The 70,005-nt window shown below is 45.3% G+C and overlaps 3 protein-coding genes and 1 long non-coding RNA gene across 6 annotated transcripts in view; 1 reads left to right on the top strand and 3 right to left on the bottom strand.

Annotated features, from left to right (window-relative positions):
* SMPD4 (sphingomyelin phosphodiesterase 4) overlaps positions 1-2,653 on the bottom strand; it is an 18,358-nt gene extending 15,705 nt beyond the window's left edge. For both annotated transcript variants that reach the window (XM_072880274.1, XM_072880275.1), the window contains exons 1-5: positions 2,470-2,653; positions 2,068-2,154; positions 1,425-1,567; positions 1,200-1,275; positions 212-320 (exon numbers count right to left, since the gene is read on the bottom strand). In XM_072880274.1, the coding sequence (XP_072736375.1) occupies positions 212-320; positions 1,200-1,275; positions 1,425-1,567; positions 2,068-2,154; positions 2,470-2,508 (454 nt within the window). In that variant the 5' untranslated portion in view covers positions 2,509-2,653. The remainder of the gene's footprint in view (positions 1-211; positions 321-1,199; positions 1,276-1,424; positions 1,568-2,067; positions 2,155-2,469) is intronic.
* Positions 2,654-27,551: 24,898 nt separating this feature from the next.
* On the top strand, positions 27,552-51,527 carry GGT5 (gamma-glutamyltransferase 5). Of its 2 annotated transcripts, none has more exons than XM_072880447.1 (12): positions 27,552-27,851; positions 39,928-40,058; positions 41,706-41,795; positions 42,934-43,123; positions 43,707-43,864; positions 44,300-44,449; positions 44,864-44,997; positions 45,612-45,814; positions 46,252-46,343; positions 47,146-47,255; positions 48,041-48,148; positions 48,379-51,527. In XM_072880447.1, the coding sequence occupies exons 1-12, from the start codon at positions 27,691-27,693 to the stop codon at positions 48,523-48,525; spliced, it is 1,674 nt and encodes a 557-aa protein (XP_072736548.1). In that variant the 5' UTR covers positions 27,552-27,690; the 3' UTR covers positions 48,526-51,527. The 2 variants fall into 2 exon arrangements, with proteins under 2 accessions (XP_072736548.1, XP_072736549.1); XM_072880448.1 differs by lacking the exon at positions 27,552-27,851 and adding an exon at positions 36,045-36,133.
* On the bottom strand, positions 30,264-31,703 carry LOC140660057 (uncharacterized). The gene is made up of 2 exons (XR_012045308.1): positions 31,345-31,703; positions 30,264-31,108 (listed from the first exon to the last, which is right to left on the bottom strand). It is a non-coding gene; the product is annotated as an uncharacterized lncRNA (long non-coding RNA).
* A 2,993-nt stretch (positions 51,528-54,520) lies between the features above and the next one.
* On the bottom strand, positions 54,521-69,762 carry GGT1 (gamma-glutamyltransferase 1). The gene is made up of 13 exons (XM_072880157.1): positions 69,647-69,762; positions 65,430-65,591; positions 64,654-64,781; positions 64,327-64,416; positions 63,103-63,295; positions 61,744-61,901; positions 60,713-60,862; positions 60,063-60,199; positions 58,996-59,183; positions 58,056-58,183; positions 57,036-57,148; positions 55,827-55,940; positions 54,521-54,748 (listed from the first exon to the last, which is right to left on the bottom strand). The coding sequence occupies exons 2-13, from the start codon at positions 65,585-65,587 to the stop codon at positions 54,605-54,607; spliced, it is 1,701 nt and encodes a 566-aa protein (XP_072736258.1). The 5' UTR covers positions 65,588-65,591; positions 69,647-69,762; the 3' UTR covers positions 54,521-54,604.
* Between the last annotated feature and the right edge of the window lie 243 nt (positions 69,763-70,005).

The following is a 70,005-nucleotide window of genomic DNA, read 5'->3' as shown; positions in this document are numbered from 1 at the left end:
CTTGAATAAGGCCAGAAGTTCCCCCACAAGGGTTTACATGAAGAGGATAAATTTATTTTTCATTGGAATCTAAACATTGCTAATCAGCCCAAACTCTTTAGAACGACCGTGATTTACCACAGACACATAATAAATACACAACAGAAATGCTTGTAATGTCTCAGTTTTAGATATTTAAAAGGAATTAAATATCCAACTGCTAAAAGGATACTAAGAGCCAAATTCAAACCTAAACCACCAGATGAAGGAAACTGGACTTTGTTGTGGTATAAAGAGCATTCTGGTAGGACTTGCTCTTGTATTGAAGCCTTCACGGGGCCCTGAAAGAAAGAGTAATGAATATTAATCAGGCTACTCAGCATACTTGCAGAGTATGTTTTCAGATAGTGAAGTTCTGCTGCATTCCAGCATTCTGGGATCATATCTACGTTCAGCTCAGTGGGGTTTTACTGCATTGCAGCAGTTCCTTGTGCAAATGCGTGCTCTTTAGATAACTGCCAACTTTCTCACTGAAAATGAGTATTCAGTATAGGAAAAAAAACGAGCCTTCACCAAGACTTTTCCAACTCACCAAGTTGGAGTGGGAGCAGCAAAAGACTGGTGTTTGCCTGATGGCTGATGGTTTTGTTAGGGTAACTGAGCTGCGGACCAGCAATTACTATATACTTAAATGATGTTTCCTTTTGTTAAAGAATGTAGAACCATCTGAATCAATTTCTAGATAGCAGGCAGCAATGGAAGAAACACAGTGAAACAGCTCTGCAGATAAACATTTCTGTTTGAAATGCCATACTTCATATCCAGGATAGCAGTTAGTCTTCAAACACACGGAGACAAAGCGCAGCTTGGGAAAGCTCTGCTCTGTGGCGAGCGTGGAAAGCTATTTTCAGTCCTGCAACTACTGGTAACCAAGATAAAGCACACGACTTCCTCTGGGGACACGATAAGAATCACAATGCAGCTTTCTTGGCTGAACAGCACAAAAATCTAGCTGCTGACAACCACCATCTCCTACAAAGTTTATGGCTGGGAACTCTCCTCCTCTAGCAACTGCTTAAAGAAACGGGTATGCTCTAAAAACCTGGAGCGCCGAGGCTATACCTTGGCCTATACTGAACTGTACATATAAAGTGTGTGCAAAGTTCCAATAGCTGCAACAGCAGCTTCATTCTCTTCTTACAAATTTTTCAGTTACTCACTGGAAGATATGAGACTGGGAAGTCATATCTGTACTCTTCTGCTTGGAGTTTGTAAACCAGCTTCATCATTGGGCCACTGCAAACAAGAATCAGAAAGAAAATCCATGGTAAGTACCCTCTCCTCTCTCGCTTTGTGAACTTTTGTTTGCACAATGGAAAAACGTCAAACACTGGTTATTTGTTCACCATAAATTTTTTAATCTGTGCTGAAATTAATGAGTTTACCTGGGATCCAGGAAATCCAAAGCCACAGAATATTCAGTAGGATTTGTTCTTCCTTGCAAACAGCGAAGATTCCAGCCTACGATGATGCCATCCAGGCTACCAAAAATGCTCTCCACCAGCCATGGGAAGATGCCATGTAGTTCCTTTAAGGAAAACAGACACAAATAGTTCGTCCATACAATTCCTCACTTGAACAGTCTCTATTGCACGTACTAGAATGCACACAGATGCCATCTGCCAGCTGTTTATGACTGTTTCGAGATCATGACTGGGCAGAGCTTCCATTCAAAAGAATGTATTATAATATGGCAATTACAGGAAATCCATCCTGATTTCTGATACTACTAAAGTTCCAACGATACTTAGCAGCATCGCATGCAATTATTTGTCACGTTTTAAAAACTAATTTTCCTCGTAAATTGAGGCTGAAAGGTATTAATGAAGTGCAGTCACCTGAAATAATCTTTTAATGACTAGAAAAGGTTTTTAACTCTTGGGAAATGCTGGATTCCCACTGTTTCACCTGTGGTCCTCAAAACTCTAGATAAGAGAAATAGGAACAAAGAAAATAGTAATATGAAAAAAGCAAATTCCCCTGAAATACACCGGGCAGTGAGTGTCTGAGAAGGCAGCGACTGCTCACCTTGGCGGGAAACTCCTCAATGACCGTCTCCAGATCGTGGCACCTCTGCACAAACGGTTTGTTTATGCAATCTGCCTTCAGCGTGGCCTGTTACAAATCATAACGGAAATCACATCACCGTTGCCAGAAAGGCCAATATCACGGCCGTGACGTAAAGATCCCCTAATGACGTCGCTCCTCCGGTACAGCATTTCTATCGATGCGGCTGAAGTTACACTGACCGACCTTGTAACTTCACAGGCACGTAACAAAGCTGACAGTTAACCGGAAACCGCACGGCCAACCCAAACGGGACGGCCCGCGCCGCTCCCCGCCCGCCCCGCTCGGCTCGGCCCGGCCCGGCCCGGCCCCGCGGGCTCGGTGTGGCGCCTCCCCGGTGACCGCCCGCCGCTCCCCACCCACCAGCAGGAAGCTGGGCTGCTGCAGGTGCGGGCCGGCCATGCCGCCTCTCCCCCCGACCAGCGGGACGCGCGCTTCCGGGACGCGCTGCAGGAAGAGGTGCGGAAACGGCCGTTAACGCTTCCCGGCAGGACCGCGGCGCCGGCTCCCTCCCGGCCCCCACCTCCCGCGCTCGGCGCCGGCGCGGCCCTTGTGCGTCACCACTCTCCTCCGGCGCGCCGCCGTGACGCAGCCACCGCGCCTCGCGGAGGGGAGCGTGCCGCTGTTGCCATGGTGACGGGCCCAGCGCCGTTCCCCCTCCGACATGGCCGCGCCGAGGGAGAGCCCTGCCCCGGCCCGGGTGGCTGCCAGCCCCTGCCCGAGAATCCGTTGCTTTGCGGGGGGCTGCGGGCGGTTCTTTTGCGGCCGTAACCGCAGAGCTGTTAACAATGAACGGTGTCGCAAGACAAAAGGGACGGCGGGCAGAGAAGCCCGCAGCAGCCTGGGGTTTGGTGGTGGTGAAGCTGAAGCCATCGTTTGCTCAGACACTGGGGTTTGGAGACAGCCTCTTGCGAGCAGATGAAAAGCGGTCTGAACAAAGACAGACCTCATTGCTGATACATACTGCCTGGCGTCAAGAGGACGGTTTTCCTCCAGACTATGGGGGAATTTAAAAACGGTGTAGTAGAAAAACATCACAATGCTGTGGAGGAAAAGTAAGAGTTTTTAAATGGAAGTGTATTAAACGGCCAGAAAACTACTTCAGAAAATGAGGCAGCTATGACATGAGACTCATAGAAATGAGAGCTGCATCCATCAGTTGAGGAAACAGTAATTACACATTTTGAGTTAAGAGGATTGCTAAGAGAACCTGAAGTCACCAGGAAAAATACATGGTTACAGACGTAAGGATAATTGCTTCTCAGTGTATAAGGAGAGAGAAAGAAATCCTTGTGATGGTAATATCCCGCTGGTAGGTAGACAAAGTAAAATTAAAATTGCTGCTATGCAGAAGAGTCTTTGATACAGGCTTATGATTCATATTTAGAAGGAAGCAAGATGATACATTTAATTGCAAAGCCCCAGTAATCTGTGTGCAAGAAAAATTGGTGGGCAGAAAAACTATCTGCAGCTCATTTTTTTAAAAAATGGGAATTTTGGGGAAATCCCATAAAACCAGAGGAATGCTCATGTTGTGCCAGTATTCAGAGAGAGAATTCCAGTCAGAGGTCTAGAAAAGAATAATTAATTTTATAAAATACCAAAGACAGCTATATAGTTAACATATAATTAACACCAGTAAACATGATTACAGAAAATAATCCTGCTCAGACAAGTTTGGGTTTGTTTGTGACAAGCTTTACAGATTTTGTCAGAAAAGATCACTGTGGGTAAAATGTAGATTTTCTTGATCATTTTGATTGTTTTATGTGAGGAGGTGCAGAAATAGTTGAGTGAAATGGTCTGGTTTAGGTTGTGTAGAAGGTTAAACAAAATGATGTGGCCTCATACACCACTGCTGTCATTAACATTGAAACAGAGTAAAAAATTGTGTTAGAACAACAGGGGAATTCCTTTTGTAACGTCAGCTCTGACCCTGCAAAGTGATTCAGGCGATTCATCCAGTTTAATCATTTACCAGTGTAAAATGATTCACCACTTACATAAATGTTTACGGGATCAGAATTAAAAATGGTACATTATTTCTTGGTATTGACACGTGCCTCCACTCCAATCTGCTTTTCCCAAACTGGATCTTGAAACTGCTTTTTGCTCTTGGTGGTAAGAGGAGGGAAGGCAGCAGCTCCAGTGGCAGTAGAGCAACCCAGTTCCTGACTACTGAAAAGGCAAATTAACAGCTTTTCAGACAGCCCCATTTGGAATTCTGCCAGGCAATTAATTTGCCTATTCCTTTCCTTTTTTATATTATGTATGATTTTTTTAAAAACAAATGTCCAGTATTTTGAATGTAGCAAGCTGGTAACAGATGACAGAAGAGTTCTTGGACACGTACAAAAGTGTAATTGAACAGAACTGTTTGAGCTATATTTGCTGTGATGCATATACGTATTTGAAATGCATGTCCTGGGTGGGATGCTGGCCGTGTTTTAAAAGTGCATTTGCAGCTGGAGACTGTCTCTGGCTGCGAGTGAACGCTTTTCTTTGAAGGGCCGGTCCCTCCTCCGGGTGGGGATAAAGAGCTATTTTAGCTCCAGCAAAAGTTATTGGGATTTGATGGCAAAGCTTCTGCAATGTGTTTATTTAGCTATAAAAGTTATGGGTATGATTGCCAGAAGTTAAGGAAACAGTAGACCTGATGTATTTTCAGTGGCTGATAGAATTGGAGAAAGAAAACAAAAATAAATAAATGTTTGGGTGAATAAGTGGAAACAGAACAATGGAGGTGCTTGGTAGGGATGGCTCAGTAACACTTGTGCAAGTTAATAAAATAGCTGCATGGGAGAAATTTATCAAATTATTTTAATAACTAGGGGAACTTCTGAGAACTGTGGAATGACAGTCTATTTATATTTATAGGTCTGTTCTGGAGCCTACTAAAATCAATGGTATAGGTCCATTATCACTCTTACCTATAGCATTTTCAAATGTATATATCAGGACCGTATACGTATTTTTTCCCATTTTGCAGATGGAGACATAGAGGCCCATAAAAGTTATGTCATCTGCTGTGTATATGTATTTTTTCCCATTTTGCAGATGGAGACATAGAGGCCCATAAAAGTTATGTCATCTGCTGATATGCCACTTACCTATGTTTCCTTTTTCCCTTTCTCCCAAATTGCAGCTGTCCTTAAGCCACGGCAACAAGAAGGGCTTTTTTGTTTTGTTGGTATGTTTTTCCTGAGAGGAATGTTCCTGAGATAGTTGGAGGTTTAGCTGTTTTCTGAAAGTATGAATTCCATTCAGTAATCTGCTTTGGTGCTTGCTCTGTGTTTTTATCGTTCATTGTGCTAGAGGTTTCTGTTAGGCAAAGAAGTACACAGCTGAAGTGACTAACTTCAGCCATACTAACTCTTCTCCTAGGTAGCTTCAAAGGTAAGCCAGCATTTTCTCACCTTGGTGTAATCACTACAGCATTACAGTTTCAATCAAACCCTACAGAGGTAACGAAGTTCATACAGTTGCCATAAAGATGAATGACTCAGCTGAGCACAAGCAATTTGTGCATAGTAGAGTGAGCTAATACAACACCCAGTACCAGAAAATCCTCTAGGAAAAGAGACTCTCTAAATCCTCCGATGGCAGGTTGCACCATTACTGATGTTCAGGTTAAACATTTGGGATATGTAAGAAACCAGACTTGTGTGGTTCTGGTGCTCGCAATACTGTTTCTGGAGCTCATACAGCCTTCTTTTTCTGAAAGCAGTACTAAAAAACTTCAAATTAAATCATATGGGGCCTCCACTGCGTTTTACAGACTTCAGTGGGAAGTCTGGGTACAGAAGGAGTGTTACATCAATGCTTTAGTAAGTGGCTTTCCCACTTTAAAATGAAGCAGCGTTTGTAGCGAAAGATGCCACCTTTTGTAAAACCAATGGCTATCAGAAGGGAGAAACAGACAAGCTTTGGGCACTCTAGCTTCTCTTGAAGTCTGACTCAGATGCAGCAAACGACAAGTCCAAGCTGGGAGCAAGTTACTGTAACTTTAACCTGATTATGTTAATCAATGAATCTGAGAGAAAAAGATAAATTAGAAGTAATCTAATTTAAAGAAGCAGCATAGGTTTCTGATAAATTAGACAGACCTTGTTTCTTGTGGAGGATTAATTTAATCTCTTCCTGTAAGGACAGGTTAGAGTGTCGTAACAGCAAAGAACTCTGTCAAATGTGTTCTTTTGGCTGGAGAATTGTTTGGGTGTTGATATGTCAGGGGTGGATGAAATGATTAGAAAACATATAGTCTGCTCAACTGTGATGGGAGCAAAACCAGACTACCAGTTAATGAGAATTCAGCTGGAACAGAGCCTGGAGTCATATAGGTGAGGAGAAAAGGGAAATTTTCAGAACTGTGGTAATGTTTCTGGTTCAGCTGAAGCAACTTCTCTTTCCAAAGCTGTTCAGCTCATGCAGACATCAACATTATACTGTCCCTAACATGCACAGACCTGCTAAGGCTGTAAGTCAAAGTTTCACATGGATAAAGATGAGACTTCCTTTGTAGTCTGAGAAAACATGAACCCACTCATTGTATGTAACAGCTTCTCTTCTGAACGAAAGGTCAGCGGGTTCTCAGGCTATGTTTAACCATTGCAGGGCAATGTATCCACGTCTGCCTACTTTTAGCATGTAGCTCTTTGAGCAGCCTATTGTATGTTTAATTTATTTAGCCAGGATAAACATTTTAAATATTAAACTTCTCGGAGCAAATAAATACATGTTTAGTAGCAGGATCTTACAGAAAACTATAGATTCTCAAAGGATAGGACTTTCTGTGGATTCCTCTTTGGATTATAAAAATTCATCCTTAAGAAACAGAAGACTATTTCACTTGTGCACTACTGATGCCAGGATACTCTCAGGCAGAAATGGAAGGCTTCATAGAAATGTTGCTCTAGCTTATCTCCTACATTGCAGCTCTTTTATTAGATCAGTGAGCATTTTCTTTGTCGTTTAATATAAAGTAAAAATTGCAGTAGCTCTTGCTTTGAAAAGACCCAGAAGGAGGGGACAGTGGTGCATTGGAATGGGTACCTGCTGAGGTGTGTAATCTGCAGGGGGTGATGGAAAGCAACAGGACAGCTCTGCAGGGAAAAGTGTTCTTTGAAGTCTTGCATCATATTCAAGAAGGAGAGAAAAAAGACACAGGTTTTTTACATATCAGTGAGTTTCTATTGGGGTATATGCATTAATTTCTCCAAATGATTTCTGCAAATTTGTTACATTTTTGCCTAGCTTCTGCAAACAGAGATTGCTTAAGATGTTGTATGACAGCATGTCAGTAGTCCCAACTCCAGCTTGCTTCCCACAGTCTTGAGAGTACCTTAAGAATAGTCTGATTTAATAAGCAGCTTATTTTGTGCCTTTTTATGTGTACTTTGAGTTTTGCAACTTTAGCAGTCCCATTTTGAAGATTTTATTCTCAATATGAAGTGCTAGAAATTTGTTTTTAATTAAAACTGGATTTCTTGCATAATCACATGAATCCAGGAGTTTGAGGCATAAGTAATCTCAACATTTCAACACTTGGGATAAAGTATGAGTACTGCATTATGCAGGGAGCTAAAGCAACTCTTGGATCCAGAATCTGAGTAAGTTTGAATACGGTGAGCATTACTACTGAAGCTACTTTCTGAGTTTTGCTTTATTAGTATAGGGGTTGAGGTTTGGGATTTGAGCTTCGAGAAGTAAAGCAACATTTAATGTACCATTTTCCATTCTAGTTGCTGGTGATCTGTATTCTGTTTTTTAATTTAGCAAAGTTAGCGTGGGGGAGAAAAACACTGTTCCATTTGTGAGAAGCTTTTCCTGTTGGTTTTGAAGGAAACGGCACTTCAAGCTGATAAACTATGGTTTCATTTTGTTCCTAGATATTTGCCCATATTTCCAAAGCAAGATCTTGATGCAGCAAGATAAGCATGAATTGCTCAGCATTGACTAATACTTGAAGCCTGCAGTTAGAGCTCTGCTTGCTATTTATACTTTGCCAAATTGACATGCCTATATCTCAGTTCACCAGGTTTCTGCAAAATGCCATTGACCACAATGTCACCTTTTCTTATTGACCACAATGTCACCTTTTCTTATTTGAGCTGCGGTTCTATACTCAGGGCTAGACGTGGGCACTGTGAAGAAGGGGGATTGCCTTTGGCTGCACCTCCATCATAAAACTGGATGTGCATACTGTACCATATAGCACTAAGGGGAGGAATGGGCTCCCTATTAAATGCTCCTCTGACTGTTACAGAGCCCCACATTGGCCTCTAAATTCTGTGCATTTCCAGCTGTAGAGTCTGGGCCTTCCAGGGAGAATCTGATGTACGTCAGGTAATCATTGTTCTCACTTAGAAAAATGTCTCTTGTGCTCTCACACATTTCCTAGTGTATTCCATAACTGCATGATATTCAACAGTGTGGTGGAGGAGCATCTGTCCCTCAACAGATATTCCTTGCTAGGCTGTGCTGGGTACCTACAAATGTGATTGCTCTTTCTGTGTGCCTGAAAGGCAGCTTCTCTGTCTACAGGATTTGTTGTAGGTGAGTGTTTCCCAAGGATCCTATATAGCCATCACCATGGCAAGATGTCCTTGGATTTGTTTAGCATCCAGGTCCTTTTATAACCCCAGTACTCAAAAAAACCCTACACAAGTAAACCCAGCTCTAAGCTGCTTAATAAAATGAAATATAAGAAAGAATAAATAATAGCTTTAGGAAGGGAGGCAGTTCAGAGCCATAATATGGATGGAGTAAGCTGTAGCTGGTTGGTTTTGTGACTGATACAGTATTTCATGTTATTTTTATCCTTCCAGTTAAAACCAGATACTGCCGTTCTTAAAGAGTAGTGAATCTATTTAATGATACCTTTAATAATCTCCTCTTTCCTGTTGAAAGCAGTATTTGGGAAGCAGAATGTCTCTCCCACTAATGGCTGCCTGCCAACTAGCTTTCGTCTTTATCCTTTCTGATTCTGCAGTCATTTACCAATGTGAAGCATTTGCTCTTAGAACATGGAGTTTTTAGCTCCTGGCAGTCAAGATAAGAGAAATCAATGTAAATTGCTGGGGTGAGTGACCAGGAGGTGACAGTCAAAAGCCTTGGATATTGGGTGCTTCATCCTGGCAAGCAAGATGGAGTATGCATGAATGGGAAACTGCATAGAGCTCATGAAGGAGGAGCAGTTACAGGACCTCAGAAAAGAATATAAAAAAGAGCAAATGAAGAAGATCCCCTGAGGTAGAAAGGAATTATTTCTTGAGACTCATGTAAGAAGCTTCTGAGAATACTGGACAGGCCTTGGGTCTGCAGGAACCAGTGGAAGAACCTGGCTTGACCTCAATACTGGGAGATCATTGTCTTCAAAACTATTTGCCTGTGGTCCTTTTAAGATAAGTACTAAGGAAGCTAAGTATTCTCTGACAGAAGTTTCCTTAAGTAAAAGCATCTGCTATTGCGCAGCTTTAGAAAGGGGAGCCTTGAAATGGCTCCTGGAATTTGTTTGCTTACATTGATCTACACCCCTGTGATCTGGGACTAGGCTCCCTGATATCTGAAGGAGAGAAGCTTTCTTTTGACTCTGATTTGGTACTACCACATCCGAATGCTCCAAGTCAGGTGAGTGTTTATGAGGTCTTTTTAAGGTGTTGATTCTAGATTTTTTTTAAATTATATGAGGCATCCCTAACAGAAACATTCTATATCGCACATCTTGCAATAAAATCATGGAAGTTGGCATTACTGCTGGTCAGTGGAAAGGATGCATGGAAAGGACTATGAGCAGATTCTGTGCATCCCAAGACATCTTTCTACTAGAAGAGTACAGATTCAGTTACTACAAGAATTCCACTGAAATATTGGGAGTATATGTGTATTTGACCTAGAAATGAACATCCGTCATAAATAATTGCTTCATGTAAGTTTGAATATTGTCTTTGAGTTTGGACTCTGAATCCCTTTCAGTTTGTGAGATGGATGCTGTTGATTTGACTCTATCTCCCCTCAGCTGCTCCTCTAGAAAATTCAGCACTGCATTTCAGAAGTTCTTCTGGTGTTGATTCACCTTTCAAAGCTTTACACAGGTTTATTCTCCACTCTCTTTTCTTTATTTGACCTAACTATCTGTGTGGGAGACCATAGATTTGCATGAAGTTGTTTACAGAAATGGCCCAGACATTTGTATTCAGCCAAATACATTTTTAAGGACAGTTTGGATTGATATGATCTTTAATTTCTTTTCAGAAGCTGACACTTTCTTGTTCCCTGAAAATGGAAGATGGATGTGTTTCCTTGCAGTACAAGAGAAATTATGTTTTGAAGCTGCTTTTCTAATGGTGGTCATGTAACACCATTTTGAGTGCATCAGGTTTCCCATTATCCATTATTTGGTGCCCAAGTCTGTAAGCAAAATTGTCATGATAAAATTTCACAGTCGTATGAGACTGGTACTTGCATAGCGTTAGAATGGAATTAAGAGTTTCTGCTTTGGATGCAGAGCCAAGCATTCAAGAGCATTTGAAAGGTTGAGATGAGAGAAACTGTCTTGGAACAGGCTGTTCTTATCCTGAACCAAATTTCTCAGTGTATTTCCAGAAGTACTGAACATAACTGTGAAATGGGACCCAGAAGAAAAATTTGGGATGCAGTAGGACATGACCTTTTCTTCTATTGCTTTGCTCCCTTTGGTGTTATAGCCTGCCTAAAGGAAACAAGGGCACCAGGCTCGTGCCTGCCATGTGTGAAAGCAATGACGCAGAGCTAACTGGAGCTGATAAATTACCAACCAACAATTCATCTTATGCATGTGGAGTTCTCAGTTGCCAGATTTCCCAGGTTGAAGTTGATTTTATACCATGAGACCAGATTTAAAATAAACCCTGCAGTTCTTCATTGAGTGTCAACCTGTACTAAATGTAGGAAGGTCAGTGGGATCATATGAGGTGCAGCATGGTATCTAAGGGCTTACAGGAATATTACAAAAATGGAACATTACATTGTTCTGTTCTCCAAAATAGTAAAACTTTATAATCTTGCATCTGAATATGAAATATTGAATAGTGAATATCACAAAAGGTGCCTTTAAAATCATTCAAGTTTGGAGAAAAAGTAAAATGTTTGCCTGAGGGGAAACATAAATTTTTATTCCCACTTGAGTGGGAAATTAATGTGATTTGTAGGATTACTGTTGGTTAAAATAAAATATAGTTTATTGCATAAAGATTAAGCGATTCAGATGTTGTGCAGTATAAATATATGGCTGTTAGCTATCAACAGCTCCTGTTCTAGGAAGCTCAGAGACAGAGTGAGAGTAGGAATTGTATCTGGACTGGGCTATCATTCAAGGAGGATAGAGTTCAACTGTCTAGGCAGGTACCTCATGTCTTCATATCCTGTTCTTGTATCCTGCATATTCAGAAGTTTAGGAGTTGCTGAACAAGCCATAATAGAGGAGAAAAGGATGTTGGCAACCTTAGGTGTCTAAGGTGATGTTAACTTAAAGTTATGGAAATGCTGTTCCTCAAAGCTACGAGAGGACTTGTTGACAAAATGGTCAGCTCAATTTCATCCTGCCAATATTTATGCTCTCTAGGTTGCATGGAAAAGCAGCTGAACCAAACCTGCTTCCTCTGACTGCCTTACACTTTGAACCTTATGTGAACACCTCCAAGGGCATGTCAGCTTTCTGTGAACAGGGGATTCACAGAGTGTTTAAGCATGTGCTTAAATTAAGTATGTAAGGAATCTCACAGAAGGCAGTAAGCATGTGTAGGCAGTAGGCAGTGTAAATGCTTTGCTGGATTGCCACTAGTCATGTAGCTTTTTAGAGCCTCAATTTCCCCTTTCTGTAATGAGGGCTTTCCTACTTCACAGGAGTGTGGTGAGGGGAAACATTAAACACTGGAAGATTGCTCTGGCATTCAGGTGACTATATATCATCAACACCTTCAAAAGAGCTCTTCTAGACTTCTGTTTTTCTAAATAGACAATTTCCGTCAACCTCTAGATCTTATTTACATAAATTCTTCTGCAGCTGATTAAACAGCAAGCCATACAGTATGCTTTGAGGAATCAAAAGTAAGGTCAGTCAATAAATGATCCTGAAATCAGTGCTATTTATGAACTTGCTCATTTTCTTAGATAAAAGGACATGCTTGATGCATGATACCTTTGCTTTGTTTTAGTTTTGGAAATAATCATAAAAGGAAGAGTAAAAAGTTCACAGATATAGAAAACAAGACTTCTACGTAGGTAAAGACAAGATTTTTTTTCATTGTCTGACTTTAAAAGTGTATTTGAATTTTGTTGCCTGTCTGGCTGTGAAACTGTGGTATGTCTTTCTAAGACCTCTACAGGGAGGAATGCAGTGCCTTTTTGATATGCACACATTTTCATCTTCAAACTCTTAGTTGTGTGTCCTGGTTTCGGCTAGGATAGAGTTAATTTTCTTCCTAGTAGCTAATATAGTGCTATGTTTTGGATTTAGTATGAGAATAATGTTGATAGCACACTGATGTTTTAGTTGTTGCTAAGTAATGTTTACACTAGTCAAGGGCTTTTCAGCTCCCCATGCTCTGCCAGGTGCACAAGAAGCTGGGAGGGGGCACAGCCAAGATAGTTGATCCAAACTGGCCAAAGGGCTATTCCATACCATACAGCATCATGCTTAGTATAGAAACTGGGGGGAGTTGGCCGAGGGGCAGCAATCGCTGCTTGGGGATGGGCTGGGCATTGGTCGGTGGGTGGTGAGTGGCTGCATCACTTGTTTTTTTTTGTTTTCCCTGGGTTTTGTTCCTCTCTCTTGTTATTTTCCTTTTCATGACATTATTATCATCATCGTCATCATCATCATCATCATCATCATCATCATCATCATCATCATTTTTCAATTATTAAACTGTTCCTATCTCAGCCCAGGAGTTTTCTTACTTGTGCTTTTCTGATTCTCTCCCCCATCCCACCGGGAGGGTGGAGGGTGAGCGAGCGGCTGTGTGGTGCTTAGTTGCCGACTGGGGTTAAACCACGACATTGTGTTAGCTTTTTGACTGTGGAAAGAGAGCTGTGTAAGTGTTGTCTTACAGGTGGCGTGAGGAAGATTTCCTCCTTGGTTTTATTCTTAATTCTGCCACTGACTTGCTCTGTAGCCATAAGTGAATCACTAGTATCTTTCAGTGGATAAGTCACTTCTATCTCTCTCAGCCTCTGCTTTGCTAAGAAGGATAGCAAGACTTATATGACTGTCCTGTGTACATTGAGGCAAACTGGGATTCTGCTACTGGGTTGCTGCATTCTGCTACCTTCACCTGAGACAGTCACCTGAGCACCAGGCACTGCTGTAGCTTCATAGATATTTGAAGAACAGAGGACAGCATTTATTGTGCTTGGGTAGGAGAGACTTTGCTTAGTGCTGTTGTGCATGAGAGACAGAGGTAAGAGAAACAGGCTGATTTAAGAGGCAAGTAGAGAGACACAGATGAGGAAGTCTGATGGCCTGATTCAGTCCAGGTACTTAGATAGGTTTTGGGGCTAGAATTGTCCAGAAGAACGTTAGGACTGAGATCAAGGAAATTGTTAGCTCCTGTTTGATGGATGCAGTGTCCAGGATAACTTGCTTTGTGTAATTCTTTGTACACAAAAAGGCATACCCAGAACAACCCACAGTTTTCTGATTGTCGGTCAACTGCAGGGGTTAAAAAAATCAACACCATCAATGCTGGAAGAGCTATGGCTGGACCTAGAGCAGTATCAGTCATCTTCCCCAGACCTACCAGCTGTTCTGTGCAGCACAGGGACAGGATGATGTAATGTCAACAATGTTATTAAAACAATGCTTAAGTAACAGGCTGGGGAAGATCCCTTAGCCATCTTCCTGTAGGTGTCCTCATCTCCCAGTCTATTAACTAAATTGAATATTAGTTTCTAAATGCACCGAGGCACTGATGGATCATGCGTAGATGTTTCTTATAATACAGCCCACTTGATAGGGCAGAGTCCTCACCAAAGCATTAGTAGAGAACAGCAGTAACTCTGCCATTGGGGACTGTTGGGTCCATCCCCACCTAAACTTTACCAAGTTTTGTGGTGTTTCCCATTGCATAAGACTTGGTGCGGGCACAGAGTTAGGGTTAGGAATCTAAGAAAGATAAATCCTAGATGTACAGTGAGAGGGGGGCACTCAAAAGGGGTTGCCAAAATAGTTGGAAGGCTGTTGGTAGGGTTCGCTCAACACTATGTGAGCTGGGGATGTGGCTGAGATCCTGGCTTGGAGCCCAGTCTAGGTTTAGAGTCAAGATTAGGGCTCTGAGAAAGAGAAACTCAAGCCATATAGTAAGAGTGGAGTTCAAAGGGGATGCCAAAGTAAAGCGAGGGCTTCTACTAGGGCTCTGCCCTGAGTGGTCCTTTGCCTGGGGGACTGGAGTGCCCCACGCATAAGTGCCAGCCTAGGGATAGGTGAGGGATAGGCCCGAGTGGCTCTTAGGCTGGGACAGTGGGGTCCTTCTCAACCAGAGCTTTATACCCCTCTGGCTCCTTCTGAGTTGTATTTCCTGTGCTAAGTGTGGATGGTGCACGTGCCAGCACCAAGTGGGCACCACAGCACACTGGAAGTGTAGCCAGAACCAGAGGTATACAGTGCCTGCTCAGGAGCCCTCAGCGCCCTGAGAGGGGATCCACCCAAGAGAAAAGGATTAGGGCTGCCACTGCTGGAGAGGAAAAGAACGTGCCATGACTATTTTCCCATAGCACAACCAGGGTTAACACAATACAACCCCAACACCCACTCATTTTTCTTGGACAGAGCTACTCTCCTATGTAAACAGAGGTTAAGTTCATTGTGTCCTTATAAAAGATCCTGCTATCAAATGGTGTTTAGAATTGCACAGAGGTCCAGGGAGAGGGCAGGGTTCCCAGTTTCACTAATGAACTTTGCTTTCAAGCCTGTATCTTTTTTTTTTTAAACTCTTCTCTATTTCCCAGAAATGAGTTCTGCTTTTCAACTTTTAGTATTCATGTCTCATATATCTAGGATGCTGAGAGATCCAGCTCATGCTTCTTCACTTCCTGTGCTTGATAGTTTAACCTCTAGGCATTCACGTTGCTTCACCACCATAGTCGCGCTGTAGTTTTGCCATTCCTTGCCTATTCCTAGCCATTCCATATTGTTCTCTGCTGTTCTCAAAGTATTTGGATTTGACATTCCTGTTACTTCTAGTAAAGGGAAGTGACTAAACACCAACGAACACAGAAGAGGTGACTCTTTGATGTCAGATTGCATGAATGTTGCTGTATATTGATAGAGAGTGCAGAGCTGCTGGAGTGCTAGTTCTTCAGCGTATGTAAAGCTGTGCTCATATGCAGGACGTATGGTCATATAGTAACTCTCCTTGTTAGGGAGCTCCTGGCTGTGTCTTGAAAAGCCATCCCCTTGACAAGAGTCTCTTTGCTTTGTCTACATTCTGGCTAGAGCAGAGTTAAGTCAGCCCTGAAGAAAATCACAAGTTCACTAGTTATCTTTTAAATACTTACATTGCTTTAAAATAATTTTACTATTACTGACACTTTATGGCTGATCAGAGATGCCAAATGACAACCCCAAGAAAAACAAAACTTCTTGCAGGATGAGAATTCATGCTGCGCTGTCACAAATTAATAGGCATCAGCTTGGAGCAAGGAGGAGACTGAGGGCTAGTTCCAACTTTTGGCCTTGTTATTGAGGGTACTACTGTGACAGTAGTTTTAAACATGTAGACACCTGTCCTCTGCAGCAAGTAGTCACCGTTAATCCTCACTTTGCTGAATCACTGAAGAGCTACCAATGGAACTGCTTGGACTCAAAAGGAAGTTTCATCTTGAATTTCATGTGGAAGCTGGCTATTATGGATAGTGTCTCTTAACTATAGTCTGACCTAAATATTATTCTGTCATGTTCTCTGTTGGAAATGATTTCCAGTCCATCATGTGTTTTCAGTGAGACAGATATGTTGTCACTGCTTCTGTTGTGATTGTCAGTTCAGCAGTTAACACCTTTAATCTCAGTACATTTCAAGTGTCAACAAAATATAACTGGGGTAGGAATTTGCTTTTGGGTTTCTAGTGGGTCATGGGAAATGAAGTTTATCATTCATAAGCTGTGATTTGAGATGGTTCTGTTTTTATGTTGAACTCTTCTGTCACAGCATATTTGCATTTATCAGGAGATCCCATTTAACTGGCCAACACATCCATGAGGCATGAGCTAAACATTGTCTGTAGGTGCAGGGTTATCGTTGAACGGCTAAAGCCTGTGTTTTTGGATAAGAGTAAGCAGTTACTCAAATCTCCCTTTTTCTTTCTTGTTATAAATTTCTTTTTAGTTCATATTCCAGGACTCCTGCCAGGATGTGACTGTATTTCAACTTGTTTTTCAGAAAAGCCCCTAAAAGTTGTCTCAGTTGCCTAAAGGGTCCTTCAGAGGACAGGCAGCTCTTTCAGTCTCAGGGGGTCTCTTTCTCTCTGATTGTTCATTTAGAGTAACATTCCCAAAGCCTTTATTCAGGTCCTTGCGTGGGCTCCTCCCTGGGACTTCAGGGATCAAGATGCTGTAGACAGGAGAGTGTTAAAAGGGAGATGATTAGCAGTGGGTTTCAGTGGAAGTATTAGTGCTGCCTGCTTTGAGGCTGGCTCTTTCCCAGGAACCTTATTGCCCTGGGCTCACAGGAGGTGCAGCAGTAGGTGACAGGCCTGACAGCCCAGAGTCCTCTCAAATGATGAAGAGACAGTGTTTCTTTCAGGTCAAATACAGCTACTTTGACAAGTCCTGTTTTTCTAAAGTGGAGACTCACCACTGTTATTCCACTGCTGGAATAACAGCAGTCTAGGGGCCCTAGGGTGAAGAGCCTGAAGGGATGCAGCACAGTGAAGATGTGGACTGCTTCTCTACAAATTCAGGCATACCCAGGAGTGTTCACAGGCACTGGAACATGACCGTTGCTGTTGGGAAACTTGCCAGCACATTCCTAATAGTGAGTTTGGCCTGTTCCAACCAGCAATTTCCTCAAACAGCTCCTAGGTGTGGGTTGGCAGTTAAGGAAGTCAAGGAACGATTCTCAAGGCAGATTGCTGCAGCCATCCAGTTTTAGGACTAGACAATTTAACTAGCCTGGACATGGCTGCTCTGTACCAGCTGACCTCCATGTGCCCAGGTAATGTTCTAGTATAGATGTTGTCGTAGAGCCCAGAACGAACCAAGTCTCAGCTCGCATTCAAGCAGGGCTTGATGCTGATGGAGTGATAGTCATTGGGTCTTTTAAGTGGGTCACTCCCGCTCTTTCCTCATCTCCAGATCCAGAAGCTGGTCTTCTAATAGGACCTAGAGGAATCACAAGATTGCCTTTGAGGCTTGCAAAAGGAGGCATTTGAAATACAATTTTGCAGATACTCAGGCAATAGTTAATTGTTAGGAATAGTTTATTGTTGTGCAATACTTAACATACTTTATTGTGGTGCTATGGCATTTGGAATTGTAACAGCATTAAAAAGCAGGTAAAAACCATGCGCTTTCCTTAATTTTCAAAGAAACAGTAAGTTTGTATGTATTCAGTGTTTTGCTCTGAAAACCTTTAGCATCCAGTAAATCAGAAGCTGGACGAAATTAGAGAAATTAATGAAACTAAATTATCAAGGGCTACCAGATACAAAGACCACACTTGTGGCTCAGGAATTTTCTGAGTTGCAAGTATTTGGAGGCTGGGAGAGCATTTAGGGGAAAAAAATCACTACACATTTATTGCTATACTCTTCCTGCTATAGTCTTCCCTGGGCATCCATTGCTGGCTGCTGTCAGGGGAAGGATACTGAGCTATGGGGCTCTCAGTTTTACCCACCTGTCTGGTTTTGTGTTCTTAGGTAAATATAGTCAACATGTAAGCCTATTGTATAGAGAGGGTGGAAACTGAATGGAAGCAAATGAGACAAATATTCTTCAGATAAAGCAGTATATATGACCATGAAACCAGGACAGGGCTGCACTAAATAACTTTACATTTGAAAATAAACTATTTCAGTTTTTTAAAAAAACATTTTTTTCTCTTTCTAAGCAATGTCTGGAGAACAGAGAAGTTTTCCAAATATAAACACTTTTTCTTTTACTGAGTTTATGTTTTCAGAATGGCTGTTTGTTTGGCCTTGAATAAACAAGCCACCAGAACACTGTGTTGGGCAATCTTGGACACTAATGTGTGTGTGATGTGTTTATGTGTGTGTCCAACCCTGTTCAGACTGACTGAATTTCAGTGTCAGGTAAGGAAATATAAAACGTTTACAGTCTGCTGAGTGTCTGGGCTTGGCAGGCTTCTGGACTCCAGCACAGATCTGCCCTTGACTCTGCAGCAAGTGCCAGACCTTGAGGAGGAAGCAGAAGAGGGGAAGTTCAACTTGTCTCCAAAACTGGTAAGCGGCACCTTTTAAGCACTTGACATGAAAATAGAGACTGACATCCAGGCACTGAGTGTCACTTGTCTCTTCTTAGTCAGCCCAGGTTGTGGGGAGTGGGAACAGGCAAAGGAAGGAAAGAAAAGTGCTGATTGCCTTTTGGCAGGAGCAAAGGACTTGCTGAGGGTTGAGTCCAGAAGAAGTGTTTCTTTTAGGCTCGGGGTATTTGGACATGGTGATGGCTACCTAGGTTTGAAGGACTAAGTTTCTTCATTCCAGGAGGTGATAACTGCTGGGCAGAGCTGCTGAAAGAGAAGAAATGCCCCTGTGGCAGAGGCATGGCCAGGCTCTGCCATGTCAGGAGGGAGTTACCATGGAAAGAGTGGCCCCAGGCACCAAGTGACCAAGAAAGAAGAGAGATGACATTTTAATAATAAGGCGCTGCCCATGCTTTTGGGCAACCCAGAAGTTCTCTGTAACCCATTATGGACTCCACATGGTTTGGGGACTGAATGCTTTATGGCTATGCAGCACTCAAGAGGCTGCACCAGGGATTGCCAGCTGGGAAGGATGTGTGTACATGATGTGGATCTCAGGAAAGAAAGCAGCACGGAGGAGGATAGATGCTGTCTATGTGATGGGAACACCTGCAGTCACCTGATGGTAGAGTTGTGGATCTCAATCCTCTGTAATTCATCCTTGGGCCTGAAGTGACAGAAAGGTTGGTCACTACTGGTGTAGTGACTCTGCCTGAACTAAGTACTAAAAGCGGAAGTATTGCGAAAGCTGCTGGTGCAGACGGGGAAGGAGAAGAGGGCCAGAAAGGAAGCCAAGTTACAATTAACCCCATGGCTGTGGCACACAGAGTTGCATTTTGCTTCCTTGATTTCCAGAGAGGATAATGTGTGAGGCTGAAGGTCCATTTCCTTTTTGTTTCAGCACCATTCTGGCTGCTAGCATGAAGGTCTGGGGATGCACCCTGAGATCCTCTTTCTGTGCTCCAAAAACTTTCGAATTAATTTAATTTTCATTAAAATAGGACACCCTGACCATTCACTGCTGGAAGTCCTTTAATCTGTAGCAGACAAAAACCAGATGTTTCTGCATGCATTATTTACTTTATGTCCTTTCTACACTGATCCTGGTGCACCATGTAGAAACTGGTCTGTTTCTCTTTGTTAAATACTACTGCTTCCATCTGCCCTTTGATATGGAGGCCAGTAGCTCTGCTTTTTATGGGAAAAAAAAAAAAGAACAAGAACATCTCAAGGCTTTCTTGAGTCAACTTTTTTGCTTATACCACTACCTTTCTTTTGACGACTTCTGTGGAAGTCTATGCATTACTAGCTTAGGGTTTGAATCCAGAGAAGGCTTGTGGTGAATAAAACAGAAGTAAATGAAAGCAAAGAGATTAAATGTACTGTGCTGATACAGCTACTGCCACATGATTTCGAAAGGGACTATGTCATTGTTGGGAACTTTGATTTCTTTACCCAGCAGGAGCCTTGCTCAGGACTGTGGTTTTTAATGTTTGCTGTTGCACTGTCCCACTTCCCAAGAGCTCTCTCACAGGATTTGCAGGAGGGGGCAGGCACCTAGCTGTATTATTTTACTGCTCTAAATATTTTCTGTTTTCCATTTCTCTGCTTTATCTATTTGTACTACCTGTAGTTAACGGGTGTATAGGTTTTTGCTGTCTCTGAAAGAATACTCAATACATATTTGTCAGTTCAGATATTTTTGGGCCTGTTCCAACATTGTTTTGGCAGTCCTGTAGTACTATGCGTAGCATCCCATACAGCATTCACCAGCCTAAGTGCTGGTCTGAGTAGCCAATCCAGATTTTGGATATTAAAAAAGGGAGGGGAAAAAAAAAAAAGACTTGCTTATGAAAATTGTAACTGTCTAGAATTTATTGCTGACAATAACTTATTTGCATTTTCCAATTTGATAAGCTGAAAATGTCCTGTGCCAATATGGCAAGAAACCTAATCAGCTATTGTGCAAAGAAAGGTCTTAAAATTAAATATACAGTGTTCTGGATATGCATGAAATTCTGAAAACAGCTTATTCTCTATTGAAATTAGAATATGTAGCACTCATCCAGCTCAGCCTAGATATTCTTACACTACATATTTAGCACTGACAAAGATTAATATTCCAATTCTGAATGCAGGGAAGCAGGGTTCTTTTCCATTCCCATTGGTCATTCTCATGAATGAGCAACAGTTGAATTTTTGCAATTTCTACCCCACGTTCCAGCTGAGTAAATTTTGGGACTATAATATCAGCGTGTCCCTAGAGGAAAGAGTGTAAAATTTTGAAGGAAGAAAGGAGCCATTTCCAGCGATCACCATGTGGGAAAGTGGTTAAGGATAAATAATACAACAGCTCCAAAGGGAATTGTGCAAGAGCTTGGAAACACCATTTCTTGAAAGGATTTGAACACTGGGGAATTTCCAAAGCAAAATAGCAGAGAAAGATAAGCAGGAAAAAAGAAAAGGACAGAAAACAAACTCCAGAAGACTGAATTTCTCCCCTCCTGCATGCTGCTCCTTCACTTCCTGGTGAAGAAAGCAAACACTTTCTTGTATTCTTGCACAAGAAAAGGGTGGTTTCACACGAGCTCCCAGGGCCATTCAGAAGGAAGGAAAGTCATTAGGAAGCAATGCTGTTATACCTGGGACCAAGACAGATCTAGGAGCCTACTTCTGCAGTTGCACAATCAGCAATAACCCTCTTTTTTTTGCACCAGGACATGGCAAGGGCTGTTTATGGAGCTGCTCTTTCTCCTTCAGCCTCTCCGTTGCTTTGCTTGTGAAGTACATGAGGATCATAAGGGCAGTTAAGAACCTGCTCTTCCTCCCTTCCCTTGCAGAGAAACTCAGCTTGCACTGTGTTTGCTTATGTGCTGGTTCTCGTGAGATCCTTATTGACTTGCAGCACTCGCACATCTGGCTTGTATTTCCAGGACTTATCCTTCCTGACGAGCTGGAAGTGCAGCAGGGAGAGAGGGCAGCTGTGCCGAGTACTTAGGCTGTGTTTAAGCTGGGACTCATGAGAGGGGGAGTGAGTCTCTCCAGCAGCTTGTGGCTTCCCAGAGGCACGTCCTGGTGCCTTCCTACCCTTTCTGCACCAGCTGCACATGTTCTCCCTCCCTCCCCCTTTCAGCACTAGCTCTGATGCTGGTGGATGTCACTGGATTCCAACGAGATGGTAGGAAACTGCAAAACTCCAGTGGGGATGCTGTGTGTATGCTCTCATTTCTCAGAAAGAGCTGCAGGGATAGGCAGAGAAGGGGCCTGCTGTCTCCAGAGGGAAGTGGGATCTGTTCGGCTCTGTACTCTGGTTGAGCATTCCTGTTCATTTTGGAGAGGAGATGAAATCCAGATGCCAGTCCTGGTCTTGATTCCTGACTCAAAGATTTCAATGTGCTTTGAAAGCATTTTGAAAGGCTCACTGTGCGCAGCAGTACAGCTCTGTCATTTACCTGGGAATCCCAGAAAAGCCTGGTCTCATTTTCTTTTCAGTTCTCATTTAGGGGATTTTTAAAAAATATTTCCCCTCCTTGCTCCTCTTTCTGAGATGATGAGGCTGTTTTCAGATGGTCTCTTAAGACAAAAGTCCCTATTGTTTCTGTATACCCTTAACTAACATCAAGAACTTAAAAAAAAAGAAAAAAGAAACAAGAAAAAGTTGTACCAGCTGCACAAACAGCCTAATGCAGACGTAGCATCACAGTTGCTTGGGGCTCAGTATGTGCAGCCTATGGAGCGTTTTCCATCTATCTCCTGCATGGTGTTAGCATGTGTCGGCTGACTGTGTGAGGCAGGAGCATGGACCAGGGACCCAGAGTGTGTGGGGATGGCAGGGGGTGGGAGATGGGGGGATGTTTGGTGGGGATGAGTCCGTGCTTTGTGGAGGTGGAGTTAGGAACCAGGGTGATAGGGGCTGGAGAAGCAGGTAGAGGGCTTGGGAGAGGACACACAGGCAAGCTTGCAGGTTTTGCTAGCATTTAAATAGTCATTTACATGTATTCCTCTCCACCACGAAGCCTAGCCCAGCTCCCAGCCCAGGTCTTTCAACCTCCCCTGGTGTGGGTGGGGTTAAAGAGGACAGCTCAAGCTGACCTAAGGATTCACCACTGCCCAGGCAGGGAGGTCCCTCTGTATTTCCCCTCTGTGCTTGTTGCACCTCCTCTCACCAGGAATTTGACTTTTAACAGGCTCCTTTTGTTCAACTCCTCCTGAGCTCCCAGGGCTCAGCTCTCACGGCAGATAGCAGTATTTCAGGTGCTGCCTGAAAAAGAGGAGAATAACTTCCCTTGATCTGCTGACCACACTGCTGGAGGAGTCCAGTATCTGACAGCCAGGTTTGCAGCATGAGCATGTTGTGATGCATGGTCAGCCTGGCTCCTGCTGCAAGCCCAGGCCCTTCACAAGAGAGCCTGTGCTGAGCATGGTGTTATTCTGCCCGGGTGCAGACCTTTGCGCTGCTCTTTACCAAACTTCGTGAGGTTTCTGTTAAGGTTCATCAAGGTCCCTGTGGATGATGCTCTGCTGCTCGTCCTGTCAGCCACTCTCCTTAGTTTAGTCTTAGCCAGAGATTTGCTGAGAGTGCATTTTTGTCCTCATTGTTTTCCTTTTTGACTTGCCAACTGTATTTCAACCAGCACACCTTTTCCTGAACATCCTTCTAGGGCTTTTGGCATTAAAGTGTTCAGGATTTGGGCATGTTGCTTTCTTTACTCTGTAAAGATCCCTGGCAAAATCATGCATCAGCTTCTTCAGCTGATCTGCTTCCCTTGTACATTCAGAGTGGCTCGTGCTGCTTTGTGCTGTGCTCTGTGCAGACCGAGGGACCTCCAGGCTGCACAGAACCCGGTGAGCAAACCCCACTCAGGGCAGCTCTTGAACTGAGCGTGGCAGTGAACCATTATTCCACTGATTGTGGCTCACTGAGATCTTATAAAGCATATGATGGCAGCTGTATAGGTTGTTACATATAGGTACATGTGCATTTAACTATATGTCATATTTAGTACTTTCAGTGAGTTTAGTACTTTCGTGAGAGTTAAAACGCTCCACAGATATCCTTTGGGGTCCCTACCATATTACTTTGGCCTAATTTAGTCAATACAGAGTTCAGACAGAGTTTACTGTTAGTGTCTTTGAATGTGCACAAGGCTCCCTTTTGTTTTCTAGTGTCCATAATTTCAGCTGCTATAGTAATTGGACTAATGAGGTTTAGTCTTTAAGAAAACTGCTGAATTTGCTCCAGAAGAGCACTCAGGAGTTAAAGACTGAATCAGAAGGTTTCACTGTTAATCTAATCTTGAATACAGCTGCACTGTTATAGAAAGAATAAAATGCTGATGCTGTGCAGTTAACTGTGCCTGGATATACTCATCGAATAAAGTTAATGGAGAAAAGTTTCCCTTGGGCAGTGGTCTGTGCCATGTGTCCCACTAAGTAGAGCCGTGCAAATCACTGACTTTCAATATGTTGATTGAACTGTAGAATAGGGGATGTTTACATTTAGGTTTGACAGAGCATTTCTTTCAGACATTAATTTGTAACCAGCAGGAAAAGAAGAAGGAGGCAGCAGCTCTGCCTTTAACCTAGGAAAATGTAACAAAGAGATGGGAGTCCTTGAGAATCTGCTGGGTCCTTTTTTTGATTTCAGTGATGTGAGAAATGGTGTGTGTCTTGTGACTGTCCTGTTCAGGATGTAGGCTTGCCCCCTCCCAGTCAGCCATCACTGCCCTGCTGCTGCACTCCTAACACCTGGACTGCTTGTGATCACCCTCAAACCCTTTCAGGGCTTGTAGGAGGAATCTGTTTAACCATTACAGCTGCAGCGAGAACTGTGTTTTCAAGACTTGAGATAGAGTACTGCCAAGTTTCTCAGCTAGAACCAGGAGAGTTGCTCCCTGTCATGCTTTGAAATTAACATGAAAACTAAAAAGCCTTAATTCAGAAGGTACTTAAATGTTAATCTCAGTGGAACATTAAGTCCATGAGTAATTTCAGAGCATATTTCCCTTTTCTGATTTCAATAACAAAAGAAGCAGAGTTTGGTTTTCCTGAATCAGAGGAGTTTACGGGCTTAACTTCCATCATGAATTCTGAGAAATAACAGAGGAAGGACAGACATGAATAAGAAGTTATTCAGTACCAGAATTTCCGGTTTCTGAGTATCTGTTTTTCCAGATGTCTGAAAATTATACAAACTTGATTTTTGTGGGAGCAAACCTATGGTCCTCAATAAAGAAAACTTGTTTGTGTGCAAAGGGAAACAATGTGCAAGGTTAGTGTTTCTCAGTTTCTGAAAAACTGTACTGAGACAAATGGATCATGAACACCGACATCTGTGGAACTCACAGCCCTGTCTCACAAGATTTGAACAATAACTTCCCAGCATGTTACCTATGTTTTTGTAATTTGATTATCCTATAGAGACAACTGATATTCCTGGGTTATAAATAAATGTGACTGGAGGAGGAGACGAGTGGTGTATGAAATATATCCAGTTTGGCTTTTGGTTGCATGCTCTTGGAAACTTTCCTAGACTCTTGTCCAATGGTTTAAACTTAATTTAGAGTTGGGAAATGCAAAATGCACTTCTTATGTCTTACAATAAGAGCTTGGTGACTGTAGAGTGGTCTGCAAGCAAACACCAGCAGAAAGAGGCATCCTCTTGGGTATGTTGCAATGTAATTTGGACAGTGTAAAGAGGCAGTGTAGAAGGCAAAGGAGGATGTTTAGGACCCTAGCATGAGAATGCTTTATGAGTCTGGTGTGTGTTTAGGGTTCTTTTAGTTTATATTTTTGAAAGATGAGATGAAGAGTAATAAATTGAGGGCCAATATCTTAGTCAGCTTTTCTTTGCTGAGTAGAAATGTCTGGCTTTCTGTCCAATGATGTTCTTTTCTTCCCCTCAATCAATGGAAAGCAGCACTGAAGAAAAGGAGGCATGGAGAAAACACAATGCTTGAAATGCTGTTCATGCCACAAACCTACTCTTTTGTTGCAGACAAGGCAGAAACCTTGTTTTCTTTAGTCTGGCCCCAGACTGTCATGCATCCTGCTTCAGCATAGAGGTCTCCATCTTCTCAGAAGGTGGCTCCTTGATTTGCATCTCCAACTTTATTCTGCTGAACAAAAAGCACGCATACAGCTCACGTAGATGCTGATGCTCTTTGGGATTGTCTCCTCACTTCCAGGATCCTGAGGGTGGTTATGAGGGCTGGCTTTCAACCAGCAACTAGCTTGCTTTTCCTCAAACATGACTGATAGCAGTCATCAGGTCAAAGTTGAGTGTTGCACCAGCAAGGCTGTAAAGGTTACACATCGAAAGAGAGAAGGAGGCTCAGACTTCATTTATGTATTTAAAAGACAAATGGGTTTGCCTACAGAAGGCATGTGTTAGTTGGAATAGATCATAACCATGTCTTGGCCTTCCCAGACATGGTCTGGGAGATGACACTCTCTCTTACCTTTCTTGCCTCTTTCAGGTCTCCTCCTTGGCAGCACAAGGGTAATTTTCCTGTTACAGATGTTTGATGTGCTGTGTTGAAAAGCAAATTTGATGGAAATTTGGAGACTGCAGTTGAATTCTCCATGGCATTTGATGAAAGCAAATGGGCAAAATCCACTTGAGCCTTAGGTCTATTGGTACTGCGTGGTCAGGTTTTCCAGCCCTGCTGTGAATTTACAGGGAAGAGCTTTCCCAAAAACCACCAGAATGATGGTTCTTTAAGTGTTATAGAATCATTTGTTAAAAATGAAACATGAAAGTCATGTAGGGATTGAGAAATTTTACAAGATCAGCAATGTTTTGCAATGGGGTGAAATGAAGAGTCACATTAGAGCTGTGGAGGCTTGTTACACATGCCAAGTATATTAATCAAGTCAGATAGAGATGTAGAGACCAAGAAAATATCCCCCAGGGACCATGGTTTTATCTTGGACAAAACCATATATTTTTCTTGGACTATTCTCACTTCCCCAAGATAACCTTACGGGAAGATACAGCTACAAAAAAGACAGTCTAGTCTATCAAATCCATTTCTTGAGTTATGATACATGAAATAGTATTACTTAGCTATGAGATAAAGTTTAGTGGGTGCAAGTTCAAAGTCTGTACCGAAATACAGGTGCAAATCTGCACAGGTGAATTCCCTTTCTCCCAAATCTAGCTGGAAAAGGATCACAGATAACATCTTTTAGAAAGACAGCAGGCAGGTGTGGAACTGTATCTTTAACTTTTTAAGTGCAAGGGGAACTGTGTAATTAAGAGGCTCTTAAAGAGCTAGCTGGGGCCAGTTGCACTGCGTACCAATTCATGCTGCTGATCACTGCTCTGTTAGGAATCAGGTCAGGTCTTATTTAGCAGCCGTTCACTTCCTGGGTGCTGTGGCTGCTGACGGATACAGGCTGGACCCCAGAGCTTTTAGCTCTAATGTTTTGCAGAAGTGCAGAGGCATACTGTTTTATTCAAAGTATTCTGTTATGCTCTTTTACAGAAGATGTATGGTGTGGACACCAGCAAGATTTAATGATGAAAACAGTAAATAAGCAAGATTATAATAAACTATAAGGTAAAGTAAGAGTAAATATGAAGGTTCCAGCTTTGTATTTTGTATTTAGCTTTTACTTCTTTGACTAGTCTTACAGAAAGAAAATACCCCAAGTTGGGAATGTAGGATTGACATTGTAGTTTTCCCAGTGATTCACCATGTAGGCTGCCTTGTTTGGTAATTTGCTCTATGTGGCAAGAATGTGAAGACAGGGAGGCTGTGTGAAGCCAATAAACAGTGTAGAGATTTCACTTTGAAGTGCTCCAGCAGTGAATGCGTTAAATGTTTTCATCAGAGACTTTAAAAAAAAAAAAAAAGTCATATGGTGGATATGCCAGAAAAAGTTTACTTTATAAAAGAGAGTGAAAAGCCTCTCACACAAAAGAGAGCAGGAAGGAGTTCACTGTTTCCTTTTTAGCAGCTTTTAATCTTAAAAATAATGTAATCCTCAGTCACAGGGGGCAGAGGCCACTTCAGTGAGACCTCCCAAAACTGCCGGGATCCTCTACTTCCACCGTGAGCAAAGCAGGCGCCTTCGCAAAGGGAATAAAAGCCTCCCAGCTGCCTCCGGCGGTGTAGGAATAGACATGTCTACGGGGAAGATCTGTTGTCTGGTGCTGCTGACCCTAGGGGTGCTGGCGGTGGTTGTTGCGCTCGTGGTCATCCTGACTCAACCCAAGTGCGGTCCTCAGCGCTACCTGCATGGTGCCGTGGCTGCTGACACCGAGACCTGCTCTGTCATCGGCCGGTATGTGCACGCACCTCTCGGTTTTTCAGGTTACATGTCGCGTATGTCGTGGACTCGGACTGACAGACAGGTACACGTACTAACTACAGGAGTGAGCTGTGTTTCTGCCCCATCCCTGCTTCTGGGTCTGAGCAGCAATGCTGCTCTCTGGGTGCTCTCCATCAGCAGTAGAGCAGCTCAGAGAGCAGATGACGCCCTGCCTCTGCAGTTGATGCTTATTTTAATTATCCAATGTCACGAAAATTTGCAGCTCTGCAAATCCTTGGCCTTTTGGAAGGTACAAATATTTATAGTATACAAATGTAAAGTTGTTTCTAAGTGAGGAAACAGGAAATTAACTGCTTACTCCATTGTGGTAAGTCTGTCAGGTAAGTGGCTTAGAAATAAATTAAGGAAGAAGTGAGAGGAGCTAGCAGAGAGCTGCAGCTGGGCTTCAGCAGTGGCAAGGAAAGCAGGCAGGCTGAGAGGGTAAGGGGGACTGGGCATCCCAGCCTTGAGGGTGTCTGTTTCTGGACTGAAGCCTGCAGCAGGTGTGTCTGCTATGAAGAAAGACACTCTGTACTGTAAAGCAAGAGCAGATTTAATTGAAATTCAGCCAAGAAAGTATAAGTACAAAAGACATACTTACATCACTTGGAAGGAAAGATGTAGGTTTAAAAAATTCTCTAGCTGCCCAGGTTGTAACACTTCAGTTTGTGTAACAACTTCTCTCTCAAACATTTTGACTCTTATGTTATTATTTTACTATTACTGTTACTTCAATTCTTAAATGCTTGCATACGTGAAAGTAGAAGGATGGAACTTCACAAGCTACATGTGATGCTGGATGCTCCAGCAATGGGTGCTGGAGCTGTGTGCTCTACCTTGTGGCTGGAGGAGTGAGATAAGATGTCGTGCCATTACACCATGCTTGCCATGTCACACGTGTGGTTCTTGCAATGAAGTGCTGACACAGCATTTGTGAGTAGTTGGAGAAAATGTACTATGGCTGTATATATGTCAAGGAATGAGATGGGTTGGTTTTTTTTTAATGCTAAGCCACAGGTTAGTTCTTCAGAAGGTAGAAGACATATCTTTTAAATCAGCATTAATAGAAATAGAGGAAAATACATTATTGGATTACCCAAAGAATCTGCTGGGAAAACCAGAGCACTTGTTTTGCAGCTATTGTAATTTTTAACTTGAAGTAGTGTAGAATCAGGTGGAAGGCACTGAAGTGAGAGCCACAGAAATCTGTGATCAAATTGACAATGAAAAGCTTTGGCTAGCTGGCTACTGCTGCTGGGCTGCCATCTGTTTCCTTCCCTTCTCTTCAGAAGAAGCTCCAACTGCTTCCATAGTCTCAACCATTGCTGTAGCTGCGCCTCCAGCGCACTTGCTGACAAGGTCTATGGTGTCCCTCCAGTCTGACAGACCCCCTTAGATTTCCTGCAAATAGTTTGCCAATGATCCCCACAAAATTCTGCCCTTGCTCCAACTTCCCATCACACATTTTTACCCCTTTTCCCCAGTCTGGGGCAGCTGCTCATCATGTCCTGCTGCTCCAAAGGTATCAGCTCTCTCCTCCAGCCCTGCCAAGCCCCCTGGATCTCCCCAGCCAAGACTATTCTCCTCCTTCACCTTGACTCTACACCGCGCACCCTCTGCCTGGTGGTTAGCTCTACTCCCCTACTGCTGCATGCTGTCTGCTGCTTTTCCCAGTATCCTTCGCCTCCAGCCATTCTTGGAAACCTTTGTGCTCATTTCATGCTGTTCTTATACTTGGAAAGAACCAAACTCCTCTGTTGTTCTCCCAGCTTGAGCTATCTGCTCATGTTCTTGCAATAGCTCACAATAAAACTGTTTATAAAAATGTTAATCTGCAACAGAGCTTGTGATCAGAAGCTTTGTATAACATTTGCCCTTTTCTTTGTCATTGTCCTATTTCTCTCTTTGTCCCCACTGGCTCACAGTGGTAGCTTGTAAGGAAGGAACAATTTTTTCTTTGGGAGAAGCTTACTGCATGCTCTGCACTGCATGTGATCTTGTTCATTTTCCCCCAAACATATCTGTGCTGTTATATCTCTATGTAACATTTTAGATCTTAGCTATTAGCATGTGATATTCACAACTAAATTAATTCTCATAGCAGTCTGGGAAGTGAGAAAATGATGTTATCTCATTGATACAAATAAGGAAGTCTAGCATGGCAATTATATTGTGTGGGTGCCACAGCAGAGTCGCTTTGATCAGGGTCTCTGCCTTTCGGAGCAACCTGCGCTGCTTGGGGTACATCTCTTACTGACCTCCTGTGTGACCGTGTGTCATGGTTTAACCCCAGCCGGCAACCAAGCAACACCCAGCTGCTCGCTCACCCCGCCCGGGTGGGAGGGGGGAGAGAATCAGAAGAGTAAAAGTGAGAAAACTCGTGGGTTGAGATAAAGACAGTTTAATAGGGAAAGCAAAAGCCACTCACGCAAACAAAGCAAAACAAGGAATTCATTCACTCCTTCCCATCAGCAGGCAGGTGTTCAGCCATCTCCAGGAAAGCAGGGCTCCATCACATGTAACAGTGACTTGGGAAGACAAATGCCATCATTCCGAATGTCCCCCCCTTCCTTCTTCTTCCCCCAGCTTTATATGCTGAGCATGACGCCATATGGTATGGAATAGCCCTTTGGTCAGTTGGGGTCAGCTGTCCCAGCCGTGTTCCCTCCCAACTTCTTGTGCCCCCCCAGCCTACTCACTGGTGGGGTGGGGTGAGGAGCAGAAAAGGCCTTGACACTGTGTAGGCACTGCTCAGCAGTAACGAAAACATCCTTGTGTTATCATCAACACTGTTTTCAGCACAAATCCAAAACATAGCCCCATAGTAGCTACTGTGAAGAAAATTAACTCTATCCCAGCCAAAACCAGGACATTCTTCACCCCTTATTCCATACCTTTTACGTCATGCTCAGGTCCCACACTATCCAATACATCCTCATTAACCACCACTCCCCTTCCCATCCTTTGATGTAATACACAGATAGATAGCATTCCCTTAGTCTATGGACCACCCCTGTGAAATGTCCATAAAAATGCTGATGAAATGTCTACAGATGTCCACAAAACGTCCACTGAGTTCAGGGCTCCATCTGTTATGGTGGTCACTCAGGACAGCAGAGGTGGTGTGTTGCGTGGAGTTACTGGGCACCAAAGCCAGCTCAGGTCGGGTCACTGCTGCACTTGCACTGCTTCTTGTAAGGCCTCTCCTCCATTGGTTCAGGTGGTTCCTGCTATAGTAATTCCCATTACATGCAACTCAAATCCCGGGTTACAACAATTTAAAGGTATTTCCATTAAAATCTCCACCCCTGGTCCCTTTGGACCAGACCATAGGGTTTAACATTGCAATGAACTCCTCCCCTTGCCCCTGCTCTGGCTTGGACTTATCCACAGACTGTGGGCCCTTAGGGGTGTACCTGCTCCAAGTGGAGCGTTCTCTATGAGCCACAGTCTCTCCAGGGTATACCTGCTGCCGCATAGACTTATCCACAGCCACCGTCGCTTTGAGGTGCACCTGCTCCAGCGTGGCCTTCTCCATGGGCCACAATGCCTTCAGAGATATACCTGCTCCAGCATGGCCTTACCCACAGCCACAGTCCCTTCAGAAGTAAACCTGCTCCAACAGGGCCTTACCCCTCCAGGGGCATAGCTGCTCTGTCATGGGCTTATCCATGGCCACACGCTTTGAGGTGTTCCAGCATGACCTCATGCACAGCCACAGGTGCTTTGAGGTGTACCTTCTCCAGCGTGTACTTATCCTTGGGCCACAATCCCTTCAGAGGTATACCTGCTGTGGCACAGACATAACCATGGCCACAGATGTTGCAAGATATACCTGCTCTGGCATGGGCTTATCCATGGACACAGATGCTTTGGGGTATCCTGCTCCTGCGTGGACTCATCCACAGGTCACAGTCCCTTTGACTTGAGTTCACACTGCAGTTCCAGCCTGTCCAGTACAGCAGCACAGAAGCAGCAGCGATGCCCTGGCCGTCTGCCAGCCCAGGCACATGGCCATTGCTGTTATCAACATGTTCCCAGGCACAGCAGAGTAAGATGATAAGCAGTACAGCAGCACAGCAAGCAGCAAAAGCAAAAAGCAGCCACTAACGAGCACTAGACTCTAATATACAGTAAGGCAAGCAAGTCCCATGGCAAGCACAGGAGCCTGTCAATTAATAGCTAAACAGCAATAACAGCTATGAATTCGATTTAGCACATTCCAATCAAACCTGTTGTTATCTTGAACCCTTCGATGGTGTGAGAAGCAAAAAAGGCCTTGACTCTGTGTAAGCACTGCTCATCAGTAACGAAAACATCCCTGTATTATCAACACTGTTTTCAACACAAATCCAAACATAGCCCCATACTAGCTACTATAAAGAAAATTAACTCCATCCCAACCAAAACCAGCACACTGTGCAGGGTGAGCACTTCCTCAAGCCTGACCGATGGTCTTGATGGGAGCACCAGGAGCTCAGGAGCACACAGTGGCCTCCTGCATAATCTTTGCTGAACAAGATTTTAGCATCAAATAGGAATTTTGTCACAGCCACAGCAATAAAATCCAATTTCTCAGAGTAGTCTTAGCCATTAGGCCCTGATGTTCCCACCTGCGAGCTGCCAGTTCATTTGCCACTTAGCTTCAGCAGCAAAGTGAGAGTTGGGGAAAGCCAAGCATCCCTTGATGCACAACCCCAACTCCTTCCCAGACACTGCCCAGCCAGTCAACTGAGTTTTTTTGAGATTACAGCAATGCTGTTGACTTTTGCTGTTCAAAAATAATTAAACTCCCAAAATCATGAGACTTAGGAGAGAGGAAACAAGAAGAAATAATTATTCTTGGGTTTTTCTTTTTCTTACTAAGTACTGTATTTAGGTCTTAACTCTTTTTCTGCAGTTATGCAAACATTTGCATATTTTTACACTGGCTGTTTGGACTTGGAATATTGTAACGAGTTGAGTTAGGCAAGTAATCATGAATGGCGAGATTCCTAATGGCACAAGAGCTGGGACCTGTACTGCTGCTCCCAAGTCCCTCCTGGGCCCTTTGCTACCCGTGCTGCCACTGCCTCTCTTCTGCCTAATTGCTGCCTCACCCCCAGCTCTGTGTCTGCTCCTTCCCCCATGTACCCATCTCCCTGTGCTGGTGTTTGAGCCTGTGCAGTCGCTACTTCTGTTCTTCTCATCCGACCAACACAACACCACCACCTGCCCCGCTCCCAAATTGCTCAGCCTTATGGGCCTTCTTCTGCCCTGATCCTGCCTCCACAGCTCAGCCACCTCACTCCTCTCCCATCTCCTCTGTGTTTGAGGCAGGACATGGCCACTTTCCTTGCTCATGGTCCAGCCTGGGGAGCACAGAGTACTAAGGACAATAATTTCCTTGGTTTTTCCGTGCCCCAAAGCCATGGCTGTTACTAGATGCAATTTTTTCAAGGAAGCTGTGCTTAGCCTCTGCAGCTCAGGGTTGGAACAGGTTTATTTCCACTATCATTGCTTAGAAATCACAGGAGAATTAATCTGCCAAAACTGGTTCATTCATTGATGACCACACACATATGCATTTTTGTATATAAGAAAATAAATTTAAAAAAAATATATGCTCAATATGATCAACATTTTTAATGATTGGTTTTGGTTTTTTTTCCCCCAAAGCAAACAACTTGGCCAAATTAGAGTGAATTGTTTGAACTGGAGGCAGACTACATCTTTGGCTTTGTACTTGCACACAGCAGAGCCTCCTAACAAATTTCCTAGAGGAGTTTAAAACAAGTAAAATAAGGCAAAACAACAAATTTCCTCAGTCTAATTTTTTGGTACTTGCTGAATGCTTTTAGTGGAAACATACTAAAAGGAAAAGAGCGACCTCCACAGCACCATGGGAAAAAAATTAGGCTTGGTGGCTTGGGTATGGCAGAGCTACAATCAAATGAAAACCACATGTTGTAATTGAATGTGTCAGACTGCCTGCCTGCCCCGCGGGTGAGAGCAGGAGTCATTGCAACCAGTCCCTAAAGGCACACCACAGAGACGTTCAAGAGTGCCTGTTTGTCCCTGCTCTCCCCCACTGACCCGCTCTCTGCTGGGACCCTGGGCTGCCCCCCCACAGCCACCCCTTTCATCCTGCAATTCCCCCCGAGCTCCCAGGAACCCATGCAGGGGATGCTCGGAGAACCTCCAGCGCAGGGTGGGCATGAAACCAATCGCACTGTCTGGCACCTGAAGTCTTGGAAGCTAAAAGCAGCACCTAATCTCTGACCTACTTATAAATTTTTTTCTTTAATTAAAAAATCTTGTTTCCTTTTAAAAAAAAAAGAAGAAACCCAAACCACATGCTCTGTGAGTTGCCATTAGCAGTAATGAAATTCCTGGGGCATTACATGATACTGTGTCGGTTTAAGATGCCGCTGTTTAAGACAGTCTTTGTGTGCTCCTAATAGAACTTTTAATTGAACTTATTGAGAATAACTGATCCTCTTGCCTGAAGAGCAATCTTGTCTTTTAACAAGTGGGTTGTGGAAAAAAACCTCAGGGCCCTTGTGTTTCCCTCACTGATAGTTCAGCTGTGAAGGAAAGGTCAGCGAAGAAACCGTGTAGCTCTGTAATTTGTTAGTACAAGCAGGAGACGGGGGACAGACTCACAGCCCCTGTTTGCTGCTCTTTTTCTTCAGTTGTGCTCAGCTGTGCTCAGGCGTGGGTTTTCCAGCTCTGGAGGAGGTGTTTGTATATTCCAGGGCTATGTAAGGTTGGACTTTCTGAAATCTTCATGCAACTCTTTGGCTCCCTGCAGAAAGTGACCTACCTCAGCAAGCCTCCAGCATGTCATCAGCCTTGCTGGCAGGTCCTGTGCTAGACTTGCTTTCAGCCATCAGTGCCCAGATCTCAGTGGTGAACGAGGTCAGGTCTTTTGCTGTAAATGGGTTTACTACTGGAGATTGGGGACTGAAAGCAACATTGTGCAGCTGTCTGGTCCAGACAGGGGTCCTGTGCTGGAAGAAAACTTGTCCCTGAATGAAGCAAAACACTTTGATGAAGAGGGATGGGAGGCTAAAAGGAGAGTCAGAGCTGTTTTTAACCCAAGGATGTGGATTTGGTACCAAAGTCCACCTCAGTAATTTGTCCTCATGTCAGGAAGCCGTGAGGTGACAGGAGGTGATTGCCCTGGCAGTGAGCGGTACCCAAACCCACCTCCACCTCCAGCTCTGAGCCACTTGTTCCCTCCTGGCAATGGAAGAGGCTTTTTCCATCAGCCTTGCTGCAGCGAGGCGAGCTGACCTGACCTGGCCCAGCAGCCATCTCTGATCCCACTTCTCCAGTGTAGCCTAGCGTAAACCCTGGGAACTGGCTTGTTCTGAAATGAACACCCGCCTAGGGGACAGGGTGGTGGGGAGGGTGAGAATTTAACAGTCAGAAAATGTCTGTGGTCCTGGGAAGCTCAGTTCTAGGCAGAGAATCTGCTGCAAAAATCCTTTTCAGTGATGGCCCAGCAGCATTTCTGAAGAATGTTTATATCCCAAAGGATTTGCCCTCCCTTCTTCTTGTATTTTAACAGTTTTAAATTGGGCAACTGACTCTTTTTTACAGAAACAGCTGTTGCTTTTGCTCTTCATAAATCTTAAGCAGGCAGCTCCTATATAACGTGTGGTCTCCTCCCACCCCCCAGCTTTCTTTAGCAGAAAAAAAAAATCAATATAATTTAATACCTTAGCATTTCCAGTGTATTTTAAATGGCTTCAGGGATCCTGCTAGCTAGCACAGAATGGCAGACTTGGTCTGCAGTCTAGCACAGCCCATCTTTGCTGTGAGGATTGTGTGAGCAAAGTGCCATCGTTCACCCTCCCTGGGAAGGTGAATCCCTGTTTTGCTGCTGCTGGAGTGGGACGTGATTGTTAAGATCCTCTTCTGCTCCTGACTTTAAGGAAACTCCATTAATGGCCAAACCCTAAAGCTGCAACTAAGTGGCAGGAAGGATATAGGACAAAACATGTTGTTATCAGATCTTGTCAGCTGTAGCACTAAGATGTCCCTAGAGAGACCTGATAAGGTACACTTTGGGGGGGGAGGGGGTGGTCATGTGTCTCTCCAGGGTTTTGCATTATAATTAAGCTAGTTGTAGCAGTGATCCATATAAAGGGAGCAACCTAATGGGACAGGGTGTACTCTGCCAGTCTAGCTAGATGAGAAAGACATAATGGCTCTAAATTCCCTAGGCATCACTTCCAAGGAAGTGGCAGGGCTCTGGTTGAAAGCAGGTAAGCCAGGCATGGGGAGCTGAGTGTGATATACCAAGAGCCAGCTCAGAGACTGTTTTTTGTCGTGTTTCAGTCCCCAGAGAGGCTGGGGGAAAAAGTTGTCGAGATGGGGGCCAGTCTGCAGATAGCATAGAATGGCTGTGGGCCCTGGACCCTGCGCTGACGATGGGGGATATGTATCAGGCCTCCTTTGAGCAAAGCAGCTCAAAAGAAATCTCATTAATAACCCTGATCAGGATTTGGTTTTACCCTTGCTGGGTTCAGTTGTTTCTGAGCTTGAGCTAAAAGCCTGACTGTAAGGCTTGCTTTTCCTTAGCTACCACTGTGCCTGTCCTGTGTCATGGGACACCTCTTGTGCTGGGGTTCAAGTGAAAAACTTGGCTGGCACATGCACCCCCCCCACAGAGCCAGGGAAGCAACATCAGTGTGGTGTGTGAGCCCTCCAAGATGTGTTTGTGAGACTTGGGGCTGGGAGTGTTCCTGCCACGCTGGGAAGAGCCAAGATAATGCCTAGTTTTGGGGAGAAATCTCAGCTCCCCTTCCCCCTAACCACTGTCCCCCAAAGAAGCAGCAGGCAAAGGATCATGCCCAGCATCACACAGCCCATCCCATACTGAGATGGTCTCCAATGCTGCACGCTGTGCTAGTGGATGTGAAGCCTTAGCTCTCCATCCCATGGTGCTCACTGAAAGGCAGCAGGCAACTGGAAAGCCCTCTTTCCCTTGAGCAAGAAACAGGTTTGTCTATGTGTTGTTAGATGTGGTATTTGCCACCAGAGGTGACAGTTGCCACCAATATAGACACAGTAGACAGGAATGGAAAGCACTTTTGGATTAGCTGGAAATTCTGTTTTTCTTGTCATCTTGTTTATGTTGCAAATTTGTTTTGCGTTATACTTCTTCGTATTAATGAGGGCTAGTGACCAAGGACAAACCAAAACATGCTTTGCTTTTCTGTGAAAAGGTGTCCCTGTGTTGGCTGCTGGTGTTTTTTTTTTCTTTTTCTCCATATTGCATTAACACCAAAGAGTTGCAGACAGGAATCAGGGCATCAGTGTGCTAGGCACAGAGCAGGAACAATAAAGACTGTCTCTGGCTTTCCTGGCTTCCTGAGGCGTGCACAATGTCAGTGTCTTGGGCATGACCCATCTGAAAACTATGGGGTGGACTAGCAGGCTGGAGTAATCAGGGCCCATAAATAAGCACTTGACCTGCCTGGGCCATGCCAGGCAGGATGTGTCCATCCTGGCAGCGCTGCTGAAGTCCTCTCCACTGGCCAGTGACTGTCTTCCTCCTGCTTGTTCCTTGATGCTCTCAGGAAATCTGTGTCCCTTTTGCCAATGGCAGTAACAGTCCAGGTCTCAGCTCCCTGGAGAAGTTTGCTGCTCTCTTTAGCAGTCAGATGATACACCTTTTCTGCTGAGACTGAGACCTCATTTGTCCTCCCTGATCTCAGTGGGAGCCAAGGGCACAGCTGCAAACTGGAGTTTACATGGCTTGTGTTATCCTGGCTCTACGTCTAACTGGGAGTGTTGGAGGGAGGGAGCATGGATAAGGTCATGCTAAGAAACTCTCAGGTTTGTATGCTTTGTGCATATGGTACTACATTCGTGGTAGTTAAAGGGTATTTAGCCCAAATGTTGCTTTTATAAACAAGTACTTGGGAACACCGAAAGATCTTAGCATCATCCAGAAACAGGCCGTCTAGGTGTACAAATATTAAATTAATAAATTGATTAACTGTGGTCACCCTTTAGAGCATGCTAAGGTAATGCAGTTCCAGTGCAGAGCATGCTGGCTTGGTGCAGATCAGTGGCGGGGGGAACAGCTCATGTTTTGGAGCAGGTAGATGACCATCACCAGATGACACAAGAAGGGACAAGGATCTTCGTCAGAGAGTGCTCCTCCAGGCACAAGTGTTTTTGGGGACATGGTGAGGGATGTATGGCACTGGCTTCAGAAGGAGAGTGGCAGGAGGGTCCCTGGACAAAAGGTAGTGCAAGATGTGCAACCACTTACACAACTGTGAATGTGGCTGGGAAGCTGGGTGAGGCTCTGGTGCTTTTCGGGCTTTGGGAAAATGACAGAAATGTGTGTGATTTTCCATGTTAAGGTCTTAATGCATTGCACTGAAATGAATACCATACAGTCTCAAAGTTTCTTTTTAAAATTGTTTTTCACTGCAGATTATCTCAGAACCATGGTTCTCCCTGGCACCAGGCTTTGTACATGTTCTGCCTCATAGCCCATAATCCCGGGGCTCTGAGGAGCACTGTCCCAGGCCAGTGTAGTGGTCCTTCTCCCCTCCTTCCCCAACTTTCTAACATGCTTCCTGGGCCTTCTACAGGGCTAACTCAGTTTCTTATGAAGCCCTCATGTCCTTCCCTTCTATTGTTAGCAATTAAAAAGCTTCAGTTTCAGAAAAACACCACCCAGGGACATCTGTGTGGTGAGAGTCTTAACCCTGCTGCAAGGAGATGAATGGGCGAGCCTGAGCCTCAGTCTCCATTTTCAGAGCTACAGCCAGGGAGCAGCTTGCTGCTAGGATGCTAAAAGCCATGCAGACCCCAAACAGAAAGCCCGGTGGTTCCCTACCGTTTCTTTTCTCCCCACTTGTCCACATGCCATTTCCTTACAGGCAGTGGTTCCAAAGGCAGTTACAGAAACAAAGGAAAGCCACAATCACTGTGCCTGCTGGCAGCATCCTGTTCCCAGCCCCAGCAGGTCCCAGCCACATCAACAGATGTAAAATAAACAGCAGTGCCTATATGTGCTCTGTGTTCTTATCGCAGCCTCTGGCAGCAGTTGCTCTCCAATTAGTGAACTATTCCACTTTCCTTTCTGGCTTTGCCTTATCTAAGCAATACCCCAACCCAGTCAGAAACCTTCCTAGCAAATACCAGTGCTGGCTACTGGAATGCTGTGCAAAGAAACCCCACCCCACCGTGTTTCCACTGCAAGGAAAAGATTTTTTTTTACAGCTGTGCTTGAAGGAAGCCTTTGTTGAGACACGTTTCTCATTGCTGTCAATAGCATGAAGCTGTCTTAATGCCAGTGTATTCTTTGGTGTGGCTGTGCCTAGGTAGAAACAGTTGAGGGGTTTTTTTTCCTGTTTGATATTTTTGTTTGTTTGATTGATTTTTTTGCCTTTGGAGATACAGGGAGGAAGTGGGATTTTTGCGCTAATATCACATAAGCCCAGGAAGGCACATTGTAGGAGCAATGAAGTAAAGCCTGAATCTTGTGCTAATTGACGTGTTAAGTCTCAGGAGTTTGCTTCACATGGACCCATCATTCTTGCTTCAGTGTCCCTGTCCTGTTGATCAGCATATGCCTTTTTATTGGGAATGGTAGGTGGGCCACTAGAAAGCAGTTGTTTTGTTCGCAGCATGTGGAAAGCTCTCTCCTCTGCCAAGAGCATCCTCCTCCACACTTGGGAGCTCCTTGCTGTCCCTTTTTGTCAACAGCATTTGTGAGCAGCTGCAGTTCTCTCTGTCCCATCACTCTTTGCCCAGAGGAAGACCAGACACGCACAGGTCTGGCCCCTGGCTGCTCTTTCCTCCTGCAGACTCTCTCGTCTTTCCCACTAATTTTTCTTTCTCGCTCCCACAAAGGAAGGCGCCTTTCTGTGCTCTCACACCCCACAGTGCTGCTAATAGCTTTCTCCAACTGCTAGCTGCTCTCGTCAAGCTGGGGCTGCCTTGCAAGTGCCCCAGGGAGACATTTTCATGTGGTTCCTCCATTCTGTCATCCCTGGATTTTAACATTGTCTTTTTTCCTCCCTTTCCACCACAGGGACATCCTGAAAAGTGGAGGCACAGCTGTGGATGCTGCCATTGCTGGCTTGATCTGCACCTCGGTGATGAACCCTCAGAGTTCGGGCCTGGGTGGTGGGGTCATATTTACCATCTATAATGCCAGCACAGGTATGGGCCAGCCCTAGCCTCTCCATGGTGCCCTGTCTCCCTGCAGACACCCAGCTGCCATGGAGAAGTCAGAATCCTTCATGTTCTCTCAGAGCAATTTTTTGAATATAAAAGCTGCATCCTCTGATTAGAAACCATGCTTCTGCCCTTAACCCAAAGCATCCGTTACAGGGAATGCATCTTTTCACATGTGGGGGTGGGAGGAAGGAGCTTTGGATTTAAAATGAACTGACTTTGCCTCTCCTTTCCCCTCCAAAGCAATCCCAAATTATATTTCAAAGTCACATAGCTGACAGTGCAGCAAGGTGTGAGCGGTGCTGTCTGAGCTGCTGCTGGGCTGCCACGGAGGCAGCTGGGAGCAGAGGCGTGTGTGCTGGCAAGGAGCGCAGTAATATGGGGCTGTTGTTGGCTCAGCCGAGCCCTTGGGCTGGGACTTCAGGGGCTCATCCTGCATCAGCAGCTCAGGCAGTGCCTGCCGACACGGGGGCAGCATCGCACGCTGCCCTCGCTGGCGTGGGTAGGACTCCCCAAAGCAGTGGTGAGACTTCCTGTCCCAGGAGATGCATCTTCCCTTCACAAATCTAAATCTAGCAAGGTTCAGGGCCTGCTGGGAAGCCCTTCTGTGTTTGGCTTAGCTCCTAGTGTTGTGTTCTTGCTTTTATGTTTTTAATGTTTTTTTTTTAACTGCCTTGGCTCCCAAAAGCCCCCAGAGCTTATAGATCTAAATAAAATCAACAATGAACGCAATAACAATATTGTAGTTTTAAAACCCCTGCCAAGTAGTCTCACAAGGTCACAAGTCTGGAAATGCTTGGGTATCTCTTATGCAATAGCATAATTTGGCAAAACACCTATATTTTTCTTTTTTCCCTTTTGGCAGAGCCATGTAACTTTGTCTCCTATCATCGGTCCTCTTCTGCTACCTGAATTATCCTGCTGCACAGAGGGGAACGTGGCCATGCACGGCTCAGGTGCTTGGTACACTAGGCAGCACTGTGGGGTCCTGCAGCACAGCTGGCTCTGGGGACTGTGACAGGAAAAGATAAATACAAGGCAGAGAAGGAGGCGAAATAATAGGCTAGACCTGAAATACGAGTGTATGCAAGTGGTCTTTTTTGTTTTGTTTTTCCTTTCAAGCTTCCTGATACATGGAGGGTCTTTCAGCATCACCATTCTGCTTACAAACATTGATGGACATGCCTCACCATCACTTGAAAAATGGCCCACCAAGGAGCACGAGGCTCATGTTGTGTCTCTGACATGTCCCACCTGTAGAGGAGGTGCAGGAACCTGCAAATCAGATGTGAAACAGCATGTCCCAGCCCATGTCCCAGGCCCAAGAGCCTTAGGGGGGAACCTTAACTGGCTGGAGACAGGCCTTGGCCTTGGCCTTGTACCTTCATTGCCTCTAGGTAGGCACTGCTTGGTTTGCTCTAAATAAAAGCACGGAGCAAACGACAGTGTGTGCCGACTGCAGCCTGACCCTGAAAGTGTGCCTGACATATTTGGCAAAAGGCTTCAGGGCAGTTCAGCACAGCGCCGCGGGCCCTGGGCTAGCAGCCTGTGCGGTGCTCACAGCTGGCTGAAGTGTGACGTTCACCTGCTTCACGAAGACAATGTTACGCATTTCCCCCTTCTCCTTTCTAGGAACAGTCGAGGTGATCAATGCCCGCGAGACAGTACCACGAGTGTTTCCGCACGATTTGTTGTCTGGCTGTGCTGCTGGTCTCCCCATTGGTAAGGACACAGACTGGGCCATGAGGGCTGTGTGCCCTCCTGGCATGCAGTGCACAAAGCTCAGGGTGGGGGAACTGAGGACCTTGCTGAATTTAGCTGAAGTTCTATTTAATTGCTTGTGCTCTTCCTGGATGGATTTTTGCAAAAGTAAGAAAAAATACTAGGTCCACAAAATTCCTGTTTCGTGGTAACATTGGCAACCTGACCAGTGAGGGGGTGGGGAGCAGAGCATGAGGAGAAATCACTACATAATTTCTCTCCATAGGAAGTCTGCATTTCAAGACCAGATTTACCAAAGCACTCATTTCCCAGCAGTTCTTACAGAGAAAAATAAAGTCAATAGCCGCTCAAACTTTCTGGAAATGAAAGAAATCAGTCCAGTGCACTTGCCCACATCCTTACACTGGGGAAGCAACGTGGCAGCATCAGGAGTTGAGTTGCTGGGCTCCAGCTTAGCTCAGCTACCACCTCACTCCCATCCGAGGAGGCTCCACGTCCATTTGCTGTTACTCGTTTGGCAACAGGCACTCTCACTTTAGCAGCACATCTTGGATCTCTCCACATTTGTTGCTGCATTCATTCTCCTTCCCTAGCACATTTTCTTTTGGGGCATGTCCTACTTCCTGGAGATGTTCTTATCCTTGGAAGAAGAGCCTGAAAATGAATCAGGAACAACTATGGTTGGAGGGGACAGTTGGAGGTCTCTGCTCCAACTCCTGCTCAAAGCAGAGTGATGTCAGAGTTAGCTCAGGCTGCTCGGGCCCTTGTCCTGTCACATTTTTTAACTTCTCCGAGGATGGAGAGTTTCACAGCTTCACTTGTTCTAGTGTTTGACCAGGCTCTGCATGACTGCTTTCTCTTATGTCCAGCTGCCATCTCCCTTGCTGCAACATGTGCCTGTTGCCTCTTGTGCTTTCACCAGGCGCCTCTGAGTCTGGCTCCAGCTTCTCTACACCCCCTCTATTAGGTAATGGAAGAAATATATGAACAGAAAAAGGAATGAAAAAAACCCCAAGCCTGCTTTTAGAAGCCTTAGTCCTGCCTGTACAAATCCATACTTCCATTGAAGTGCTTTCAGAGAGGTGGAACCCACAGGCCAATGACTTACTGGGTGTGACACTGCCGTTCTGCTCTTCAGGTTCCCGCTGGATTGCTGTACCAGGAGAACTTCGTGGGTATGAAGAAGCCCATAAGCGATATGGCCGCTTACCATGGAAAGCCCTATTTGAACCAACCATCAAGCTCCTTTCTGAGCCACTTGTCGTTTCCCCGGTTATGGACAAAATTATCAATCATCCAGCCTTCTCCAGCCCACGAAAAGGGCTGTGGTAAGACCCATGAATTAAATTGCAATGTGAGGACCACTGTTCCCTCAGCTTCAGACCCTTCCTCTGACATGCTGACATGGAGCGCAGGCTGCTGCTGCAGCTTCTGCTCAGTAAATACTTGCTATGGAGAGGGAGGGAATAACAGAAGTGTTTTTTTAAATTTTTTTTTTCTGTCAGCAACTTTTTTTTTTTTTATTTAGAGTGGCTTGGCACAGCAAAACTGTCTGCTAAGCACATGTGCTCATGAGGAGGAGCTGGCTGTATGTGGCCTGCCTCCATCTGTGTGGAAATCCTCCCCTGACAGCAGGGCCCTACAGCAGACACTTGTTTGGAGAAGCCCCGCTGACCTGAGCCAGGGTCAAAGTGTTAGGTCCCGTGGAAGAAACTTTGTCTGGGGAAAGAGTGGCTGGTGCTATGGGTAGCAATCGGCTGAGAACTTTTCTCCATGTAGACTGCAGTGTAGCACTGGCTTAGAAAGGATACAACATGCATAAACCAAATCAGCTTTGGGAAGGAAAAAGAGATTGGCCCTGTGGACAGAATAAGCACATGCTGTAAACTGATGGATGTTTTTCTTTAACAGCCCACTGATATGTGACGGTCAAAGGTTTTTGAAGCATGGAGAGACCTTCAGGTGGCCAGCGCTGCAGCAAACACTGAGAGCTGTAGCGGAAAATGGAGCTACAGCATTTTATGAGGGACAGATAGGAAAGGCCCTGGTGGAGGACATTAGGAAGGCTGGTAGGTAACAGCTATAGCTAATACTAATAGACAGGCCTTTTCCCAGCAATTGGCTAACAGTGAGTCAGTACCAGGGGAATGCCAACATGTGCCATTTGCTTGCACTTTGGGTGGTACCTGGCATGGGAAGGGGCCACCTTTCCCCAGTTCTTATAACTCAGGCCCAGAAGCAGGGCTGAGAGGCACCTACGGCTCTGGCATTCACCCATAGCGCTCATGCACTGGCCTGTCCAACTCCCTTAGCCTTTGTGATGTCCTCGGGTTTGGCAGTAGATGAGGACACATGAAGACATTGCTGTGCTTGGGTGGAAGAAATTTGGAGTATACAGGGATGGCTCTTTACAAGCTTTACCAAGGCTCCGATGTAGCCAGCCCATAGCACCTAGTAGAAATTAATGTGCTAATGCCAGCTACCCATCTGGTTTTCTGTTAAAGGGTCTGGTATCTCACTGGAGGACCTTCAGGCATACAAAGCAGAGGTGTCCTCAGCTCTGAACATTACCCTGAACAATCACACCACAATGTTTTCTCCTGGACCACCCATGGGAGGTGCTGTGCTCATGTTCATCCTCAAGATATTGGAAGGTAAATTCCTAAGGGAAAAGGGGCAGCAAGAGGTTTGCAAAGAGTGTTGCTCTAGAGCAGTAGAAAAGTAATGGGGAGAAATGAAGTTGACGAGCCAGAATGGGCCCCAAAGCAGCAGTGTGACCATGGTATGCAGCAGGATGATGAACTGGCTCATTCTTACAATGGGTCAGCATCACCATAGCTGCTGCAAAGGCCAAAGGATACCTGACTTTCCCAAGGCTTCAAGAGGAATTGAAGTCACAGTAGAAATTAGTACTTGGTTGTTTCTGTGCCCACATGCTGCTAAAGCATAGGGGAAACTTGATAATAACTGGGATGGGAAAAGGAGCTTCCTTTCAACTTTTGTTTTACAATTCTTGAAAAAAAATTGCCTTGGGTCTATTAACAAAATTATTTCATCCTGCTCCGCAGGGTATAAACTCCATGAAGCGTCACTGGCAACACCCAAGGAGAAGGTAGAAGCCTACCATCGCATCGCAGAGGCCCTAAAGTTTGGCAATATGCTGAAACCCCATATGAGTGACCCAGCCTTCTCTGAAGCTCAGGTGAGCTGGCATGGTGCACAAGGGCAGCCGCAGACACCCACAGCACTGGCAGCTTCTTCTACACTGCTGCTTGACAGAGAGGGAGCAGGGAAGTCCCTTTCCTGTTTTTTTTTTTTAAATCTGCATTGTCACCAACTCATTTTAACCTATGTGCTAAGCCCTCAAGCAGGCTACCTATTGCCCAGACTATCCTGCCTGCCAGCACAATGCTGCAGTACCAAGCGATGCTCTGACACCCTCCAGCTTTGCAGCCACAGAAGGAACAAAAATACTTAGAACTGCTAGTCAAGAGCAATGCCGCTCAGTTGGCCAGGGCAGAGGCAGGATTAGGCCATTTACTTTGACTGCAGTTTCTGTTCAGCTGTAGGCTGGCGCTCACTTGCCTGATAATGGACGTGCACACGCCCATGCCAATGCTGAGGTGTCTCAATACTGAGCTTGTTTTACTTGCTGTGATGCAAGTGGCCTGGGGATTCAGGCTGGGGCTGAATGCTGCCAATACAGGTCCCCAAGCTCTGAGTATTGGGGCTGAATCCCCCAGGCTTCCTTGTGTCTAAAGAAAGACATGCTTGTGCTTTGGTGACACAAGCGCAGTTTCCTTGCTGTGATTGCAGGTGACTGTGCGCACCATGCTATCTGACAAGATTGCTGAGCTTGCCAGAAGCCGAATAGATGACCGTGGTGACCATCCACTCAACCATTACAACTTGTTGGAGTCCATCTACAATGACAGATACAAAAGTAAGGGCACAAGCCACATCTCTGTGCTCGCTGCAGATGGCAGTGCCGTGTCCGCCACCAGCACCATCAACTACCCGTGAGTAGCCAAGGGGCTGGTAATTGAGTCACATAGGCCATGTATCAGGCTCACAGGGTACCTGCAAGGGCTGTTTACCAGAAATGCAAACCCCTTGGGCTTCACAGATTTAGGCAGTCTCTTACTCATGAATGCCTTTTGCATGTGACAGCAAAGGTCTTTGAGCATCAGCCCAAAGGAACATCACAGTTCACGAAGATGTAACAACTTGCTGAGCTCTGCTGAGTTTCTGTGAGTTGGGCAAATCCCCACTTCCACTACTAACAGGGAGCTTATCTCTCGCTCCAGCACAGCAGCACAAACACCTTTTGGACACCCTGGCTGGGGCGGTTGCAGGCTGGGAGAAGACAGTGGTAACCCACAGGGTGCCACGTTCAGTTAATGTCATCCACAACAGAGAGCACTGATCACTGAAAGGCTACTTCTTTCCCCTGCAGGTTTGGCTCCTTTGTGTATTCTAACCAAACCGGGATCATTTTAAATAACGAACTCGCTGATTTCTGCATAGCAAACAGAAGTATTAAACCAGGTGAGCATTCTCATCCTCAAAATAGAACACAAGGCCAGGAGATGGATATGCAGGCCACATACTGGGCAGGGACTGTCTGTAAACTGCAGGTACTCTTTCCTTTCCTAGGTCTGGATGAGAGCAAGTTTGTTTCAGACTAAGAGAGGATAAAGCCCTGTACTGTGTCTTGTCTACTCACATTTGCCCTTGCATGGAAACATGGGAGTTTTGGTTGCTGGCTGGGGAAATCAGAGATTTAAAAAAAAAAAAAAAAGCTGAAGCTGATCATTGCTTGATGGGGAGGGAAGAAGTGAAGAAACTAGTACTAAGACAAGCTTGCTGACTTTTTAGGCTCATCTATGAAAAAGTATATAGTTGCATGCACAATCAAATCAGTAATGCTGTAAGTTCTGTAACAGAGCAGTGTTGATGCAGAGACATTGCTTTGTGAAATAAGCTATCCCTGATGCAATCTCCCTTGGGTCTGCCATGAGAGAGGACATCAGTACTGCAATGGCAGTTTTGCCACTAATGGTTCCTCAGCTAGGTTGAATGAGCTGCAGCAAGTCCTGAATGCTTGTAGGATGTCCTGCACCAAGAGATGCTTCTTATTTAGCCTGTGCCATAAAGGTCCAGTTTCTTGTGAGATGGGGTCTCAGCACAAAGCAGCTAGTTTTCTGGAAGACTTGAGCTTCTTGAGGAATGAGCAGCAGCTTGGTTTTCCATGGGGAATGCAAGAAGGGTGAGGTAGATAAACTTATGTGTCCCTCCAACCCCCTTGACAGCTACATGGGAGGAGTAATACTCTCTGCCTCTGCTCTAGGAGAGAAGCCTCCCTCAGCAATGGTGCCTTCCATTCTCATCTCCAAGACAGGAGACATGCTGGTGATTGGAGGAGCAGGCGGGGCCTGGATTATCAGTGCTACTGCTATGGTGAGTGAACAGGTACTGCACAGTAACACCTTCCACTGAGCAAGGGGAGCATACACTGTCCTGAACAAAAGGAATTACTTTGCTGCTGCTAGTACAGCTATGTGGAAGGCAGCAGTGAAGAGGGCCTGCTGCACACTCAGTCTATCCTCACCTTCTTGCCTCTGGCATTTCTATGGCAAGTGCCAGCTGCCTCTCTCAATTCTTTTTTGAAATGGAAGAAGTTAGAATAATCAAATAGCAAGTTAAAGAAGATATTAGGAAGAGAGGTATTGCCCAAAACCTTGGGGCCCCAAAAATAAACTGGTAAGTTATGTGGTGGAAAGAACAAGAAAAACAGAAAACCACCACCACACATATACAGAGAGTAACAAATCTTAACGAAAAAGAGCTTGCCGAGGCATGAAGTCTAACAAACATCTTGTTCAGCAATCAAGAAATAAAACCAGATAAGGCCACAAGAGGAAAAAGAGGACTTTTTTTCTTCATCTTTCTTCAACTGGAGAGAAGCATGGGAAGGAGTCCATGCTAGGACCTGGTCTGAAAACAGAAAGAAAAACTGTCAATAGAAAGATAAGATCCATCAGTAGCTATTGAATTCAAGGACACCATTCACCATTCTGGGAAGTATCATTATGTGCTCACCCTGTTCTTATACTTGCCCGGAGCATCTGGTATTGGTCACCATGAAGACAGGAGACTAGGCTAGTAGGACTTCTGATCTGACTCAGTGCAGCCTCTCTTACAGTCCATCTCCTGTCAGTCAGTGTGGATTTGTTTCATTGCAGGCAATTATAAACAAGCTGTGGTTTGGCTACGACTTGGAACATGCCATTTCAGCTCCCATCATGCATACTGACCGTGACAATATCCTGTTTGAGGAACATTTCAGTGAGGTGAGCGGCCTTGCTTGGATCTTCTTGTCTTCTCCGTTTGGTGAGAAGGAGATTGCTTCTGTAACTCTCCTGAATATTCTGTATTTTGCTTCTAGCTAACCTCCTTCTTGCTTAAATATCACTTTCTCAACCTGACCCCACATATACATCCTTCATTTTCACACCTGGCAACGCTAGGACCTCAGGCCCCTGCCCCATTCACTCCATTTCCTCTTCTCTCCCCACTACAGGAGGTTAGGAGTGGCCTGCTGGGAAGAGGACATAAAGAACAGAAAGCTAAAATTGCAATGAATGTTGTGCAGGGAATTTCCAAGGAAGGAAAATGCATCTCTGCTTACTCTGATAAAAGGAAGCTGGGGAAGTCAGCTGGATATTAGCATGAAATGCCATCACAACTCACAAAACCACAGGAGATAACTAGATTCAGAAAATGCTTTGGCTTGGACATGCCAATATTGCCTGTTCCCATCAGGATGCCTGCTAGGGTATGGGCAAAACTTGTGATTGCACCTAATTCCACTAGACTGCAAGTCACCCTCAGGCAATACAAGGAGAAGTCAGCCAGCTTTGTTTAGAGCTACGCCCTCCATTACTTATGTGATATATGGAAAAACATTTCTTGAGCACATCGGCTATTCAGTATAAGAGAATACAAAGTGGTAAAGGAAAACTGGGCGAACACCCACTGGGAACACTGTGAAATGACCCAGCTGTATCTTCCATTCCTGCTGGAGAAAGCTTATTATTACTGGGGCTCAGCGATGTGAAATAAGTAACTATGTTGGTTATGAGGATTGCAATAAGTGTATATATGGTCAGGATTTTAAAATCTTAAGCATCCAGACTTAGAGGGTGCGTTTGGAAGGGGAAGAGAGCAAAACTCCACACTCTCCCTTCTTGGTTTTCCCATCCAAAGAAACCCTACTTTTCCCAAAGGTGGCACATGAAATTGGCACATCATAGCACAAGTCTGCTGCCCTACTACTGTCTGCCTTGGGGATGCAAAGGACTCCACAAGCTCAGAGTAACTGCGCCGAAGTTTCCTTCAACCCTGCACGCTGGTGGCTTCGAGAATAAGCCTCCCATGGGGTGATGTGAATTCCCTGCTTCTGGGATGGACAGGCTTCTGCATACCTCCCTGGGGGCACCTCTCCCTGTGGCGAGAGGAGTCCCAATCTGTGCCACAGTTCTCCCTCCTCAATGCCTGCAGAAGATAAGTCATTTGGGAAAGCAGGTGAGGATTGCAGAGGAAGAGCTGTTGGTTTTGGAAGCTTTATGACTTTCTTCAAAACGCAAAGGATACATGATCAGAAGACTTCACTTGTAGCCATGAGCTCAGGCAAACACCAGGACTGCTGAGAAGTGATGCAGCACTATCAGACATTAGCAGAATACTTTTCTCCCATAGCCTAAGGACATGCTCCAACTCCCTGTTTACCACAACTGGTCTCTAGTGTTCCCTTAAGATCACACAAGGAGGAAATTGTAGGACAACTTAAGAACTATTGCAGAGAGAAAACTTCTGGAGGAGAGACCTGAACTCATGCACCTGGACGCAAAAGGTCTTTTGCAGTTACTCCATAACCTTGCCCTGCTCAAAATGGCCAAGAGAATCAAACATTTAAGAAAAAAAAAACAAAACCAACTCAAAATCCCCAAAGCTCTTCTCAAATACCCAGGGGCAAGTTCCCATGATCCCCAACAACTCCATTTTCTGAACACTCATGAGCTATACTTCCCTATGGGCACAGACAGTATTGTGTGTGTGTTTCTGAAAGTGAAGCCAAACTAGAGTAAGGCACTAGCAGAGCCCTCCCCTTCGCATGTTAGTTCTTACCTCACACACAGCCTGTGGTACACCTAGTACACAAAAAAATAAAATCCCTCTGTAAACACCATAACAAGTATTTGAACACACGCTATTAAAAAAACAAACCAAAAGGAGGCCATCCACACACACCCTTGCAAACAAGGCCAGATAGGTTTTAAGTCTACATTCTTGCCCATGAAGCCTGCCCGATAAAGCCATCGACTTGTTGAAATCTCAGCCTTCACTTACATTTTAATGATGGTCTGAGTGAAGCTGACTAGACCCAGGTGTGTTTTCCTTCAGAAATTGTACACTAAGGACTATAGTATGACCGCAGCTGTATCAGAGCCTAATGAAAAAGTATTCCTAAGTTACCAGATCATAACCGCAAGCACTTAATCACACATCTGGAAGACAAGTTACTTATGTATAGAGCCAGCTCTGTGCACTGCTCCCCTCCCCACTTCCTCCTCCAGGTGGAATTTATGTTAAAGCCCCTAGTTCAGGAAGGACTACTGGTTTCTCCATCAGAGCTGCTTACTCAAGCCGTAGAAGTGGCACAGCACCCTGTTAGACAGCATCACAGTACTGATGAATGTGAATAGAGAAAGGGAATAGGTCTAAAGTTTGAGGTGGGGCAGTATTTATGGCCATTTGGAAGGGGTTACATTGGGATTTTTGGTAGTCGTATTCAATCTTCATAATTTGCTGAAGTTTTCTACTTTCATTTACTCCCTTACCTCAGCTACCAGTTCCTGGGTGCATTGCTTCTAGTGTCAGAAATAACACCCCAACTGCAGAGTTGTCACAGGGGAAGCACTTACGGGCACCAGACACCATCTGCAGCCCACATTTCAGGACCAGATGGACTAGTTAGACCAGATGCTGGCTTGAGCAAGATCTGTAGTTATTTCTAGCTAGCCCAACTGAGCTTAGAGTTTACAAAAGGCAACTGAGAATGGCACTGGCTGGAGACAGGGAGAGCAGTTCTTACTTCCCTATTAGGCTTCAGGGCAGGCTTCAGCAGTGCCTTGGGCCGTACTCCATCAGGTTTCGCTAGCAGAAAAACCAAGTCACCAAGTAACTAAGCCTCCAATTACCTTCACTTCTGACATACCTTAGGGTAAAGCACACCTCAGTAATCCAGCCTATCACCTTTCCAGTGCAGTAGTATCACAGCTACTTCCCACCACGAAGACATGGGAATATTATCTGTAGTCTGTAGTCCAGCACTCACTGCAATTTAACTACTCTGCTACTAACATTGAAACTGAGCCAATTAAGCAGTTTTAAAACCCATCACAGCTTTAATTTGCAAGACAGAAAGGAATGAGAGTGCAGATCTCTCGCTGCGGCAGAGACTTCCAGTCCTGTAGTCCTCACTAGCAAAACCTCTGGCGAAGCTGAGGGATTGTACCTCCCTTAGCACCTCTGCTCTTGCCCTGCCACCTCCTCCCAGCTGCTGAAATTTGCTTGGGTCAAGAGCCTCCCAGTTTGGTCTCTCCCCATTCATGCTCATGCCAACAGGAAAACATTATTTATGTACTTAGCTTACACAGACTTTTAAAGCATCACTGTACAGAGGCTGCTCTATTTTCTAATGAAGTCTTTAAATTATATTTTTAATAAAGTGTTTTTAAACCTGTCTGGGAATTTCTCTTCTAAAACTGTTGCCTAGCCTAACACACAAGCAGTTGCTTGAGAAAGGACTTTCATGCAAGTGTTTCCAGCAGTAACAGTTGTTCATTCTGGAGACTCAGTATGCCACTGGAGAAACTGAAGAACTGTGCAGAAGTCTGCATATGCCACTTGTCTCTCACAGCTTGGTTTTGGCACTTTTCTGTAGCCCTTCCAGAGGCTGGACGGTTGCCAAGAGAAAACTGTGGTAACATTAGGCTGAAGAACAGGGGAAAAGAGATGAACCCCCCAGTTCATGATCTAGATTGCCTTTTAACCGTAAAGCTCCCTTTCAAATCAGCTGGAATCGGTCACAGCAACATGTCCTGTTCTCCAGACCCTGCATCGTGTCAGACAGCTTACACTAAGACATTATGTCTCTGCTCAGAAGCAGAGGGGGGAGGTGGTTGCATTCAAAGGGGTGGGACACAAGCAGGAAGAAGTCTTTTCTTGTAGCTGAAACATTCAGACAAGCAGCATGGCCTGCAGTGTACAATCAGGAGGTCTTACAGTATGAACCATTGACTGACATTTGCCTATTGATACGCAGACAGCCTCAATGTAGTGTGAGTAGTGGAATGTGGTATCAAAGCAGGGGGCAGAAGTGCATGCCCTAGGTACAGATATGTCCAAATGAGATGTAGATAATTACAGCATGCAGAAGTATCCCTAGTGTTTTTTAAAAATGTAGGATGTAAGTGCAAGCCTTAGCCCAGCTTAGTTTTAACAAATCAGTCCTCTGTAGTGATACTGCTAAAACAAACAAACAAACCAACCCATTCCTGCAGAGAGTCAAGAATTCAAATGCATTTATAAGAATAGTTTTCAACAGAAGTTGAAGCCACCGTTTTTTGCCATGGCAAAATCTGAGCTTTCCAGAAGGGAAGTTTTGTAACATAGGTTATAAATAATAGGGGAGTTTTCTGACCAGCTAGAAGAAATTCAGGAACATAAGTAAGACTATCACGAACTGTTAGAACCAGCCTGGCAGCAGTTACTCAAACTTGTTTCAGAAAGCATGTTTGTCCAACAGTCATTTCCCAGAAAACAGTTACTCTCCAGTTTCACACTGCAAGCTTTGCCTGTTGTAATTCAGACTAACTATAGTGACTGTAAGGTTTCAATAAGCTTATTTTGCTGTGCAATAATTTTGTTTATTTCTCAGATCGCACTTGGCCAGGAAAGAGCTCAGCTCGTCCTAAGCCCAAAGGGTCAGGTATTTCCAACAAATAGCAGCTGATGCTGTTCCATACACAAACTTGTATCAAAGCTTCCTAAAATGCCCTGCAAACTGGATTTAAACAGCAGCCTGCCACTGAGTGGCATCTATTGTGGAACTACAAGAAGCAGAAAAGTCAAATCTCAGTTCAGCAATAAAAGGATACAAGTTTGGCCCCAAACCCATCTCATTCTTAAGGGAACACAATGACTCTATGTTATTTACAATCACTGCCTTAGCTACACCTAACACATCATCATCAGTAACAGCTCAGGAAAAAGGAGCACAGAGCGCATCCCAGGCAACTTTTGGTAAAAGCCCCTCATTTTAGTGGGAGTGATATAAGCAAACACATATGCCAAAGTTGTGAATCTTTGATTTAAGCATAATCTAGCTATCACTTTATTCCTTGAAACTAGACTCTCCTCAACTCCAGAAACTACTGGGAAAGAGAGGGTGCCTGATTTCTAAAATCTCATACTTTCATTTTCTCTTCAATGCATTCTGTATTTTAAGGTCCTTAGAAACTGATAGGAAGTTTCAACAAGCCAAATAGATGAGTTCAGTTCCTGTTACTTGTGTTTCAAGGATTGCATAAACATCCCTAGAGCTTGACAACATCCTGGAACATTCAGTTTTGATCTTAGGCTCAGTTATCTAGTCTCATGTATTAGTCCATGCTGGTAGGTGAACACCAAAACCCCCTCATGCATAGGTACAGACACTCTTAGCTGTTCCATCTCAGACAGGGATTTCTGAGAGGTCATTAATTGTTTGGTTAATGGTAACTTACCTTCAAACAAGAGGAGCTGCAGTGTGCCCTTTTTTAGAGGTTTCATTTCCTCAGACTCTGCTATTTCAGGCCTGCAGTATGATGTGGTAAAAAGCAAACTGGAGAAAAACAAGCTTGTTTTGGATATTTAACTATTTTTCTTTACTCATAGCTTCATCAAAGGAGTGAAGAAAAGAGAAAAATCTCAGGAGAGCTTCTTTCCCGCAGACTCTCACCATCCCTTTCCACAGTAGCAACTGTGCAGGCGAGAAAAATGTGTGACTCCATATTTATTTATTTTAGTTGTGCTCAGAGTTTTACAGGTAGCATCTTCCCTTTAGACCTTCTCAACAGAAATATAAAAAAGTTTGAAGCCATTTCCCCATTTACCCACTCATCTCCAATAATCAACTGAAGTGAAAAGCAGAAACATCTTTTGTTAAAAGAAAGATTGGTGAGTTTGTGAAGGATTATCCCAGTCTAGAGCTAGGCTTCCTGCTATGGCACAGCTCTATTAGTTTGTAACTTAGAAAACCCAGTCCCCAGCGTCCTGTAACTCCCATCTACTCAACAGGAAACAAATCTCTTCTCTAGCGATGACAGGGACATTCCCGGTAGCTGATGCTGTGCAAGGGAAACACTTCCTGCAGCTTGGGTGAGCTGGACCTTCTTCAGAAACTCTGGGTACCCAATCTGTCTTCATGGGATGGAGAGGAGGCAGGGAACAAACTCTTCAAGGCAGAACAGACTCTTCAAGTAAGTACTGCATGTCCTGGTAGACATGCTTGTCTTAGCAGACTGCTGTGGCATGAGGCACTTCGGTCATGGCTGTAGAGAACTGTCCCAGCTCTGTCAACAGAACCACAGGTAAATTTGTTCTCTTTCCTGCGAGAAGTCCCTGAGTTGCAGACCTAAAGGATCTTACCTCCAAACACACCTCAGTGTCACTAGACCACTAAAAAAAGGAGCCGAGCCACATCAGTAGCCTGCAGGGAAGCCACCTTTCCGGGAGTCGGAGGCTGCAGCCCATCCTTCATCTGTTCTGAGAATGGCCTGCACAACCCCAATGCTTCTCACCTGCGTGGTATTGTGTTTTCTCTTCTTTAGTTGTTCTTCTATACCCTGGAATGCAGAAGTGAATGAGGACAACAGGAGAGAGAAACTGCACACGTGCCGTAGTCTGTGACCTGCATCCTCCACGACTACCCAAGTGTTCAGCACCTGTATTAGGTAGGTCTAAATCTACATATGCTGTTCCTCCTCTTCCCTTTGCTTTCTGGGATGCCCTGCTTTTGAAGAGGTGGAATTGAGAAGATGTGGCATTTGTGGTGCTCAGTGTGGGCTACCAATACTACTCCTGGTCACAGAGCATTCTGCCTCAGATACATAGCAACAGCCAGAACTGATGGATCCTGTTTGGGAATGGGGGAAATCACAGGACTTGTAGAGAGCAGGGCATCCTCCCCAGTGCAGGCAGATTTCTCAGCTGTTACCTTAATAAGAAGCTTATTAAAGGAGGATCTTCTGCATAGTTTGATGAAGAAAACTGCCTTATGTAGGAGTGTTTTCCCTAATATAGAGACATGGGATGAGATATGTACAAAGACTGCATCTGTCTCAGGCCTCTGGGACGTGTAATTCTTCAGGATGAACGAAGCTGCCAGCTCAGGCGAGTGGTATGCAGAGCGAGGCAGATCTTGCCATCAGCTCTCAGACTGACAGTGCTGCATGGAGACCTTTACTGTGAAAATATTTTCAAGCTTGTTCTCAGGTCCCTCTGTGCATTCTCCCTCACGAGCTCTGTGCCAGTGCTTCTGGATTCGTCAGGAGATTGCACAACAGGACAAGAGTTTCCTGAGGGTCAGTGGATTTAGACTGCTGAATGGTTCAGGCCCTGATGTGGTTTGCTATTTTGCAAGTTCTCTGAGCCAAACAACATTACAAGAAGATATATACCCTCAGTTTCAGAGGTAGGTCATGCTTGAATGCACTAGGCTTCAAACCCATGCAACTGAGACTAAAGGTACACTTTGAACAGCTTATTGTGACCCAGGACTTGACCTGTGCCAGCTTTGATACTGCTCACCTAGGAACGTTTGGCAAAGCTTCATGATTTTCCACAAGTCCATGCCTTCCCAACACTAGGAACCCAGCACCATACAAGGAGTTCACGCACACCCCAGACTCTAGCTAGACAAACCTCCTCTATTTTCTGCTCAAGCTCCGTGATATTGGGAAACAGCTGATCGTGAATTCTGGGCTCTTCCACTGCTTTCTTCACATCATAACCAAACCAGATGGAATTGATGATCGTCTATGAGAAGCAAAAAGCCTTAACGTTAGTTACTTATCTTCAAAGAGGCCTGACCCTTGTAGCAAGATAGGCAGAGATGTCTGAAGGATGTTCACCAGAGCACATAAAAAGCATGATTTCTGGTTCCTGCTGCTTTCAGCAGTCCCTCTCTTGGCTAAGCAAAACACAGGTACATTGCAGCAAGTCAGCTCTATACGCTCAGGAGGATTCCCAAACAGAGAGACCATTACTTACTAAAATTAACATAGTAAAAGGATCAGATACTCAAGCTATTGTAGCTGGATTTATGCTGCTATGATTAAGCCAGTGCTGGCTTAGACACACAGCAATCACCTCAGCAAACAAAAAGCTACAGCTTTCTGCTACCATGCAACAGGTTTCCTTAAACCTGGCTCATCTCTACATGCTTAAATTGCAGGTTGGAGCTGCTGGCAAGTGAAAATAGCCTCAGGATCAAGAGCTTAGAAAGCTGCTTGCAGTGGTTTTTATGGAGACTTCTCTACCTCAGCCAGAAAGCAAGATCCAGCCTGGTGCTTTGAACTGCTGTGTGTGGTGGCACAGGAGACAGCTTTCTCCTGCAATCACTTTTGGTCTAGCTGGGCATTTGAGTGGCTGCCACAGCAGCCCACAGAGAGCCTGCCTGTCAGATGGCCTGATGCCATGCCTGGCCTAAGTTCTTATTTAGCTTCTCTCTGTGACTTTCATCCAAAGTTTAGGATGTTGGATTGGAATGGCTCTAAACTAGATAAAGAGGCTAGTTCATGGAGATCCAGAGAACAGAAGTCAAAGCTAAACTGAAGTCACAAATCTTCCACAAGTGCTAAGAACAACTTGCCAAAGGAAAAGACCTGGAGTCACTGAAGGAAGTAATTTAAGAGACTCTTTGTAGCTCTGGCAGGAGCTGGTGTTGGAGCTCTGGCCCTCAGAAGGCCAGCCAGGAACTTCCCTTTCAGGCCCCTGGCCCACACAGCAGGAAGCCGCCACAGCCATGTTCACGTCCCAGGTGGAGACTTGAGCCCCTTAGCCCAAACACTGCCTCTCCCCCACCTTGTTTTGCCTCAGCCTTGTCCCCAGTTTGCCCATATCATCACATACCAGTGCCGTTGCTGTAGTTATTTTTGTTCCTCCAGAAGCACCAACCACCATCCTGACCTTTTTCATTTTATCCACCAAGATGGAGGGGCACATAGAGGACATCGGCTGTTTACCTGTTGGGGACACAGATGCAACAGAGGCTCAGCTTTCCACCTGCAGCTTACAAACTGCCAGCTCCTGCTCCATGTCTAAACCCAGAGCCTCAGTAGCCACCTTCCTGACTCAGCTCACGTGTCTTGTTCAGCCCTTGGGGATCCCACTATCCCCTGTACCCACCTCCTTCTTGCTCCTGTAATGCAAAGCTTAACCCTGGTCCTTCACGCAGAGGCTGAAGGTGCTTTCCTCCACAGTCCTGTCCCAGCTGGGGTTGTCTGCGATGCAGCTGCCTCCCGTACACCATGGGACTTCCCTTCCTGTCCTTTCACTTCCCTGTCCCTCTCCAAAGCATGGGGTCCAGGAGGGTAGCAGAATCCCAGCCTGCTTTAGCAGCAATGAAATGGGTCTGCAGGAGGCAGTGGTGGAGGGGGCTTGGGTTAGGTATGTGAACTGGATCGAATAGGCAAGGTGCTTGGGTTAGGGATGTGAACTGGATCTATCCAAAGCTGCCCTACAGCTCGCAGGGCAGCATAGGGAGAAGGCTGGACAGTGCCATCCAACACTTTGCAGTCAGCTCCTGCTGCTGCCTCCCTCTTAAATCAGTTCAAAGAAATCTTTCGCGGCCCTAAGTAATTTCATTCGACATGCACTGAGCTCCCTGGGAAAGGATTTCTGGTTGTTAGAAGGAGGCATCCACAAGAGTTTTCCTTCAGACAGCCTCTCCTCCTTCAGGGTACACCAGGGGCGGCTGGCTGTGTGTTTTTGACAGGGATTCCAGGCGACTCGCTTTCATCCCTCTCCTCTGCAGAAAGCCCCAGATCTGTGCCCGACCACAGACATGCTGCAGCCTACCTTGCAGACACCACAGCATTAGTATGCGAGATATAGCCAAAAGACTGAGCCAGGAAGGCAGTTTACAGCTACCTGGTGCTATGAAATTTGCTGGAGAAGGAGGGATCCCAAATCCATTGATTATGTGAGGTGAGCTGAAGTCGTCCATCTCATCATTAAATATGATTCCACTCACGTTGGATCGTACATCAGAGCCAAAGCTAGACAAAACAAGTTGGTGCAGACATGTCAAAACCAGAGCAAATCCAGGAAGAGCTTCAGGTGAATTACTGCAAGGTGAAACCTGGGAGTGATTGGAGTCCACTCCCTCCTGTTGTAAAGGTCATTCTGTCACCCCTTGGGGGAAGGAAGCAGTTTATACCGTGAGTACACAGCTACACAAGGAGGAAAGGCAGCCCAGAGGCCTGCTGTATAGCTCCCCTGCAAGGACCCCAAGGGGAAAAACAGCACAGCAGCTAAGTACAACTAATTCCCCTTCCAGCCGGGCAGTACTGTGCTCCATTCAGAGGCAACATAGCTCAAAGGCTGGCACATTTGGGAATGATTGGGGTTTTGCTTAGATGTGTCAAGCTGGAGACATTTTCTATGGACAAAAAGAACCTTCACCCCCCAGCTTCAGGCCATACATGCAGAACACAGCTCTTCCTGACAGCACTCAAAGCCAAACACTGCACTTCCAGGCCAGCTGTATTAGCTCAAATTCCTTCCAGATGCCTGGGAAATCAGAGGCGGCAGCGATACCACTGCTTATGAGAAGATCCAGATGCAGTGAATGTTTTCTTGGTGGGTGAACCCAACATGGGAGAGGACACATCTTGTCCTCTGACCCAACCACACAGGCCTCAGTGTTAAGAACTGACCTGCAAGCTCAGCAGGAGAAGTGCCTGTCAACAGTGCTACCCATCACTACCCCGCTAGAGAGATGACAGTTCAGTGATGTTTTATACCAACCACAGAACCACCACTAGGAAGATGGCAAAGGCCTATGTGGAAGTAATGTCTGAGCTCATACTATTGGTTGATGGTGCTGGTGGCGGACACAGCGCTGCCATCATCAGCCACAATGGAGAGGTGGGATGTACCGGCATTATCTCCAGTGTAATATACTGGGTCATAGTAGTCAACTGGATGGGAGGTGTTGTCAGTGATTTTCCTCCGGAGACTATCCGCAAAGTACTCGGACGTCATGTTTCTGATCGCCTGTCAGAGAAATCCAATGCAGTTACTCAGGAGATTAAGTTTAAGAGACATGTAGTTATGAGGCTGATATCCAATACTTCAGACCACAGAAGAGTGGCAAATCCCAGCAGTGAGGCTATAGTTTTCCAGCAGGGGCTTTCCTCCTTCTTGAAAGATGGGCATTGTACCAAAGAACATTTTAAGCAGTCACAGAAGCAGCTGTTACAATGCACCCCTTTGTGTAGGAAGTTAATCAGCATCCATTATTGTAGATCTATGGAGAGCTGTCCTCAACACTGCTGTGAGGTGTAGGCAAGCAGTGTTACACTTGCTTCAGAGATGAGAGGAGAGGGATCGGGTTGAGAGGACTAGACCAAGGCAAGCTCTGATCATTGCTCTGTAAGTTGCAAATTTGTGTCCATCAAGTTGGGCTGGGCTCAGATCCTGCTGCTTTTGGAGAGTCACAGAAGTAAAAGCACAAAGTATGAAGCTGGGAAAAGCAGGGTTCCTGCCTCACCTTCCCATCCATTGGTCCATTTACTATGGGCAGGACTGTGGTTAGAGAGCCACAAGGATGCTGGGAATGTCATCTAGTGATAAAGGCTTCCAAGACTATGAAAACAGGGAGGGTTAGCCCTAAATATACTCAAATGCTCCTGGTGAATTGAGGATTTTGCTTTTCCTTACAGCAGGAAGGTTTCCTCCATTTATATCCCTCACAGCTCAGCCATGAGTCACATAGGACTTCACATTTTGATTCAGAGATGTTTCAGTGCCTGTCAATAGCAGGTGGCACAGAGCATCCCTGACAAAGTTTAGTCACCCAAAAACTTTAAGCCATGTTCCAGTCAACCTTGGTGTTGCAAGGTGTTGCAAAAAGAAAAGGCTTTTGCCAGGTACCTCTCTAATGTTGACAAATTTTGGATCTCCCAGTAAAGTCCTCTTGGCGTAGGCAAAGCGAAAGGCCTCCACAATGCGGTGGTAAGTCAGACCTTTCTCCTCCATGGTTTTGATGCTGTCAGCAGAGAAATTATATCCTGGCAACAGAAGACAAATTATTGTGAACACAAAGGAAAGTACAAGGTCAATGGACTGCTAATAAACCTGGGTCAAATGGTATAATCTTGAAGCCCAGTCTCTACAGAGATGCAGTCACTGGACTGTCCTAATCTCCGCATGGAGAACACAGCAGCTCTGGTTGTTTTGAGCACTGTGGGAGTCATCAGCAAGATTTGTACTTGCATGAATGTTTTCCAAAGAAGCCTCAAGTGCAAGTTAGTTTCCACCCATGCCTGGTACCTACCAGGCAAGTGCCCCAATCAGGACCATATTTTTCCTCTCGCACCTGTATTTCAAGTAGGAAGGCAACATCCCTGAGTTTACAGCAGAAGAGGAATGTTTCCGCATCTCTGATCCCTCCTGGGGTCTCAGACTTCCCACCTGCTGGAGGGCTATCAAGGGAGGCCCAGCTCCCAAAACGAAAAAGGCGTTGTCTTTGGAGCTCTCTCAGCTCCCGCTGCCTGTAAGGCACTGCTCAGTGGCACTCTCACCTTTCAGTATGTTGAAAATGAGGGCTAGCACTGGGCCACTTAGGGGGGCACTAGGCGTGTAGAGGGTAAACTCCCCAAGTGCGATCTGTATGGGGTCTTCGATCACTGTTGCATTGTAGTCCCGCAGGTCATCCAATGTGACAATGCCTCCTGGAAAAGAGAAGGAAACTATAGATGTGGGTTTATGTGATCTCTGGTGGGAAGAGGAGGTAATACTCCATCACCATGTATCACAGCAAGGACAAGAGGGAACACAGACAAATCCAAAAAGTTGCAAGGTAAAGAAAGCAAAGATGGGTGCACAAGAGATGAATTTATTCCTTAATAAATCCAGCTGAGGCTCACATAGCCTAAGCTTGAAGTTGGGCTGATTTACAGCAGCCAAAAATCTGGTGATCCATCTTTTTTTACAAAGGACACCAGCAGTCAAAACGTCATTAAGAGTCCTGTTTACAGGAGGAGGATGCAGCTTTTGGGTGCAGATGCTTTGTGCTACCCCACAAGCAGAATAATTTGTATGTTCCATTGCCTTTCTTATCAGAAGGGGGAAGACAGTAATTAACCATCACAAATAAAGCCACTAAATGACTTACAGGAGGTTGACTGAAGCTAGCCAATGCTAGCTAGTAAGGATAGGATACTACCACCATCTAGTGGCACCGAGAGATTAAACAAGCTCAGAGTTTACAGGACCACGCATGTAATGTTTTAGGTAGAAACTTGTTGGATTCAGGCTCTGTTAACAGCACGTATCTACTAAGCTATATCCAGAAACGCATAGACTTGCTAGACTATATGGTACAGAAACGCACAATATATACTATCCATTTCTGACTGAGTTTCAAATGCATCCATTAAAGTGCTAACAGCTTCTCTTGGGTGTGCTGTTGCCACAGATCTCAGAGGCGGCATTTCAGGCAGCAGGCTTGACCCGCTTCCAAGGCTTCTGCAGGTCACTGGCTCCTCCCTGGATGCTGAGCCGCAGCAGTCAGGTCACTCATGCTGTTTTGGACAGATGTCCTGTTTCTCACCTACACTGCGGATGTCATCGATGATCTGTTTTGCCAGGCTTCCTGTGTAAAAGGCATCTGCTCCTTCACTGGCTATAGTCTCGTATGTGTTGGCTAGTTTAGGCATCTTGATGATATCGCCCTCACGCAGAATTTTCCCTCCTCTGCAGAACACTTCGCTAACAGAGAAAGGAGATTGAGAAGATCAGGTCTGAGAGACAAGTTCAAAACTATGTGTACCTGTACCAGCTGACACAGTATTTGAGTGTTCATGCTAGAGGCTTCTTGGAGAGAAGAGAAACTGCCTGAGCCATGCCCCAGGGGTCCTGATATCTTGCACTGGGACATAAAAGTGAACAGTGGTTTCTGACCTGGGATTCCACATTGCTCAGAATTTGCTCAGTGAAGCCTGCAGGAGGGAGTGCCGATCTTTTTCACCAAGGCAGGCCACCCTCCCTACCTGCCCAAGGGGCCAACCACTGCCTCAAGATGCCCAGGAGGGGCCATAGTCCTTGAACTCAAGCAGTTCTGTTCAGAGCACGGACTACAAAGCTATGAGGCTCAAAGCTTCCAGAGAGTCCAGGAGAATGCGTTTTGATCCCTGTTTGTCAGAGCACTTTGAGGTAGACAGGTTCCTCTCTAGCTCCCTCATCATGGATCATGAATGTGCTGCTGTGGACCTGCCAGATGGAAATACAGGAGATAGGCCCAGGCTGTACATCCCAATTGAATTGGAAACCAACCTGCAGCTGGCAGAGATTTTAAGGAAAAGAGACGATTAAGCATGATCTCCAGTAGGGCTGGCAATAGACACCAAGGGTTTGACTGTACAAGGAAGTGGAAGAGCATTTAAAACCCTTCATGTTCATAGTCATTGCCAGAAGTGGATGGTCAGAGGCATTGCTCAAGGAAGGCTGACTGCAGAGTAAGAGATGACCCAAATTCCCACTGCCTGACAGCAGATGAGATGTTCAAGGAGACTCTGCAATTGCCCCAAATGCAGGTAAGATTAGCTTAGTGCACTTACAGCATGAGGAAAAGCTGGGGATTCAGAAAATACATTGCCATCTGACAGATTTATCCCAGCATGTACTCCAATTCCACCTTTGCTCAGACAAATGGACTTTAAGAGCAGAATTTATCGCCCTTTAAAGGTCAGGACTGAACATTCCTAAAATTGGCCACATGATTTAGCACCTTCAGGTAGCTGGAATAACATCAGCAGGTACAGTGAGTACAGTCACTGGAGGGGAGGCACACTCCTCACAGACGCTACATTACACAAACACAGAGACTTTTCAGCTAGGATGCAGCTACCCCAAATTTCTCTGCACAGAACAGCAACTGCTCTACCCACCACAGTGAGACTGCTCTACCCACCACAGTGAGGGATTGCTTTCAATTGCCTCCTTTCTTGATTTGATGGCTTCTGCAAGGCCTTTCCCAATAGGGAATCCTTCTCTTGCCAACTTGATGCTGGGCAGAAACAGGTCTTTCCATGCAAGTTTGCCATGACGCTTGTGAGCCAGTTCATACCCACGGATTTCTCCTGGAACAGCGATGGACAGTCCTCCTGGAGTAGATAAGGAATGTATTAGTCTTCCACAGCAAGAAAAGAAAGTGATTAACGGAGTAAGAGGTAGAGCAGGCTTCTCTGTCAGCCCTGTTTTTACGCAGGGATTATGTATACTATGACCAGCTCAGCTTAGGCATAAGACGCTGACAGAATTATTCTGTCCAACATATTAACATCTGACATCTGTCTGAATTATTATGCCTACATATTCTGGACTGTTGAAACACCTCTATCCTCTTGCTGGTAACTCAAGTTTCTGGGTCATTTCCCCTCAGTAGGCTCTGTACCAGAGAAAAGCTGCTCAGAACACAGAAGCTGCAGATTCCAATCCTTCAGAGGAGAACACACTACAGTAAGAGGACACAGACTGTGTACATACTTAAGCCACAAACTTTGTTGCAGCATTGTAACTGCAATTGCAATAGATTGATTACTACATTGCACAGTGATGCAGCAATTTGCTTCAATCCTGTTTTTATTGGCATCTCCCAGAAGTTCAACACACTTTTCAAACTGCCTCCAAGGTGCTGTTCCTCCTTGGTTACAGGAGTGACCATGAAGAGAACTAGTTAATATTTCTTTCTATTTTTGATTAGAATATAATTCCCTGAAAGGAAATTACTTCTTCTTCTGAACCATTAGTTGAAGCCACCACAAAAGGTATTTAGGGAGGACACTTGAACTGACAAGAACTCAGTTGATCCACAAAGATTTATTCAAAGAGGTGGAAATGAAAGATGGCAGATATGGAACAGGTCATACTCAGGGCTTTGGATTCACCTGGATTTTCAGGAAGTGAAAAGCAGAAAGTGCTGAGGTGACCGACTAGTTTGACGGACATGATTTTTGGCTTCCTTGTCAGGATGGAATTTGCAGATTGTGTAAAGCAGAGGATGTTTCTAGGTGAGAAATCCTGTAGATATGCAAGAACCTAACCATAAGAAATGTTCTTAATTCAGACATGTCAGTAGCAGCTAATGTTGGAGCTATGTGGTCCCCCCAAAGCAGTGAAACAGCCTTTGCCATACCTTTCAGAGAGAGCTCTGTGTTGTTCCCAAACATGTCCTCCGATGCTTTTTTTGGAGCCACCTCTCTTGCATTAATGATTTCCACTTTTCCTTTTAACGACAGAGCAAGGAAGATGATGTTTAGCTCTGGACTCAACACACAGGCATGGTCTCTGCTGAAGAAGTCTGATCAATGTGAGCCAGTTTCTTGGCAATTATTTTGAGGACAGCATGTTCCCCCAGAGACTGTGAGAGTCAGTCATTTACCCTCACTCAGGTAGGATAAATCACTTGCTTTAGATAAACAGTTCTCAAACTGTCCCAGATGTGTATGGCCCTGTCCCTTACCTGTGCTGCTGTAGATGGTAAAGAAGAGGCCCCCTCCAATGCCCATGCTGTGAGCATTCATGAGTCCTACACAAAGTAGAGCTGCAATCGCAGCATCCACTGCTGATCCGCCTTGCTGAAGGATGTCCCTGTGCAGCAGAAGAGAAGGCATCGTATGGTGACATGTTACAGTGTCTCAGCTACCTGTGAGCAGTGGAGTCATCTCATCAGAGCAGCTATGACAGATTCTCTAATGCACGTTTGTCCACACCCAGTCTATAGATTCCTCAGGAATAGGAAGTTTTGAGCTTCTGTCACCTTAGAGAATACATCCTAATGGTCTAGGTGCAGACCAGATCAGCCCTCATTAGAGACACATCCAAACTAGCTTGAAAACACCGAGATGTGTCAAAGTACGTTTGGGGACAGGCATCCCAGATACATTCATGACACATGAGAAATGACAGCTCCCTGAGGAGCCTGAAATCTGCATCACTTGCATCTAGAATTGGAGGACAGCTTGATAAATGATTTTTAAAAGGAGCTTGAAAAGCATCTCTCATTCCCATTGTTCTAGGCAATCTTTGCTTGCTATGTTGTCTTTGAGCAACTGCAGTAACATTGGTCAGGCACGGTAAAAGCCCGGGTTTTATTATGGCCTCCTCTTTCTACTGGGAGATTAGAGATTTTCTGTGCTGGGCAACTGCCAGGCTTGCACCTGGACATCGGGGAAACAACAGTTTTGTCTTGTGCAAGAGCTGTCAGAAGTAACGAGTCACAGCACAATCAGCGGGTACCTTCCAATTATTGAGCACTGCCCTGCGTCTGTAGCCACAGCCGCCCTCTTATAAGTGTGTGTGTCCCCTGAGTCAGAGCGCAGCCCAAAGAAGAGTCCCAGGAACAAGATGAGCAGGACTACAGCCAGGCCTCCAGCCACCACATAGCGCTTCTTCATCTTCCTGTGGGAAGAAACAGGATCGTCAACCTTGCTGCTTCTGTGGCACATGGGAACTAGGGAGCAGATGATCAGGCACAAGAGCAGTCTTTTCATCTACCTTCTTTCATATCCTCTATTTCCCTCTCTACCCTCCGGCAGCCAACAGCTCTGCACATGGCAGGGCAGTTTGGGAAGGAGTGGCCAGGGGAGGTGTGAGCCCAATTCTGGCCTCGACAGTTACATCAGGGTGATGTCCTGTTTTGAAGTGAACTAGAATTATCAAGAGGGAAGGGGATGTTCAAGATGTCCTGCTGCTGTTAACTTTCAGTGGCAATAGGACAACGGATTGCTCTTTGTTACTTTACACTCTGAGGATTTTAGATGCTCGGCAGGCATTTAAGTTACTGCTCTGCTTGCAAGGACAGGGGCCCAGTGTCAGACTGGATTTGATCTAGTTCCCAAATCAAGTCAGCAATATGAGCCAGAGACTTTTTACCAGATTCCCCCCTCCAACACACACTGGCAGGCCCTTTGCCTCCTTTGTAATGTGATGGAGTCAAGGACTGCATCCTGCCCACACCCTGGAGGCAGGCTGGCTTTGCCAGGTGAGCAGCCATCTGTGTTGACCTCTTCCTCCCTGCTTCATAGCCACATGGTGAGTCTGTATGTATGACTTCTCCCCATCTTTCCACCCCTTGCTTTTTAGCTGGTTTCCCTGAGTTCTGAGTTGTGGGCAGTGAACAGCTTCCTCCTCCCCTGAACCTCTCACAGAAAGGGTCTCCCAAATATTTCCTCACTCAGATTCATATCAAGACCTTTTCCATGGACACTGCTGGTACCATTTCTCTATGCCCCTGCCACCTCTGTGCAGAACAGCAGTTCTAGCAGCTTCCCCTTTACACCCATTACTATCATCCTATTTGCAGAGTGATCTACTTCAGTGAGCACTTCAGGGACTCCTGCAAGCCTTTTGGTAACATCTCTAAAGTATTACAGTACCAGCAATGAAAAGGCCCCAAATGAGCAACTATCACTTGGGTAAGAACCTGTCTTATAGCAGGTAGGTAACCTCATACACCAAAAAAGCAGCAAGTTCATAGGTGAGAAGGGAAATCCAAGGAGCAGAACATAACTGGTGTCAGTCATGACTCACATCACCTTCAGAGGAAAAATTTTTTAAAAATTTAACTTCCTATAATCTCTTTGAAATACCATGTCTGTGAAGGAGTTTCTGTCCAGAAGGTTGTGAATGACCAGTGCAAAACACATCTTAATCATTAGGCAAGCAACCTTGGCCAAAGTTGTTTGTCACACCTCAGTGTGAGCACAGCAGCCCCTCCTCTTCAGGGCCCTTGGCCAGAGCACCTTTCCAATGAGCCTGCCGCTTCTAGAGGGCGATGGCCAGTGCTCATGTCTCCATGTTTCCCAGTCCTGCACACAGCTGCTCGTGGGGTGCACAGGGTTGCTGTTCATCTGTGAGCGAGCATAGGACACCAAGGAGCTCTCTGACACCCATATTCCAGATAGGCACCGGGATGAGTCGAGAGCTACTGAGGGGATGGAGAGTCGCTGCCACCTTGTTGGGACTGACAGTTCATGAAATACAGCTTGAACAGCTACTCTTTGACCCATTTCCTTTCCCATTACAGGACTGTTCCAGCAAAAAAGACCTAAATTCCTCACATTGCCTTCAGGGACCAACTTCCCCCTATGTAGTGCAGCTTTGGGTTTTCACCGTGACTACTGTACTTGTGCAATAGCCAAGATGCCCTTTACCTTACCGAAGCATCTGCCATCCTCAGAGACAAGCCAATCCATGGCATTGTGGGTGAAGAGTGGATCCACCAACCTCACACTCTGTGGATGTTCCACAGCCCAAAGTAGAGCAAGCTCCAGCAGTCAGAGCAGCGCTTGGTGCCCTGCAGCAGCAGCACACGGAGGATTAGGGAGCAGTGAGTGTGCCAGCACAGAGCTAACTAGAGGAAACAGGCCAGGCCAGCCAAAGCAAAACTTTTCTCAGAGGGAGGAGATTAGCAAGCACTGCCCCCTCAACCTCACCCCCACTCCTGTTATTTAAATTAGGAGATAATACATTTGCTATCCAAGCCCTGTATCTGTGAGTCTCAGTCTGAGCACTAAAGATGTCCATCTCCAAGTAAAGCAGCTCAAACCAGCGTGTAAATCTACTGTATGTGCTGTTCTGTAAACAAATGTCAACCGAGAGCAGTAAAAGGTAAATGGATGAAACCTCTTTCCAGGTTCTAGAACTTGATTTACACTCAACTACTTTTAAAAGAGACCAGTGGCGTTGTTTGCAGAGCAATGACTGTGCAGGGAAACAGAGAAGCCATTATGTCCCCAACAATAGCTCACACACAGCCTCAGAGTTTAAAGACAGTTTTGTTTGTTGGCAGAGAGAGTTCAGCTTCAGCACTGGCAGTCTCCTCCAGGCTTCACAAGAAATGCCATGGGATCTTTTATCTGTGCCCCAGCTAGGCAGAAGGTACTTTGTTTCATCTGAAGGCTGCTCTATGCTGGGCTGTCCTGCAAGCCTGGGGTGACTCAAGCCCCGTGGCTGGTGTGTTAACCCATAGGCTCCTGGCTGGGGCTGTGCAGTTCTCCTCCACGACTGCTTGCCTCACTGCTGGGCTCCTGTAAAGATCTACTGCCTTGTCAGGCAAGTTATTCTGCAAGCAGAAGAGGAGAAAGGGAAACCTCAGATGGTACCTCTGCTCTCATCTTTCACCTCCTCTCTGGATTCGGATGACACTTGTAAGCATCTCCTAGACCCATAAGAGCTCCACGCTGAGTGCCCAGCAGCCCAGTGAGTGCACAGACCTTGAAAAGGGCCCTCCAGCCCACTTCATACGCCTGAGGAACAGCTCCCCGCCTGCCACCAGCCCCCAGGGCGAGGATAAGACACGCACCTGCCCCTGGGGCAGGAACAAGCACACAGACTGCCATGAAGAAGAAACACGGATTGCTGGGCACTGCTCCTGCACTGCACTGTGGTACCACATTGCCCTCTGGGCTGGGCCTCTGGGACCCAAGCGGGGCCAGAATAAGTGAATGCTCTTAGTAAAAGTACATCTGTGCAATCTGTCAGATTGATCCTGCTAAGGAAGAAGCAGATGTACAAGCTAAAGATCTGCAGCTTTCTCTTCTGCAACAGTATAGAGAGCAAACTCAGCTGAGAATAACCCTCTCCACCTTAACTGCCAGCTCAACTCCCATAAGCTCCTTAACATATTTCAGGGCTGACCCTAGAGGAAAGTATCTCTTGCACAGTCCTTACTGCCTTCCTAACTGTGGCACAGCAGAGCGCCGAACAGGCATTTTGTTTGCTGTGCAGCAATCAGGAGATGGATGAGGAGCCTGTAGATATCTCATTCTCTAACCCACCTCTCCGTACTCACCCTGTGCCCTGGGTAGGTGCACTGCAGGAACAGCTGGGTTTTTGCACCAATGGTCTTTGTGAGCCTTGGCTCTGAAATCGAGTCCCCACTGTGATTTATTGTTGGGAGTGGAGCAGCAGCTGCGGGCCGCTACCTGAGCTAGCTTCCCAACTATTGTCTGCTGAGGCTGGCTTTAACCTCCAGATCTCTGCCAAATCCAGCTGTTGGAAACTTGGCTAGCACTTCAGTCACACAGCACTGCTTGGCAGTAGCAATAGGTCTCCAGGAGAGAGTGGCTATAAGACCATTAAAAGCAATATGGTGATTTCTCACTGTTATAAATGTCCAACAGCCAGTCCCAGCCATGGAATTTAAAATGCAGCCTAATAGTCTGTCTTAATTTCTATCAGGAGAGGGGGAGGGCCAGCAAGTAGCAGAGTTATGCTTGTATGAGCAACCCCATTGAGGTGTAATCAGATGTGTCACAACATTCACAATATTATTTAAACATGACACTGTTTTTGAATTAAAAGAACCCCAGTGCAACAGGCTAGCTAGTGTCAGGCAAGGGATACAGGGTCTGACATCTTTGCCGAGGGGGCTGGGGCGCACTGTAGAGATGAGGAACGTGCCATGGTCAGGGAAAGCGCCAGGAGAACTGAAAGAGAAGAAAGAGATGTACCAGCCAGAAAGCAGGGGAGAGAGAACAGTAGGATACCACAGGATGACAAAGGAGTCCAGGTATGGTCAGGCACTGCCTTGTTCTTGAATGAAGTAGCGAAGAAAGCATCCACTGACACCACCTAAAACGTTAACCACAAACTTTAACCAAACAGGCTTCTGCTTTAAACCCATCTTGCAACAGCTGCATACCTCAGCACGCACTCTTAAGGGTTCCTCGTACTCCCACCCCCAGCCCAGTAGCCAATACTTGGCCATTAGCTTTGAGATGTCCGTCCTTACTTTCCCCAGGCAGCACACGTTATGCAAGGATAGATTGAACATCTTGAATCTTGTCACAGGACATAGGCTATGCTCTTC

Source organism: Ciconia boyciana, chromosome 15, assembly GCF_034638445.1.
Source record: "Ciconia boyciana chromosome 15, ASM3463844v1, whole genome shotgun sequence".
NCBI classification, from domain to species: Eukaryota; Metazoa; Chordata; class Aves; order Ciconiiformes; family Ciconiidae; genus Ciconia; species Ciconia boyciana.
The sequence above is the reverse complement of the archived record's forward strand: the minus strand, read 5'-3'. Positions and strand labels throughout refer to the sequence as shown.

Excerpts from the sequence above, each read along its gene's own strand:
- GGT1 (XM_072880157.1), bottom strand. The coding sequence starts at position 65,587 with ATGAAGAAGCGCTATGTGGTGGCTGGAGGCCTGGCTGTAGTCCTGCTC. Across the intron at positions 60,200-60,712 it reads CATTTTCAACATACTGAAAG|GATATAATTTCTCTGCTGAC; the intron begins GTGAGAGTGCCA and ends TTCTGTTGCCAG. Across the intron at positions 57,149-58,055 it reads AGCAAATTTCATAGCACCAG|GTAAACAGCCGATGTCCTCT; the intron begins GTAGCTGTAAAC and ends TGTCCCCAACAG.
- GGT5 (XM_072880447.1), top strand. The coding sequence starts at position 27,691 with ATGTCTACGGGGAAGATCTGTTGTCTGGTGCTGCTGACCCTAGGGGTG. Across the intron at positions 41,796-42,933 it reads TGCTGCTGGTCTCCCCATTG|GTTCCCGCTGGATTGCTGTA; the intron begins GTAAGGACACAG and ends TCTGCTCTTCAG. Across the intron at positions 43,865-44,299 it reads GGAGGACATTAGGAAGGCTG|GGTCTGGTATCTCACTGGAG; the intron begins GTAGGTAACAGC and ends TTTCTGTTAAAG.